Here is a 64,668-nt window from a genome sequence, read left to right on the forward strand (position 1 = left end):
CCTGGTTGACTTCCATGTTTACAATTTAAATTTAAATGTTACACTCCGTTCATTCTTCACATTTGAGACGGTGTAACAAAATCACTGCGTGCATAAAACTTGTACTACACCGCAGCCACGGAAACACATTACACTAAATAAGTTCGCTCGCCACTAGCCATGAAAACACGCTACACTGTCCAAGTGTTACATTAGTGGGCGATAGTGCAGCCAAGGAAAAACGTTACTTGTTTAACGTGAAAACTTTGTTTCAGTGAAAAACAAAGATAAAATGATACATGGAGTACTCAAATGTTTTCGAGCATAGCCTAAAAGTGTGAGAAGCAGGTTGTCAGTGCTATTGGCTGTGTTCAACTTAAACAGCTTTGCAACTATATAAGATGGAAGTGTCCCGTTTGACTACGTTGCGATTGACCACAGCCACAGCGCTTGAACAGTGGAAAAATGCAAGGCACTGAACCTTGTGCCTGTGAGTTGCTAGTGATCAATCGGGACCCATCAAACGAGTATCATCCGCTGGTGGTCAATTGCAACATGGTCAAATGGGCCCCACTCGTGTAAGATTCTTAAATGTAATTAGTTTATACATTTAGATTCATGTGAAACTAAGGAAGAAATTAACAAAAATTCATCATATCATAGATTTTTACAACAGTTGCAAAACTTTCTCTGCTGAACGTAGCCATTGTGTCATTTTATCATTAAATATAGAATGACACAATAGCGCTAAATGACAAATAAATTTGAAATATACAAAATAACAATGAAAATAATTATTAAAGTAGTTATTAGTTACTTAAAAATATATAATTAAGTTACAGTTATAAATGGAAAAAAGAATCGAAGTTATTGAAAAAAAAACTCTAACTGTAACTTCGTTACGAGTAACAATGAGTTATTTCCCAATCCTGGATATAATAATATTTTAAAGCTAAATAATTACTACTACTTGGATTAGAAAAAGAAGTCTTGAATGGATAAAAAGATATGCATATAATTTGATTTTTATTGTTTTTAAATTAAAGGTACTACTACTTGGATTTTATTTTTTTAAAATAGTAATATAAATCTTTTATACAATTAAAACACATAATTTGACTAACAAGGAATCTGTCACAATTATTCGGAACTGATTTGATTCTTCTTGAAATATATTATTAAACACAAAAATCTAAGAGACACGTATTTTTTTATATGTGCCCAATTAGAGTTTTAAAGTGTGAATAAATCCTTCAAAGGCTAACCTATGGGAGCGTCCCGTTTGATCACGTTGCGGTTGACCACTCACAACGGCCGGTGCCTAAAGGTTTTTCTTTATTCAAACGCTATGAGGGCTGGTGGTCAATTGCAATGTGGACAAACGAGCTTAACTCTTAATCTATATATTTAATTTTCATCAATTATCAACAAAACGATAAGAATATAAAAAAATGTTTTAGATAAAACTTTTATAATTTCTTATGTACTTTATAACTGTATATTTAGATTTTTTTTTAAATTTAATATTTTTCAAACTACTCCCACTCCCCATTTTATTTTTACATAATTTAAATTTTTTCTAAAAATAAAAATTGAAAGGAATTTTATGCCAAATTCAACCGTATATAATAAAATTATATTACAAAATCGCATTTTTTTAGAAATAGCCTGAAAATATCGCTATATGCATCGTTTGTGCTTTTATGTAGCGCTTGCGTGATAAAATTGTGCTTTATGTATTATAAATAATAACAATAATAATTTCCATTGTTTTTATTTAATTATATATATATATATATATATATATATATATATAAAAACATTCACTTCTTTCATTCATTCTTTATATATTTTAGTATCTTAAGTTTAAGATTATTATAGTATTTAAGCATTATAGTATCTTAAGTTTAAAATTATTTTTATTCGCTTACGCTCTATTTGTTACATTGTCTTTATACATTAATTCCTAAACGTACTTTATAACATACCTTCCTTACCTTAATAGCACATGATATCATTCGAATATTCTACACTCGTACTGAAAGTATTGTGGTCATACGTACTATTGCCTAATATACTAGAAAACATTCATATGACATCTTGATGGTATGTCATTTCTCGTATATTCTTAAGCTCATCTTCAAAAGATACCGAATATATATACTACCCTATCAGTATCCTATCATATCCTATCAGTAGATAATCTCATACGAATATTCTGAATTTATACTGAATGTACTGTGATTATACCGAAGATACTAAGATTATTTGTATAAAATCTGTGTAGAACAGGAGTCGGCAAGTGGGCACTGCTCGCGGGCGCCCAATGGCCACGGGCAATAGTTGAGCGCGCTAGGGCTAGCACTAGGCGCGATAAGATGAGGAGAGGGGATAGCAGGAACGTCTTCGTTGAACGTATTGTTCAAGGAGTCAAAAAATATTGTGTCGCATAAATTCAGATTCAGAATTAGCATAAAATAATAACTATCTATATTTTAAATAAACAATTCTTACAACAATATTAAATAAACAATTCTTGTAACATTTAATTAGTATTTGATTCATGGTTTTCCGATATTATATATGCTATATCAGATGTTATTGTTTTGGCACAACTTAAACGAATTATTGCATTCAAATGTGAAACTGTTGTTACGGCTATCTAAATCTTATAATTTTTTAAATGAAGGAATGTATGCTATATGATAAAGATATTGATATATTGATTTATTGATTAAATTCCTGTTGGTACCAGGCTACGGCTGATACCAACGAGGATTCAGATGACACCTCTGGGAAAGAACTTTCCCCCTCTTAATTATGGGTTCGAGAGAAAGAAGTGGTGAGAAGCTCGCGCGGGGGTTCTGACCATTTCCACCTATAAATATGCGTGCGGAAAAAGCAGCAGATCAGAAAGATAAAAGTGAAAGAGATTGAAAGAGATTTTTAGAGAAGGTCAAGTTAAATTCTGTAAAGCGTGGCGATAGCAATAGTCAGTTCGTATTATCACTCATAAATCGTGCTAGATCAACCTTAGAGTTGAATCTTTAAATTTATAATAAATCTTTGTTTGTAATATTTCTCTTAGGAGAATTTAAAATTTAAAAGCCTCCTCGACTAAATAAAGGTAATTTAAAACTAAGATAAATGGAAAATTGAAATCTTATTCTTCTTAATACTTCTTGATTAAAATCAAAATAATTCTAAATTAGTTCTAAATTTCAAAATTCGATCGCTGACAATAGCGTATCATTCAGTCGCAGTCAATAGTGTTGTGACTAAATAATTTGAATTTAGAATCTCAATAATAAATAATTAATTTCAAAGGCATTCATGCCCAAAAGAGGTGGGCGCAGAATTCAAATTAAAAGATTAAGATTTCAATTAAATCAAACGATAATTTTAAATAAAGATCCCTTCCCATTATTCTTAAAACTTAAAAAATTGGAAAGTCAATTTAAAACTAAAATAATCAAGCAAATTCTTAAATATAAATTAAGAAAAATTGATTTCGAGGTAAATTATCCAAATTATAATCAAATTAATAAAAAAGATCCCCGATACAAAATTTATAAAATTCGTTTCCTATTCGGGGTTGATTAATTCACAAACCGGTCCAATCCCAAGGTAAAGTACTTAAATGTATTGACCTAAAAACGGACAATCAGAACGTAACATTGTTAACTGTTCACGTAATCGCGATTTATTTAATTTCATAATAGAAAATAATTGTTCACATGAATATGTAGAATCGATATACATACTCATTATACATACCTCAGATAGCCAAGTATGATATAGTATATTGAGCGAACTAATGCATTGCATGTGTTGCTACATATTTGCCATATATTTGCTGACATCGAAATAGGACACGTAACGATACATACAACAATATGTCTGCTTATGGATCAGTTAACGAAATTTTAAGAGCAAACGGTCAACAATAGTAGTATGTTATGTTACAACAATATGTCAACAACATGTTATGTTACAACAATATATCAACAATATGTCAACAACATGTTACCAACAAATGATTAATTGTTTTGAGCTTCATAATGAAAACATAATGGTAACAAAACATATAATAATTTCCATCCGTTGTCACATATATATGTCTTCAAACATGAAGATTTTTAATTGTAGTTCAATGCTAACAAAGTGTTGATAATATGAAATGTTACGGCAACTTTTCAGCAAAAAGACATACAGTTTTCGAGATTTATATATTATACAAGTTGTAAATATTCATTTTCAATTACACTTACAAATATACATATATTATCCTAATGATGTATGTATATTGCAATTTTATATTAATCATATTACACATAATATAATAAAATAAAATAACAAAATAAAATAGAAATATGAATAAAAATTAACAACATTCCCTGATTAATACAATTTTGATTAAATGTAATATAGTTATATTAGAAGCGTTTTTGAAACAGATTATTGTCTTGAAATCTATTTAAAAATTTCTTCTGATATAATTTTATTGTCATTTTGTTAAAAAATGAGATATTTCTGGACACACGTTTCAAAAATTGTTTCAAAAATAATAAATTTAATTTATATATTCTCTATATATTCTCTATTGAATATTATCGGTGTTGTTTCGAAATATTTACTCTGGTAAAAATTATAGACAGAAATGGATATGATTTCTATCGGCTAAACTGTAAGCTATTGATTTTATCTGTATACAGACAGCTAACAGAAACCGATAGAAATCTTGTCTGTTTTTGTCCGATTCTGTCCGTCATTTTTACCAGAGAAACTGGCACAGAATTTAGTTGGCATATTATCAGCATATGCATTCGTTATTTGGCATATGTTGCTGTTATGTTATTGTTAACATGCTGTTGATTGTGGATAACATACCAATGATGACGACTTGCTTTCAAGTTGTCGCCAATTTGCTATCAAAAGCTACACGTTAATAATTGCAGATTGCAAATTGACAACACGAGGTGTTGTGAATAGTACATTGATGTTGACATATTGCCATCGATTTGTCATTATTAAAATTACTATTCAACTAAATTCAATGCGACAGACATAATGCTGTCTCACCTTGTCCCGAGTTTGTTTAAATTAGTTGTTGCAATGATTTTCGGCTATATAACAGCAAATTTGAAACGTTTTGCTATCTGGGACTCATTATACTATACTCATTATACTTATTATTATTACTTTGATTATCATTCACAAACGTTAAATTACAAGATCACAAATGTGCCTGACTGTTCTAGACAATTTGATTACTATTGCTTAGTTACTAGTTTTTCTTTTATTTTGAGCGTTTAGCAGATTGATGTTTACCCTAATAGCACATGATATCATTCGAATATTCTACACTCGTACTGAAAATACTGTGATCATACGTACTGTAGTAATTGTTGATGTGATTGCGTGGTGGTGTGTGAAACGTGTTGCACACTATGCGTCTCGAGCGAATGTGTGGCCTGTAATACTGCGTCGCCCGCAATCGGCTGGTGAAAGCTGGTTCTTAACTCGAGGGAAGTGTCCCGTCCTCGACCAGCTGTGTGGCAGACCAACGGTGCGAGTGTCGGCACCAAGCAAAGCGGAAGATTTAGCAGCCAATTGTCTCTATGCATTGTAACGGGAGCGCAAGCTGAAGGATACGTGCGGGATGTGAAGGTTGCATGCACGCTCACAATCAAGGAACTCAAAGTTAATAGAAAGTCATAATATATTCTCGCAACAAAAAAAATAAATACAAGCGCTATCAGGACTGCGTTTGGGTCCCGCAAGAATAACGCGTGGACGAGTCTGTCGCGTCTGTTTCTGCGCGTGCGCGCGCGAGCTCTTGGAGCTGCTCTCTTCGCCTCTCACGAACTCCGGCTCCTCCTCGACGCGGCCGGGGGGGTGAGTGTCGGTGGTGCGACCTGGGCCGGCGGCAGTCCTTCGGTCTGCGAGGCGGCTTCCGCGTATAAGCGAGTGTCGCGACACGGCGGCCGATGCTGGACGTGGCCGAGCTCTATGGCGCAGAGGCGCCACAGCCTGTCATGTTGGGTGCTGAGCTCCAAAAAGCGGCCAGGAGTCGGTGGTCGCTCGGGTGCGGTCGAGTCCGGGGAGGTCGAAGACCTCGGCGTATCCTTCTCGTGCGGAGTCGGCGGCCGGGGCAGGCTATCCTCCGAGGAGGAAGCTCACCCAAACAGGTCTAGGAGCCGCTTGAAGCGGCCGGACGGGCGCCTGGATCATCGTCCGGAAGCTTGTTCCTCCTCGTCGGTGCGCGGCGAAGGAGGTGCGCGCCCAGGCGGCGGCGTAGATGGCCACGAAGTCGGCGGCGACGAGCGTCGTGGTGCTGGTGACTGCCGGATGGTGGGCACTATTGATCGTCCCGGAGACGACGAGTCGTCGTAGACGGCTACAGAGGATGCACGCCGGCGGAGGTCCTCATACTGCGCAGCGTCTCCCCGAGTCGGTTGAGATCGGCGCGCGGAGACCGCGGCCTGGAGCAGGTCGCCCGGACACGGGCGAATTGGGCGGCGTCGCTGGCCGCGAGAGATCTTCCCGAACGTGGTGAGTCTGCGGCGTTCACAGCCGACAGGAGCACGTCCGTAGGAAAGGCCAGATGGATATGGCGGCGTTCACGGTCGTCAGAGGTAAGGCCGAATGGATATGGCGGCGTTAACTGCCGCGGGGAGTACGACTGAAGGCTGGTCGGTAATTTCCAGCAGGAGAAACTGCCGTGTACAAGAGCAATGAGGCCAGGGCTGGCCTCCCAGCTCGGAGGGCGTCGCAGTGCAGCTCATAGCTTTTAATTGGCTGGAGGCGACTGAGGCGAAGAGCAGTGCTGGGCGCCGCTCTTATATAGTCCCGATGGGGCGTTTCGCACACGAGAGGATGATTCCCGGACTCGCCATCTAGTGGCGGGCGCGCGAATCATTGTGCTGCGCGGGACCGTGCGCTAGTGTGTCGTGGTGTGATCGTATGGCAGCGATCACAGTACTATTGCCTATAATATACTAGGTAATATATCAGAGAATATTCATATGACATCTTGATGGTATATCATTTCTCGTATATTCTTAAGCCCATCTTCAGAATATACCGAATACTTTAACAGTATATGATATCATACGAATATTCTGTACTTATATTGAATGTTATGACGATGATTCAAAGTCATTTTTCATTATTCGACGTCAGTGTACAAAATAATGATATAAAATAAACATAACCTTTGTCGTGAAATATTATCGTCATATATTATTATTTAATCGTTATTTAATCGTTAAATAAATAAATAATAAAATAACATTATTAATTACTATCTTTTTTAATTAACTATAATGTATAAATAAAAAAAATATTTGCCATATTTAATACAATTATTAACAAAATCATAAAAAAGTAAAAAGTAAAAAGTAAAAAAGTAAACAAAATATATACAACAATTTATAAACAATTTTCGTAAGAAAAATAATTCTCATTAAACATAGGTTCAAATATAGGTTCACGGCTCTAAATATGTAATTAAATTATCTACTTAAGAATTATATATGCAATCGAAATTTTAAAATTGAGACCATTTATATGACAATATAATAACATTCATTAACTGGATCTATTATATTTTATATCAAACTTCCGTGTTCACTTATATCATTTCAGTTGCAGGTTTCATCTCATTATAGAAGTTAAGCATCGAGCAGGATTCCAAGAAGGGTGACCGTTTTAGAAACATGATACAAGATAAAAATGATACAAGATAAAAAATGTTTCATTACTTTCTTTCATTTTTTTTCATTTTTTTCACTTATTTTTCGTAAGAGGTGTCATGTATATTATAGATTTTCACGATCTATATGGCTGTCTGGGATACTCTTATGCATGCCCTACATGATATACTGTTTTTAAATCATTTTCATCTTATGGCCATACTGCGGGATATTTTCCAGTACATACTAGGAATTAGGTTAGTGAGCGATAGTAAGGATCTAAGTACTTTCCACAGTATATCGCAGTACGTATTTCGAATGTTCGGAGAATATCTCGAATATATTTGTATGATATCCCGTGGAATGTTCTCACAATAGACGAGTGCTATTAGGGTAGCAGATGTTTATTTTGAAACTTTTAGAAGTTTTCTTCATGGAAAAAGAACCTAGTAAACATCAAGATGTCTTAAAAACGACTAAAAGACGTCCTAATAGCTTTTCGGATGTCCGAAAGGTGTCTAAAAGACGACTAAAAGACGTCTTATGTCCCGATTTTAGACGTCTTATAAGACAACGTTTGGACGTCTTATAAGACAACTTTTGGATGTCTTATAAAACAACTTTTGGACGTCTTACAAGACATTTTTTAGATGTTTTTTAGATGTCTTATCGGATGATTTTTGGCTGTCCTAATAAAGCACTTTTTAGACGTCTTATTAGATGTCTTTTGAACATCTTATAAGACAACTTTTAGACATTCTCTAGACGTTTTCCTAATGTTTTATTGACAATAATTTTGACACGTTTAAAATAAAAAAGATGAATTTTAATTTATATTGTTTATTTCATAAATAATATCTACATTGCATATAGTCTATTACATATAGTCGTATACAGAATATAAAGATTACAATAAAATATTTTACAAAGTTTATACAGATATGTGAGTATAGTTTATAAAAGTATATTGTTACAAAAAATCGAACGAAAGCCAAACCTAAATATATTACAAAGAATCGAAGCTAAATATATTACGAAAAATCGAAGAATCAAATTTACCAATTCACGCTATTCAACACAAAAAAATGCATGTCGTGAGTTTTAGATTTAGTCATACAATATAATTTACTACAATTGCTAACGATAAAATATTTTAATTTTTAATTCTTTTGGACAAGTTTATCTAACACTTATTGTGTGTATAAAAACATTAACATTAATCGAGCGATTTATTTATTACAGAGAACCGGATGTAAATAATTTATTACAAAAAAACGTTTATAATTTCTGTAAGTTCGGAGGTAATATTAGAGACTTTATCGAGGATAGGTTGCGCAAATTTGAAAATAAGCCACGGAGGCGTGAAAGACCGCGCATTTGAATGATGTAGAATGAAAAAATTCCATAAATCGATGGGTTTAATATCCAAGATTCATACCACAAATTCGCACTAATTAATATATTTATATGTTAATTTAAATTGCTGTCAAATTAACATTGATAATAAATACGATCTTCTCTCTATATAATTGACCCCTTAATTTATGTAAAACGCGACGATTGAGTTGACAATTGGCTCAATTGTGTTAACCATAAAAATGCACAGTCAGTTACATTTCATTATTTTGTTCAAATTACTTAAAATTTTCGTGAGTCTTATTAATTATGAACATTTACCATTCGCATATGACCGATCTAATTAATTCCATTTGAAATTATATTTAATTAATTATAATGTATTCCTATATAAATGCTGCCATTATTTTATAAAATTTATGTCTACTATTTTATCATATTTCAATAAGATAAGACAATAATCAAATAATTTTCGCTTAAAAATTTGATTTGTGATTGTATTTTTTTTCGTTACAATTTTATTATATTTCAATTATATATTAATTAGATCTTCATACATCAAATCATTATGAATTGAAGCGATTTTATGAAATAAGAAAAGAAATATTATATCTATTTTCGATATTTTTTCTTAGAAAATTAATAATAACTCAAGTTAACAATAATCATACATTATAAATCTGTAGAAAGAATGAAAAATGAAATGTGAAATGGAAAAATCCATATAATGATCCATTAACTATATTACTTATTTTTAAAATAATTACTTCCCGTATTGCGTATATAACTTATGATTCGACAAATAGCTATCTCTCTCGCGTTTCGTGACAATTTGAAAAAGTTATTTACGGTTCATAGATTTTTTAACATAACAAAAAGCGAATTGCAATATATAGAATATAAATCATATAAAAATGGCTCATATACGAAATATTACACAATAATGTAGAATTCTCGAACATGTGCGTGTTTCTTTGTGGATGTTTGTTTGCACACAAATAATTTTGCAAGATCAACCGCCATGGCAATTTTGCTCGGTAACATTCTATTTAATGATGGCCTAGCAATAGACATCAAATCGATTAGTGCATCCATTGTTTATGCATTACGTAAAAACGTCATGCAACATTGATCGTTTCCTGAATATAATTGCATGATATCAATTGTTGATTAATCGCTTTCTTTCACAAGTTTCGTAATTCTTGTTTTGATCTACGTTCATCAAAATTGTTCATCTTTAAATAAATACTGAATAATTTTTATAAACATATATCAAAAAAAGTTGACATGAAAGTGATTTACCATTTTTACATTGATTACATTGACTTATATTGATATTGATTTTACATTACATCACAAAACATATGCATAAAGCTTTTTATCAAACATGCGATATGTATGTTAATTATTTTTATCTTATTTTTTATTCTACAGATAATCAGATCATCAAGGATCAATTTCACGATCTTTGGTTAGAAACATCTGTATATTATTTTGCTCTTTAAAATATGAAAAATATTCACACATAATATAACATAAGTATACAAAAATGTATATTAATGCATATTATCTATATTAATTATCTATGTTTAATATAATATTTTTGCTTAAAAATAGAAGATTATCTGGATTAAAGTCGTACCGACATAACCGGCAACATACACTTTTGCCACAAATCCACCAACGGAAAGAGAAACGTAATTCTGCCGAGAATGCCAGGATTGATTATAGATGTCGGAATATCGCAATTATGAAATAATTAATATGTAATAAACAAATTAAACATATATTAAATGTGTATATATATATATGTATATATACATATATATTTTCAAAAATTTTTATCTTTTTTGATATGTCTTATTATATGATTTTCTTAAAAAGGATGTCCAAAAGTTATCTTAAAAGTGTAAGAAAGTTCCTAAGAAGTCCCTAGGACAACCGGTGGGTGGCGCCATGAGTGCTGTTCAGTGACCAACAAGAGCGCCTCTCGATCGAACACGACACGAGTGAGTGATACTTGGAGAGGACCAATCGGATAAGGGCTGATGCAATCCTTATTAGCTTTAAAATCATCGAACGTGCTCCGATGCGCGGAGCAGCGAGCGACGGGGACTTTCTCCTCAGTCGGCGAATGAGACAGACGTGTCATCCGCGAGAGTTCAAGTCGTATAGTCGAAACAATTAGTTAATATAGTCGAGATATCGTTGCAGGCGATATCTGTATAATCGTTGTATTACGGGCAGACTCAGTGAAAATATATATATATATATATACCTTATTATATTAAAGTTGCCTAAAAGTTATTGTGCCTGCTCCATTATCCATCACGTGCCGGTCACCTCTCTCTGTGCGTGTATTAAACCATAGACAATAATTATAATAACGGACACTAATTCCTGACAAACGGTTACTTTATTCAAATTCAAAATTACAAGAATCTTACAAAAGTGTCTTTTTGGTATTGTCTTAAAGATGTCTGTTTTAAGACGTCTTTAGGATTGTACAAAAGTTGTCTTAAAAGTGTTTTTTCGGTATTGTCTGTTTTAAGACGTCTGAAAGACGACTTAAAATAGGACATCTTTAGGATTGTCCAAAAAGTTGTCTTAAAAATTTTCGATAATGTTTTAACGACATCTCTTTTAGGACATCCGAAAGACGTCTTTTAGACAAGCGTGTTGACTGGGGACTATTTTTCTGGATTTAAAAATATAATTTTAAAGCGCTAATTTCTGTTAAACGTGATATATATAGTCATAATTTTATGATTGTACTGTAAGTTTATATTTCAATACATTGTTATCATTTATATTATTATTTCTTTGTTATATTTAAATTTTCGTTTAATATTTAAATGTAATAATTATATTACACAATTTTTAATAAATTATATACTAAAGCACAAATTTGGACAACTTACAATATTTAAAAAGAGATAAGCATTTTATGTAAAATTTTCCTATAATGAATGCTTATTCTCTAATAGCATTCGTCTATTCTGAGAACGTTCCATGGGATATCATACAAATATATTCGAGATATTCTCCGAACATTCGAAATACGTACTGCGATATATTGTGGAATGTACTTAAATCGTTACTACCGCTCACTAACCTAATCTCTAGTATGTACTGAAGAATATCCCGCAGTATGGCTAAGATGAAAATGATTTAAAAACAATATATCATGTAGGGCATGCATAAAAGTATCCCAGACAGTCATATAGATCGTGAAAATCTATAATATACGTGACACCTCTTACGGAAAATAAGTGAAAAAAATTAAAAAAAATAAAAGAAAGTAATAAAACATTTTTTATCTTATATCATTGACATGTTTCTAAAACGGTCACTCATCCTTCTTGGGATCCTGCTCGATGCTTAACTTCTATAATGGGATAAAACCTGCAACTGAAATGATAATATAAGTGAACACGGAAGTTTGACATAAAATATAATAGATCCAATTAATGAATGTTATTATATTGAAATATTATCATAAATATATTGTCATTTAATCGTCATTTTTAAGTTATTTTTAATGAATAAATAATGAAATAACATTATTAATTACTATCTTTCTTAATTAACTATAATATATAAATAAGAAAAATATTTCCCATATTTAATACAATTATTAACAAATTCATAAATAAATAAACAAAATATATTGAACAATTTATAAACAATTTTTATAATAAAAATAACTCTTTTTAAACATAATTTAAGTTCGCGGATCTATATATGTAATTAAATTATCCACAAGAATTATATATGCAATCAAGATTTAAAAATTAAGACTATTTATATGACAATATAGTAACATTCATTAACCAGATCTATCATATTTTATTAAAAATCCGTGTTCACTTATATCATCATTTCAGGTTTCATCCCATTATAGAAGTTAAGCAGCATCGAGCAGAATCCTAAGTAGGATGGGTGACCGTTTTAAAAACATGCGATGATATTGTTACGTCCGAGATTCGAGAGGAGGAAAATTAGCTTTAATTAAGAGAGAGAACTCAGGTCGACGCACGGAATTGTCTTTATTCTCTCAGATCGTTAAGGCGTCGACCTGCGAGTCGAACGCACTCTTTGAGCACAGGGTAACGGGTCAATGTCGATGACGTTATAACTTCTGCCTGCGCTAGCGCGGTCGGTGGTCTGTTTTTTGGTCAGAGAACCGATTCTCTTTAACCAGGGATAGGACCTCGTGCGATCTTTAAGAGCTTGGGAATGGTCGAGGCTTATTTTTTAATAAATTAAAACGTAGTTCAGTTCAACGATGATTTAATAAGAACAAAAGAAAAAAAAAGAAAATACAAAACAAAGCTTAAGCCTACATTCATATCTAATAACAACTTTGATTATTAAAAATTAAAAATGGAATCACGCGAAACAAAGATTGAAGTTTACATTTGAATTCTTTGGTTTATATTTTAATAACGGTACATAATTGTGAGTTCGCGTATTACTAGATTTCTAATTACTCGAGTTGTGATAAAAAGTTAGTTATGGCGAACATATCAATGGAGTCGAGTGCAAGGTGTGGCGGAGAATTAGGATGCGCTTTGCGGAACATTTAACTAGAACGAGATAGGAAAGAGGATCATGGGAAATGTACATAGGGATGGTATCGTGTAGTTGTATTTGAAGATTTCCTCCCAAAATTTGTGGTCAGGTTTGAATTTACGTTTTACATAAAAAGCTCCTAGAGATGGATGTGGGGAATTGAGGAAATTGGCGGTTATAGAACTTCTATGAGGTTATAGAATTTTTCCAAATCGAAGTTCTCTGAAGCACCATACTTCCGAATCTAGGTTCCACTTCTATTAATTGTTCCGCGAGTTTGACGGCGTGTTCGTTTTCGCGACGAGCCCGCTTGTTCTGCTTCTCCCGACGAGTCCGCTTGTTCTGCTTCTCCCGAAGGTGTCTAAACGGCCGTTTTGTTCGTTTGTTCGGGATGTTGGCCGATATTTCCGTTTGGTTCACTATCAGAAATATAAGTTGGGTTAGAGAGAAGGTTTGAACGAAGTAAGAGACCTGAGGAAGGCAGCTTCACCGAATAAATCGGCGACTTGCCGATTTGGAGTATGGGGATGATTTAAAGAAGGAAAAGTTAAAAATGCGAATTAAAGCCAACCAAATGCGGAAGGAAAATGATTAAAAGAAACTTATTTGTGTCGTCGCAGGTTACAAGTCGTGCCTGAGAATTGGTTGATTGGCTGGATCCCGTCCTGGACATTCATAACGAGATTGTAAGATCGCGCATAGACTTTAATACAACGTGTTGTAGCCAGATCTACAAATAATAATAATAATAATAAAGTAGTCCGCATGGCAACAAAAGTAGCCCGCATGAATTTCGGAAAAAGTCTTTCGAAAGATGGCACAAATGCGTGATCGCCAAAATTGTGATCAGTCTTTCGAAAGACCGCGGAAACGCGCGAGAATATTTCGGCGATAGGCGAAAAGCCTATCAACAAATTCCTCAATTTGCTGATCGAACCGGACGTGATATTGATCAATCAATATCACGCGATCAATCGATGCAACCGATAAGAATGCTGATCGGACATCGACCGAGTCTATATAACCGGCTATACAAGGCGGAGTCATGCGGAGTCGAAATTGTAAGTCATTCGAAATCAAAATTATAAAAGTCGCGCAAGATATTATCCCGAATCCTGTCGCGAAGTTCACGCGAGCCGTATTATCAGTATCTCAGATCATATTCGGTCGTCGGTCGCCAGAGTAACGCGAGATGCGCCGAGCCGCCCGACGATGCTTAATCGTGTGTGAGAAATATAACAGTTTTAATATCACGTGTTTGTGCTCTTGTTAAAATAAATCAATCGAATTAAAGGAGTGTGTCAGTGATTTCAAGAGGACCCCGACATTCCTTTGATCCTGTTCGGAATTCCAACTCCTTAGGCTTGGCGAACCTGACTATCCCTAATGATAACATTGTAACCCATCCGGGGTACAATAAACGGAAAAATGAGTTTCGCCGATCGCTCCAGAAATTCCCGTCTTTGGAGGTGAAGAATGAAGAAAAAAGAGAAATCCGCTCCAAGTCGCGGTTTATATAGGGTTCTGGAAGGGTAGGAAGAATCTGAGGGCGTGACGGATCTCTATGTTAGTTTTCAAATGATAGTTCGGGAAAATTGCGAATGTAAGGAAAGGAGGGCGTTCTGTGGATTGTGGTTGTTTTTATGTTTCCGGTTTTCCTGGCGAATGACGGAATTAGTTTATGAAAATTTCATCCGTCATTCCACATCCTTAATTATCCACTGACATGCTCGTCAATGGCCGCCGATCGCTTTCTTTTGATTGGCGTTCTTAGTTCCTCTCCAGTTTCAAGGGTGTCGGCCTCGAACAATCCCGATGCATTTCTCAGGAATTTCGATGCGTCAGGAATTTCGATTTTGTTAATATTTCAATTTTTATTAGTATGCTATAAATCTTTCGGCGCCGGCAAGATCTTTCTCCATAAAAAATTGTTTTTTCCGGATGACGGGACATGTCTCGAGAGAAATTTTGTACATTTTTTCAGAGTCTCGCGTTTCCGGTAATAAAAGAGAAAATCTTTCTAGATCGTTCGAAGCATTTCGTTTGCCAATTAGCAGCCGTTATCTTCAAAAGAGAAGAACTCGTGAAGTCCTCCGGACGTAACAATACAAGATAAAAAATTTTTCATTACTTTCTCTCAATTTTTTTCATTTTTTTTCACTTATTTTCCGTAAGAGGTGTCACGTATATTATACATTTTCACGATCTATATGACTGTCTGGGATACTCTTATGTATGCTCTACATGATATACTGTTCTTAAACCATTTTCATCATGACCATACTGCGGATATTCTCCAGTACATATTAGGGATTAAAGTACATTCCACAATATATCGCAATACGTATTTTGAATGTTCGGAAAATATCTCGAATATACTTGTATTGATATCCCATGGAACGTTCTCAGAATTAGACGAGTGCTATTAGGATAATAGGATGAAACCTGCAACTGAAATGATGATATAAAATATAAGGACATGGAACATAAAATATGATAAATCTGGTTAAGGAATGTCACTATATAAATAGTCTCTGCCATATAAATAGTCTCAATTTTAAAATCTTGATTGCATATGTAATTCTTGTAGATAATTAAATTATATATATATATAGAGCTGTGAACCTATATTATGTTTAATGAGAATCATTTTTATTATGAAAATTGTTTATAAATTGTTGAATATATTTTGTTTTATATTTATTTATGAATTTGTTAATAATTAAATATTTATTAAATATAGCAAATATTTTTCTTATTTATATATTATAGTTAATTTAGTTAAAAAAGATAGTGTGGCGGTCACCGCCACTCTGGCCCATTGACAAGCGCGTCGGCGCGCGCCGCCGCGCTGCCGCGCGCCGACACCGCGGGACCGCGCACGGGAGTGATTCACGCGCTCGCCACGAGATGGCCAACCGTTTGATCATCCACTCGTGCGCGGAAACCATCATCGGCGCTATATAAGAGCGGCTAGCACCACCGTTTGGCACTACCCCCTCAGTGCGCACTGGAGCCCGCGCACGGATTAAGCTAGCACTGAGGACTGACTGCTTGCGGTCATTATATGACCTTTTTTACACGGCTGGCGTTACCGACCACTATAGGTCGTATTCCCCCCTCAGTGGCCGCGCACGCCATTGAGGATTTCCTCTACCCTCCGACGCGGCCGTGCACGCCATGCCTCCTCTCGCCTGAGTTCTCTTCAGCGGCCGTACACGCCGTTGGGCGAGACTCTTGGCACCCCTGCTGAGAGGCAACCGATCGAGCCGCTGCCTCCGATACCGAAGGAGAGCCACCGGAGTACGCCGCCCAGGGACCAGGACTTCGCCACCACGTCGAGACCGCCTCTTCACCGCCGCCGACCTCGCAGCCGCATCCGTCCGTGCCCGAGCAACCTGCTGGCAGCCATCACCGCGGGGAGACCTACCCCCGCCGCCAGGACCAGCACCGAGCGGACTTCCCATCGGCTAGGAGGACAGCGAGACACCCCGGCACCGACTCATCCCGGATCGTCGGCGACTTCGCGCCGGCCAGAGCCTGCGCCGCCTGCAGCAAGGGGCAACCAACGCCCCTGGCCTCCAGGCAAAAGCAGCTGGTGGAGTTATTTGGCGTCCTCTCGACATCATCGTCCTCGGCGGACAGTCACGCATCAGGGCCAGCGTCGCGGACACCGCCGCGCCCGAGCTCAGCTCCACGGACCTGCCCGCCTACGCCGGGCCGTACCATCAGCTTCCCGGCCCGTAGGGGCCCTCAGCGAGCCGTCAACACCACTGCGGACGAGGATCTCACTGCAGATTGCGGCGCATCACCGCCCGCCTACTCCGAGCTTTCCGGGGCAGCGTCCTGAGCCCCCCAGACATCCGTGGCGCCTCATTCCACTCGACCTCGGGAGCATCGTCGCAGGGACGCCCCGACGAGACCACCGACCGGCCTTCTACAACGTCGCTTCACAGACAGAGGCCTCGCAGCACGCTGGAGGCTTGCTGACGACTCGCACCAGGACCACGCACCACGGCGGGGCTGGTGCTCGCGAAAGGCGAGCACAGCGCTTTCGCGAAGAACCACGTGATTCCGCCAAATCGGGCCGCACACCAAACACACGGGGCACGCAAACCCCCGCGTCACGCCCATGATATCTCCGTTTTCTTTTGTAGTAATGTGTAGAAAATATACAATGAACATTTAAAGATTGCCTCAGTTAAATCTTGGGAACCTGCACGATAACCTTCATTTCCCTCTCGAACCTGCCGCCTTTTTCCGCTTCGACTGAGCGTGGATTGACGGGGCGTGCAGAGAGGTACAACGAGTTGGTTTCATCAAATCCGTCCAGACATCACAATCAACTACCATCACAACAACCGGTATTGGCAACAACCACAATATTGCTGATTACCATAATAGTAATTAATAATGTTATTTCATTATATGTTCATTAAAAATGACTTAAAAATGAAGATTAAATGACAATATATTTATAATAATATTTCGTGATAAATGTTACGTTTATTTTACATCGTTTTTTAATACTGACAAAAAATACTGACAAAAAATGAAATCATTGTCATAATGACGTCATCTTGCTACTTGAGATTTTATACGAATAGTTTTAGTATATTTTTTTAGTATATTTTTATTTTAGTATTATTTTAATATATTTTAGTATATTTATATATAATTTTAGTATATTTATTTTAGTATATTTTAGTATATTCGTTATGATCACAGTACATTCAATATAAATACAGAATATTCGTATCATGTGCTGCTAGAGTATATTCAGTATATTCTGAAGATGAGCTTAAGAATATACGAGAAATGATATACCATCAAGATGTCATATAAATGTTCTGTAATATATTATGCAATAATATATTAGGCATATACGATCACAATACTTTCAGTACGAGTGTAGAATGTTCGAATGATATCATGTATGCTATTAGGATAGTAACATTAACTGGATCTATTATATTTTATGTCAAAATTCCGTGTTCACTTATATCATCATTATACACTTATATCATCATTTCTGTTGCAGGTTTCATCCCATTATAGAAGTTAAGCAGCATCGAGCAGGATCCCAAGTAGGATGGGGACCGTTTTAAAAACATGCAATACAAGATAAAAAATGTTTCATTACTTTCTCTGAATTGTTTAAATTTTTTTCACTTATTTTCCGTAAGAGGTGTCACGTATATTATAAATTTTCACGATCTATATGGCTGTCTGATACATTTATGCTCTACATGATATACTGTTTTTAAACCATTTCATCCTATGGCCATACTGCGGGATATTCTATAGTACATACTAGGGATTAGGTTAGTGAGCGGTAGTAATGATCTAAGTACATTCCACAGTATAACGCAGTACATATTTCGAATGTTCGGAGAATATCTCGAATATACTTGTATGATATCCCGTGGAACGTTTTCAGAATAGACGAATGCTATTAGGGTTGGGATACATAGATTTTATATGAATAATCTTAGTGTATTCGATATGATCACAGTACATTCAGTATAAATATAGAATATTCGTATATCATGTGCTGCTAGGGTATATTCGGTATATTCTGAAGATAAGTTTAAGAATATACGAGAAATGATATACCATCAAGATATCATATGAATGTTCTCTGGTATATTAAGCAATTGTACATATGATCACAATACTTTCAGTACGAGTGTAGAATATTCGAATGCTATCATGTGCTATTAGAGACAAGCGCTACATAAAAGCACAAACGATGCATATAGCAACGTTTTCAGATTATTTCTGAAAAAATGCGATTTTGTAAAATAATTTTATTATATACGGTTAAATTTGGCATAAAATTCCCCTTTCAATTTTTATTCTTAGGAAAAATTTAAATTACGTAAAAATAATAAGACGTGGGGATAGTTTGAAAAATATTAAATTTTTTAAAATCTAAATACACGGTTATAAAGTACATAAGAAATTATAAAAGTTTTGTCTAAAACATTTTTTATCTCTCCGTTGATAATTGATGGAAATCAAAATATATAGTCCCGATAGCAAAACCTGCAGAAATAGATTTTGAGCAGAGCCTGCTACCAATATTTGATAGCAAAAAAGCAACAAATTGCACAGGGTCTGTAATATCTGATGATGTAAGCAAACTGTCCTCAAAAATATGACAAAGCTTGCCGACATGCTATGCCAGTAGATTGCTAGTAAAAACCGAGTAAAGCCTGCCGACATGCTATGTCAGCAGATTGATAGCAAAAACCAAGCAGAGCCTGTCATTACGCATATTTAAACAATAATTGGAAAACTACCGCTAGATGGCGTCCGTTTCTCGCATGCAAAATTTATCAAACTTTCTATATAAGCGAAATCATAATCAAAATTTAAACATGCATTTATTATTTACGTATTTTTATGTATATGTTTGATGCAAGACGTAATCGTCCAATAAGGAAATTAGGGCAAACTCTGCTCGATTTTTGCCGCCAATCTGTTCGCATAGCATGTCAGCAGGCTCTGCTCGGTTTCTGCTGGCATAGCATATCAACAAGCTTTGTCGACAAATCCCGAACCTGCGGACACATGGCTATGGATTTGTAGTCAATATCTGATCGAATTTATTGCCAATCTGCTAGCAAATTGCTAGCATTTTGCTGGGAGGCTGGGAGGTTAGCCTTTGAAAAATTGTTTCATCCCTTAAAACTCCAATTGGACGCATATAAAAAAATACGTGTCTCTTAGATTTTTGTGTTTAATAACATATTTTAAAGAAAATCAAATCGATTTCGGACAGTTATGACAGGTCCCTTGTAAGGTGAACTCAATGTTTATAGGACTATAACTTGGCGCCAATTATTGATATCAAATCTTTTATACAAATTTTATACATTATTACAATCATTTGAGTTCAATTGGCAGTGTGCAAGTAAAGTTTTCTTTTTTGAAGAATTAGGGTTAACATCATATTGGGTCAGAATAGGAAGACTTTTCATTGAAAATTCAAATCCTTTTTAAGAAATTAAAACTACTACCACATGGGTTAGAGTAAAAAGATTCTTCAATGAAGATACAAAGATACATACACTTAGGTTCTATTTTCTTAAAATAAAAGATATTGCGTTATTTTATTTTTTATACAAATAATACATATTACTTGAGTTTAGTAGAATAAGATGTTTTTGATAGTACACAATTTTTATAATAAAATATAACTTGGCGCCAGTTATTGATACCAAATCTTTTATACAAATAATGACGACGTAAAATAAAAATTTACGAATCGGACTTTGTGTAGCAATACCTCGTCTCGTAGGGCACGTATGTCTCTTTACTTGACACCCTTTTTTATCTTTTTTTACAAAAAGATTTTTTACAAAAAGGTAATTTTGTAACATAAATAAATGTACAAGGGGGAACGTACGCGAGGAATATCATTGAAAAATAGTAAATATTTTTTCGAAATTTTATTTTACTTTATAATTGTCGCAGTCGTTACATATGTATATCGCTACGTTTGTACAGCATTACGTCAAAATTATTTTGTCCAGAGTATACGCTCAAATTATCACAAATAAATTTTATTATAGGTATCTGAAAACAATGCTACATCTTCAAGCTTATATTAAATGTAAAGATATTTCTGCCGTAAATATGCATTCGTAACATAAAAATAAAATAAACGTTTATCATACAAATAAATATACAAAAATATATATTATATATGAATATATGTGCATACACATATAATGTAGTAGTGTACTGATAGAACAGAATGACTTTGGATAGAACAAGGGCACAATAATTATGAGAAAATTTATAACAAAAATGATTAAAACACGAAAAAATATGCAAAACTTTTAGACTCATTTTTCTTATTGTTGAACACATGGTATTATAATTTAGATTCGTTAATGCAAAAGAGATCATATGTATCAAAGAATAACTATCGCACCTAATAGAATCTTTTTTTTCATAGATAATTATCATATGCGTTTTTTATACCAACTCTCCATATGTTAATATACATTATATTTTCTTAAAATAAAGCGGAATAAAATACTATTATATTATTTAATTGTACAGTTATTTTGAATCATTCAAAAAACAAGAATTATAATATTGCCTTTTGTTTATATAAATATGAAAATATCCTTAAAGTTTACATAGATTATTTGTGTATCTGTGACAGATGCACATCTGTGTATCTATGACATAATTTTTTTAAGCTTTGTGAAGTTATGATGTTTAAAAATTATATATTTCCCTATGCATGAACACATTAATTTATTGAAAGTAAATCTAATATATACAGAAAATTTTCGATAAATTAAATTTTAGATAAATTAAATATACATATACTAGACATTAAAATGCAATTCCTGTATAAATCTAATAAAGTTACCTATGTTTAAAAAATTACGAAAATATTGTGTACACATATATGTACGCAAGCGTATATATACACTTGTGTGTGCACTTGTGTTTATATATAAAATAAGACAGCAAAAATATTAAAATATTTTATCTTTTAAAGTATCCTAGAAAAGGATGCTTTAGATTACACAGATCTTATAAAACTGATATGCCTTCTGATTAAAATCAAGATTCGAATTGATAGAGTGAGAGAGCACTACCTTATGTTCTTCTATTTCTAATGATAGAGCGAGAGAGCAATATCTTATATCTTTCTTTATTGTGTACTTTCGGAAAATGAAGGATAGAAAATATGACACATCCACTGTCTCTTTCGAAAGGAACAGACGTATCGAGTATTATAAGATCTATGTTATATTAAAGGATCTTTTTTTCATAAATAATCTTTTTTTTACATCTTTTACTAAGATACTTAATGTAAGAAGATATTTTAACACTTGTGTTATCTAGCCTAATATACCAAATTTTTTCAAAATTTCCATTTTAATCGATATAATTAATTAATTTATGGATATAAACTTAGAATCTCGACTTTTAGGAACTCAATTTAAATATATATATAATTATGGATCACTTGATTATTTCTTTTATCTTGATTTTATTTACATAAAATCATCAAGTTCGAAATTTACTCAACGTAATATTATGAAAAATTATATAAAGAATTTATATTAATATTGTCAATACTGTCGTAAAAATTACCTTTCATACTTTATTAAGCATGCAAAAGTTTGTCCTTTAGTTTTAGATCTATTATATAAATCAAATTTAATAATCAAATTTAATAATTATATTACTCTTATGAAATGAAATTTTGTATCAATATATTTTTTAAGTTATATTTTTTTAAGGATACTCTTATAGTTATCCATCATATGTAACAATCAGAAACTTATCTCACAATTAAAGATCAGGAACCTTCATACTACATTAATTTACCACATATCATTAACATTGATTGATTTATTAATCATATCTTGATTGATTTGATTTATTAATCATATATGAAGTAGATTCATTATATTTGATATAAAGTCACATATTTTATATTTATGAACAAAATAATGCAATCAATTTGCAGTATATTGATAAATATAGAAAAATCACAATGAAATTTATATAATGAATTACAACGGAAATAAACTGGCTAATCTGTCTGCTGTATTATCGCCAATAGAAAGGTTAAGCCAATCCACAAATACAAATTTTTTTGTTTGATGGGAATATTCAATTGAAATATTTGGCAATGATTGTATATATAATTAAATATATATAGTGTTCTAAAGTTTGTATACAGTATTCTAAAAGTCTTGAAATAGTCCAATATCTTGAAAATAAAGCAATCTTAAGAAAAAAACTTTTAAATAAAAGTTACATGGAATTTCGAGGAGGATCAATATCACATGATTATGATATTAATTCATTTGCAGATGAAGTCTCTATTGATATTTTTTTATAGTCGTCAAATGAAATTTGACTTTCAAAATGAAATTATATATTTTTTGATATATAATGATTCCTCATAGATATAAATATTGAGTTATCAAAAAATAATAGTTTACAAAATATTTTGTTTTATGTCATATTTCAAAATAATATAAAATATCTCATAAACTACTGACTTTTTGATAATTGTCTTTAATAATCTTAATACTTTTATGTTCAGGATAATTAAAAGAATTATAACATGCAACGAAAAATAAGATTTTATTAAAAAAAAGACTATAAAAAAATATCAACAGCGACTCTGCAAATAAATCACCTTCAATGAATATTATATCATGTGACTCCCCTCTTATTTTATTTAAAACATGTTTCTAAAAAATGCTTTATATTTTCAAAACACTTAATGTCCATTCCAGGATTTTTGGAACATATTTTATTCATATAAACATTTATACACTAAGAAGTACGATTCCAATTTTATTGTCCATCTTCTAATTTATGCTAAAAAGCTTTTCGTTTTTCTTTTTATATGTGAACATTCAGTTACACAACACGACAAAACCCATAAACTAAATATTAAGATGTGTAATTTATATTTGATATCACACACATACACACACACACACACACACACACACACACACACACACACACACACACACACACACACACCACACATACACACGATTTAATTATTCATTACATAATACTAATGACTAGACTTCATGTCATGTTGCTATTTGTACTTGTACAATGGTGCTGCTTTGTCTCATATCTTTATCTCATATCACCATGTTTTTTTTCAACAAATATTGCATTAGAAACAATATAAACTCGAAAATGTTCAAATAGCAACGTCCCGTTGCAGATACAATTTATATTTTCTGAATTATGATTTTAACAATTTTCTATATTCATGTCATTCAATAGTCAAAATACAAGAACTTGTGATATGCCATATATATTTTATACATTGACTATGTTCCAAAATTTAATATCAGTAGAAATCTCTAAAATAGGTGACATGAATTTTATATATATAGTATTGTTGATAGTAAATCTTGGAACACATCATCGACCAACAATTTTTGCGATTATACAGCCCATTGAGCTATATAGTATACTGGAGTGAGCCTTCAAGGAATAGGGATCTCATTTACTAAAAAAAGACAATGTGCGAGTTGGAATCATTCTCTTTATCAAGATATTCTTTGATTGGTTAATGTTATTCTATGACCATAAGGTAATACACTGTAGAAAAGAGATAAAGACCAACTTTATGCCCATCCTTTTCTCCGCTGCGGTTTTCTAGTTTAGTATAGGGATGGCTCACTCTCCACACACACACACACACACACACACACACACACACACACACACACACACACGTACAGCCATATATATATATATATATATATATATGTGTGTGTATTTTATATATATATGTGTATGGGTATTTTATATATAATATATATATATATATACACACACATACATACATATATTTTAATATAGGAACATCTATTACTTACACAACGTTTACAAAGTATATTTACAAAGGAGAATATCCTTTCTATTAAGAATGTGACAATGTGAAGTTGATCATTATTCATTAACAAGAATTAGATAATTTGTATTAACATTGCATAAATTGTATCTGCTGATCGGTATGCTACATGAGTCATGTCATTTAGTTTTGTTTGAAAGAGTCAGTCTTTATACTAATAAGTAGAAAGTTCTATAACAATCCGAAAGTAATTTATCACAAGGATAAAGACACTATGAGATATATGCTTGTACAGTAACTTCCACAGGCTTACGACATACGCCGCATACCTTCATATTTTTCGCACATTCTGCACATGCCAGTAAATGTCCACAAGGCATAAATAACATACGTAATTCTCTATTGTAGCAAATTTTGCATAATCTTGCATCTTTGTCGATCGGTTTATCACTATGTGCTTGAAGAGTAACCTGTTCCTCGCTGTAAGCCTCACCCGATATAGAACTTGCTTCTGAATGATTAACGCCTTCTTCAGAGTTAATTGAATTTTGAGAACTTCCACTGGCATTGCTCTCACTATTAGCTTTCTCATATTTCTCTTCAAATTTATCAATTGGTATATTTTTCTGATGAACAAATAATTTTAAATTATAACATTAATATATCCTATCTTGTTTTTTAAGTACATTAAAACGTTTATTGCAAAATTCAACAGCAAATAAATAATATTTTTAAACTTACTTCTGCCGCACTATATCTTTTTCCAGTAACATTGCTTACAAATTCTGTTCCTTTGGTTAAAATTAGATAATGACAATTTTCGAACCACTTGGCATGTTCCATCCAAGGATCATCTTCTGGCTCCCAATCTCTTAATCCACCACCACAGTGATAACATAATGTTTGATCGCTGCACCCTGTGTAATAAAAACCGGCATTTGCCAGTTCTTCTTTAGTTTGTGTCATAGATTTAGGCCACGTATCGAATGAAGCTAATCTAGCAGCATAACTGGCATATTCGGGATGCTTTGGTCTTGAAGCAAGATCTCTCAATCTATAATTTACTCTTTCCTCTATCTCTTGATCTTCATGATCTGGACCAGAGTAAGGCATATATATCGAACCATAAGGTCCACATACGTCCACTCCTTTAGATGTAGGTGCTGGAATCGTGTTAGGATCTGTACCGATCGGTACATTGCCACATGGAATATTACGAACAAATCTGCATCTTCCAGACCACCGTTGATGATCGACCATCGGGTTATCATCCGCCTGCCATTCGCATATTTCTATTTGACACTCGAAGCATTTTACTTTGTCGCTTTCGCCCGTATAATAAAATCCAGCCGCGGCAAGTTTCTCTGGCTTCATCCATAAACATGGCCAAGATTTAAAGCTTTCCAAACGGGCAGATTCTAATCGATAATCACCGCTATCAACTTCATCTGATACTTCGATAAATAAATGGGATGATATTGGTGAATTTGATGATAAACGTTTTGGAGGAAGCATATAATGTTCAATGCATTCAGTCATTTCTGTTATGTATTTATGAAGATGCTTCCGTAAATCTGTAAAAAAAAATATAATATCACTACATGTTTTTACTACAAATTTTATGTAATAATAATTCATTCAATCTTCTATAATTCAACTTTTTTCATATTAAAAAAATATATAACGTTTAAATAGCAAGAATGAAGCATTTATAATTAGTTTCTCCTTATAATCAACATTATACTTTCTGTTTTTCTCTAATCAGTTTAAAATTGTTTACTTTTACTTTTTAATTAATTAATGTTTTATTTGGTTTTTAAGAAAACATAAGCTTAATTTTATTTTTCTTCTTTTTATTTATTTGAATTTTTGTATATTTTGCTATATATATATATATATATATATATATATATTGCATAATAGTCGAAGAAGAGCAGGGATGTTAATATGAGTCATCACAAAAATAAATTCAAAAAATTTGTTTTGTATAAAAAAAATATTTTGTTATAAAATTATATATTTGTTCAAAATAAACTGCTAGAAAGAACTATAATATAACCACAAATTTTTTAAACAGATAAAGATTATGTGTATACATTTACACATAACCTCTTCCTATTGTCGGTATTAAAAATCTATAATAAAGAGACGTGAATTAAAAGTTTAGCAATAGAACGACAATCGGAGAATTACAATGTAAAAATCTTGAAAATAGCCATACATTATCAGCACGCTTAGTAGATCTCATCAAAAAATGCTTTGTTATTGTTTAACTTTGTATAACTCAAAATGTGTAGCCAAATAAAGTGTTAAATTAACAAAAAATACTCAAGTGCTACATACATTCATATGATAATGCGGTCAAGTTTAAAAAGAATGAGAAAATAAGTGTAATTATAATATTGAATGCTAAAATATATCCTGGAAAAGTTTCGAAATGAAAGTAAAAATGCCTTATAAATGTCGGCCATTATATACTGACATATTAATGCCATTGCATAACAGTGAGTTACAAGATTCCATAAATAATTATTGGAATTTGATTTTTAAATACAATTTGTTGATTAATACGCATGATTTATTAGCGAGACAAAGAATAAACAGAAAAAACTTGCATTTAAAACAGGAAAAAGTTTGCATTTGTAATAAAAAGGTTTGAATTATTGTTTTCAATAATATTATAATAATATTACTCTTCTTGCTTATATTCGCTCTTTGTTTTAAATGTTGTGTGTGTATCAAGTATATTTTATATATGCAAGACGAAATAAAACAAAAGAAAGAGACAAAATAAAAATAAGAAAAAGATAGAACTGAAGAAACTTATAGTTGCTTACTTATACTCCACGTCAACGCGATCGGAAGTGATCTAGTGACCAAGTGAAGAAGCGTTGAAACATAATTCTGTGCAGCAAGAATGTGCGCATGCGTTGCCGTTGGTAGCGGCATTGTATTTGTATGATATAAGTATACCCACAGGCTTATATATAATACTAGGATTACATTCCAAACTACATTCCAAAACATTTTTTCCAGGAAAAATTTTACTCGAAATATGTAATACACGTAACATACGTATATCAAGTAAAATTTTTCTTGAAAAAGACATTTTATAATGTAAGCCAAAACGTTGCTTTCGAGCAAAATTTTACTCAATAGTTGCTCCAAAACGTTATTTAAGCTTTTCCAATTGGTTTGTTATCTATCACTCAGAGATATTCCAAAATTAGAAACTAATTTTCATATTTCCTCTACCGAGTAAAATTCTCACCTGCGTTTTGTGTGAGAGAGTATACCGCACGAGTATATTGCATGATTGGTGCAGCAGATAGGCTGAGAACGAAACATGATGACGTGACATTATATAAACGAGGTTAGAGTCTAAATCGAAAATTTTATTCTATATTTTTGACTTGCTTTTTCATATAAAATCATCTCCTTCCGGCTTGTATCATCAGTTTTGGAATATTTCAGTTGTGTTTCAAAATTTACTGCTAATACTAATAATATATAATATATATATATTACGTATAAATTTTCAGTACATTTTGAAACTTTATATAACGATGTATAATGATTAATAATAAACATTTCTAATTATTATTCGCAATAAATAGCAAGATGCATATTGAATATGTACGTAAATTTATGTGTTAAAGCATTTTTATGACTTTGCGTGTGCATATCTAAGACAAAGCCACTGTTTTGTGCCTTGATAAGAAATTCGATTTCTCCGTAAGCCACTCGACTCGCTCGGAAGGTGCACAGCTGTCAGCTGCGACACCGGGTATATACCATTGATGCAACGTTGCCGCTAACGCGGCCTCTATTTCTGTCTTTGTCTTATTACACTATATTACACGGGACCACAGCATGTATCCGTAAATTTTAACGGTAGAATCTAGCATCTCTACTGGGTCTTATTATCTTTCGAATTTTTCACTTCTGTGACAGAGAGAATCTTCTCAAATTTATTATAATATATATGCATTTAGCAAATTCCGAGAAATTGTTAAAACGAGATATTTTCTCAAAAATAATGCGTTCAATTTCGAATCGATAGATGACAAATATTCGAGAATCATTCACGAGGTAATGAATTTTCATTTTAAAAGTACCTGGTAATGTCGCAATGAAGTGTCGCAATGGAAAGATTTCTCATGACAGAAGAGCGCTTCGGAATGTCATTCGTGGAATGTTGCCACAGCATCGAGATCCCTGCATGAGTCGCGACGCATGCTGTGAACTTTACAGGGATGCTGGCGACAGCATGTTGCAAAAAGGAAACGTCTCGATAACGATGGCAACAATACCGTGAAATCATCCGTTACAGATGACTAGCAATCCAACCTTCGTTCATCGCTTACAGCAGTGTCCTCCGTATTATACTTGAGCGGTAGAAACTTTTCTTTCTTTGGGTGCTTTCCATTTAGTAACACAAGTCGACACAAGTATCATTTTATCCTTGTTAATCATTGAATGTCAAGAAAAATAGAACGATACTTGTATCGACTTGTGTCACTAAATGGAAAGCACCCTTAATTTGAAAAGAAGGAAAATAATCCGCATGTCTTGAATAGAGGGAAGAGGAAACAAATCCCGCCCAAAAAATCAGATAGTGCTGTCATGTTATACAGAGCGTCACCACAAAATGCTAAAACAATTTTAATCTATAATTAATTATCTCTTGATTAAGCGAATTGATCAAAAAGAATTAAAATGGGCAGCGTTAAGAACATAAATGTATTTTAAAATTCAATTCAAAACAGAATGAGATAGAGAGAAGAAAAATTTTTTTATTCAATATCTTCGAAATAGGATTAAAATCACGTTATTCATAAAAAATCTTTTTTTTTTGCAAATTCTTATTCTCAATATGGATTAATAAAATGCTTCGAATTGAACGCGATAAAATTATTCGTTATTCAGTTTTTCAATCTTGAGATCTTGATTCGGAAATTTTCTGTACTTCCTCTAAAAATTTTTTTCATTCTATTCACATCGTATTCTTGCTAATCATGAAACTGATTAGCCATTATAGATCAATCTTCAGATTGTCCTGAGAATAAAGATCTGTGTTATAATAACAGTCTGAGTATTTTGCAACGACAGCTTGGTATATCGCAAATGACGCATTGAGACGACGAATGCGCGTGGCTTATCATTCAAAGAGAATTATAAAATGACATCAGCGCAAAACTGCTTTTCCTTTGGACTCTCGCGTCAGCTTTATTATTCCTGACTGCGAGAGAATTGGCAACACAGCACGAAAGCGTACAATCGAAAGGCTTGAACGAAAGGCTCCCCGACATAGATTCAAGCTATCGCTCTGTAAATTCCATCCAATTCAAATCCAATTCTGCATTTTTTACCAGATATCAATAATATAAAGCATTGATAAGTATCCGACCTTGATAAATAAAGCGAGGTCATGTTTATTTTAATTTTTTATGTCGGGATCTAAAATAGCGTTAAGAAATCACGATTTCATCGAAATCTCTGATCTAATCACGTGCGATTAATGACATTAATATACAATAAATTTTTCCTTATCTAGCACATGGAAGTGAATAATTTTTGGATATTAAATGTTCCTTTATCAAAATTTTCTGGCAACGATTAATGATTTATCAAAAGCAGAGTATGATAATTAATTTTATCATATTTGGGAAACAGAATAAAAATCGTTGATTCGAAAACAAGGGAATATCTAAATTAATATCTTTTCTAAAAATCGAATACAAAATTTCAGATACTTTGTCTATCATATTAGTTGGGTAAACTTCTTCAATTCTGTTTAGAAAGGTAACAGAAATCTATAGCAAAGAATCTGAATTTTCTATTGTGTCTTGAATGTCTTTGACATGAAAGTTTAAAAATTTTATGAATCTTTGAAAGGTTAGGACACGTCTCAAATGGTCAAAAATTCAAATTAATGATAATAAAAACAGAAATGGAGATAAAGAAAGGGAACAATGGCATGTGTTCCAAGTTTTCTTGTCTAACTCGAATTTCATTAAATTAAATTTTTCATTTGCCAGTTATGATCCAAATAATTGCTAATACTTTGTCTCTCAACATATTTTGATTTCGTATTATTTGCAAATGATTCGTTAAGGATTAAACTTTCATAAAGACAATTTAGCATATTTAAATCATCTTTTTATATGTATACAATTATGTTTATCAATTGTGTTAAATTTCTTGATTTATTGGCCGATTTAAAGAGAACTTATAGATTTAAGACGATCAAATTACATTTAATTAAAAAGTGTTGGAGCAGAAAATAAATCCGATTTTATCTGATGTTTCAAGATTTCCGCTATTTTTTTAAAGGCTGTTTTTGTGATAAAAGAAAATCATTTGTCATTCCTTTCTTATTTACGATTTATTTGCCTTCTGCTGGTTAATCCTTTAAGAGGATCCTGGACTGACGAGCAAACTCCGACAAAAATGTTCACCATATACACGTCTAAACATACATAGATACATTTATGTATACATACATATATTCATATACATATATACATTTCTGCACACACGATACACATATGAATAAATTTTGGTTTTCCTTTTTTGTATTACATTAGGTATCTAACTTAATTCTAAAAACTCAATGTTGTTTTTTCATGTAATCTTCTAGTCTAGCAATATCAGTTTTGTAGATATAAGCTGTTTTTACATATTTTTTTTATTAATAATAAAATATAATTACATGTATATGTAATTATATACATATATAATTTTTATATAAAACAAATATTGACGTGATTTGACAGCTTTGAACGTCATTTTAAGAGGATGCTGGACTTGTCTGTATTACCGACAAAACGCAGTAATTTTTATATTGCTCTCTTTTTTTATTAACTTTATAGATCTTGAAATTCTTTTCCATAATTAAAATTTATGCATTAATGCGTATCTAGCATATGAATTTCGTATCAAGAACGAGAAAAATTTTTTAAATTTAGATCTTTTTTACCATTTGGTATTTTAAAATGGCGTCCAAAACTGTCAAGTCGCAATATTTGTTTTATATAAAAATTTTATAGCCTACAAACTGATATCGCTAGACTAGAAGATTACATGGAGAAACAATGTTGAGTTCTCAGATTAAGCTAGATACTTAATGTAAACAAAAAAGCAATATGAAAATTTGTTTATATGTATATCATGTGTGTACAGAAATGTATGATGAGTGTTGTATGTATACATAAATGTATCTATGTTAGACGTGTATATGGTGAACATTTTCGTTGGAATTCGCTCGTCAGTTCAGGATTCCCTTTCCACAAATGCAGACCCGCCCAACAATGTTAGATAATAAACGATAATAAATACTATGTCAAAACATCACGTCAAAAGAATATCGATATAGAGGTAGGTGAAGAAGGGAGGCAATGACATCAAAAAAGAGGGGAAGATAGGAGAAGGAAGAGTGTAGTAAATATACGACGATCGAATTTCCATGCGTTTATTAGCTATCGTGATCAACTATTCTTATCGAGAGTTCTATTACTACTATTTTAATCTTTCAGTTTTCTTCAGCTGTCAAGCATGCCCTACTCCTTATTATGCGAATTTTCAGACAGATTAGATAGAAAAAATTGTATGCGAGGAAGGAAAATAGAATAAAGATTATTTGGAATTCCTAGGATTTCTCGAGAAATGATTTGCAATTGTGATGGAAAGAAGAACATACCTGAATTGCCTTGGACCTTGGATTGCTGTAACACACAACGCTTGCTTGGCTCTGCGCGTGGGCACTCGGCTTTGTCCCTCGATTTGATCGTTCCTTCCTTCGATTATACTATCTTCTTTCGCGAGTATATCGCGGATGCGTTTTCACATAACGCACGCGGTCGTATTAAACGAACTTTGTGTAGTGCGACAAGACTTTTTTGTCGTTGTCGCGAGGACGATGAGAATCAAGATGCAAATGGAACGCGTATGAAACGTCTGCTCGCAACTCGCGGTAGATTCGTGAGAGTCGCAGGCATAAAGCAACTAATCATCCACACTATAGCGTCTGCGTTGGCACTCGGGGATTGTACTATAGCGCGTGATAGCAATGGCGGCGTCAGCGACAAAGCATTCCTGTTCAGCGTGACGTTTGCTACTCGCGGCGAGCATGCGTCCTCCGATACAACTGGAATTCGGATATACGCATGAGACTGCACACAACGTACTATAGTACGAAGAGCACCGGTATGGCCGAAGCTGTGTGTATTATCACATTTTTACGTTCTTCATTCTTCCCTCCTTTTTCTTTTCCCTTTTTCTTTCTTGCTAATTCGTATCGGCTGTCTTCCGCCACGTGTAACTAGCTATTTTCATTCGAGCAAAATTAAAAATTCTGACCTCGCTTCCTTCCTCCATCATTAATATATTTCTTGCATATACCACCACACACACACACACACACACACACACACACACACACACACACACACACACACACACCGCGCGCGCGCGCGCACCTCACACACACACACACACACACACACACACACGCACACATACACATATTTCGAATATATGATCATGTGAAGTTTTCGTCTTGAATTTATATATTATATATATATATATATATATATATATATTTACTTATTTATTTATTTATTTACACTTTATATGGTCATATGTCCGAAACGACTTATTTTCAAAGATACAGATTTTCAAAATTTTTGGAAAAGAAATTTTTTTTTATTTTGACACCCTGTATCTTTAAAACTAAGCCATTTGAACATATGATCATATGAAGTTTTCGTCTTGAATTTGTGTAAGGAACTATCCCTTAAAATCTTTTAGTGTATTTAGTAGACTTTGTTCATTTGTACTCCACGAACTTAAATTTATTTTTTTCCTTGAAAATTATTCATTCTAAAACATTGAGACCTTTTTTATGCTAAATTATCTTCTGTATCATGAAAAAATCAGTGGCGTATCAATTTTTTCCTTAAAAATCATCATTATTCGTCCATGATTGAATAAAAAAATGATGTATGGTATCAAAAAATGAGCCTTCCTGTTCTTCAAACAAAGTTTCATCAAAATAGCCCGCATGATTTTCAAAATTTTTGAAAAAAATGAAATTTTTTTCAACTTTGACACCTTGTAACTTTGAACTAAGCCGAACATATGATTGAATTTGTGTGACTCACTTCTTAAAATCTTTCCGCGTACTTAAGATATAGTTATATGTTCTTATATAAAAAATTTTCTACATATGTGAATTGAAATAGAAAAAAACACAAGGAAAAATTATATTTCCAAACTATAATAGAAAGAGATGAATGCAAAATAAGCAAATAAATACTAGTTTCCATTCGATTAAGAATGCAATTAATAATAACTTTTTTATTTTTCATTTCTATCGAGTATGAAATTTACGGCACTGGAAATGGTCGTACTCTGAGAAGTCTGGCATTCATGTGCAATGGCGGCGAGAAAAGAGGGTCTTGAGTAAAAGATCATACTGATTTTACTCGATATTCCAATTTGCGATTCACAGCTAATTCGCTCGTGGTGAAATTCCAATAATAAGTTATCATTCGCGGCTACATCTACAATATCAGCAACGCAATGTACAAGAAGAAAAGAGAGAAAGATAAAAATACCTTTGGACAGAATCTTTGGAATTTTATCGAATACATTCTATCATGCTGTCCATTGTGACAGGTCTTTTTCTATCCATAGGAAACGGAAACATGATACGTATACTTAAGCCCAGAAAGATTAAAGGAAAAGAACCAAAAAACTTTCCTAGAAAAATTTGACTCACCAATAATACATCTTCCGTAATGGATAGTAATCCCATTTCGAGTCTTAGCCCTTCGTAAAGCCTCCCCCCTCTCTCCCGCCTTCCCTCTCCACTCCTTTCCCTCCCCTTCTCTCTTTCCCTCTCTCTCTCCTCTCTCTTCTTCTCTCTTCCTCCTCTCTCTTTCTATTATGTAAAAAAATTAATTTAAAAGAATTTTTGTATATATTATAGAAAAATCTCTGGATCTCAGCTAAATTTTCCATAAATGATTTATAAAATGATTACTTTCTTATTATGTATAGCACTTATTTGAGTCAGACGACATAACATTATTAAATAAGAAGGGAGGGTGTGCGTCACGGTGGGACCCGACCACGAACCAGTCGTGAAAACTCGTAATTATTTTGCGAAAAAATACCACCTCAGCCAAGAATCGAACCTGGATCTCCTGCTCACCGGGCAGGCATCATATCCTTCGACTATCGAGGCACATGATGATATTTATCGCAAATAACGTGTTTAGAATAACACGTCAACAATACAATGATACACATATATACGTATATTACAATATACATATATACATGTATTCTCTCGATTCCTCACGACTGCTACTCCAGAGAGATGATGTTCCTATTCTCTCGATGGATGCAGGTCGGACTGCAACGGCGACACCCTCCAACGCCATTGGCAAATATACAAATAATCTTCCTGGAGCACGACAGAAGAGATTGCATCAAGCATGGCTCGAGTCTCCGACATTCCCTTATCTCGTTCATTTAATCATCCAAAATATACATCTAAATTTTTGCGTATTTAAACGACACGTGTATATAAATATATATATATATACGTTCCATAGGCTATACGTTCTGATTCACACTTACAGCACTTATAAACTATTAAAACTTAAAATTTTTGTTGTTTATTATCTTTGTTATTTATCAAATTTGCATAAATATTAATAATAAATGTATGATATTCAAGGAAATGGAAGATGATTTAAGGATTCATTCATAATTCAGGATTTATTTAAGAATTCATTGCTAAATATCACGAGTAAACACTACAAATTTACGTCTCCTAATACAAACCATATGTTTCTAACCATGAATGAAGAGGTATCTATTTTTAGATGCATGCCAAAGGGACCTTTTGCATCATCGCGATCTGCGAATGGAAGACAAATACTTAACTCTGCGTTCAGATTTCAAAAAAGGATGAAAAAGACTTTGTGCCATAATATATATCCAGATGCCAATCTCACATAAAGAATGCTATTATTAAAATAAAAAATGCTATTATTAAATAAGTTAAACGAGTATTATTTATATTATTATACAATTATTTTACAATATATATTATTTATATAAGTCATATCAATGATTTTTTTCCAATGCAATCATAAAAATTTCCATTTCAAAAAATTTTAAAAGCTTCAAATTAAATAGTTCGTGGTCCAGTATTTAATGTTTAATAATGCTTTTTCATATTCTTTCATTAACAAATTATTAGCTTCTGTCATAAACACGTTTACATGATTTTTATTTAAGAATATCCTGAACTGACGAGCGAATTCTGATGAAAACGTTCACACATATGCATCTAAACATACATAGATACATTTATATATACACACGTACACTTATACATACATTTCTATACACACATGATATACATATGAACAAAGTTTTATATTATTTTTTGTATTACAATCTAAGAGCTCAACGTTGTTTTTTTCATGTAATTTTCTAATCTAGCAATATCAGTTTTGTAGATACAGACTATAAAATTTGTATATAAAGCAAATATTGACACGACTTGATGCAGCTTTGGATGCCATTTTAAAGTATCAAATGATAAAAAAAATCTAAATTTTAAAAATTGTTCTCATTCTTGATACGAAATTCATATGCTAGACACATATTAATGCATAAAACGAAAAATTTAATTATGCGAAAGGATTTCAAGATATATAAAGTTAATAAAAAATGACAGCAATACAAAAGTTACTGCGTTTTGATAATACAGACAAGTCCAGCATCCCCTTAAACTTGCAATCACGTAACATATAAACTGTTATAAATAATAGTAAATTGACCTTGCAGACAAATCAAACAATTTCCAGACAGCATGCATGTCTAAAAAACAACTAAAAAATGTCCTGTAAGAGATTTTAAGACTTTACTAAAAAAAGTCATAAATATATCCTTGGATATGTCTTGAAGATGTCTTGAAAAAGTATAAGTATTATATCAATGTACTAGTCCTCAGCATGATCCTGTATAACTCCTAAATATCTCGGGACATATGTAGGACATGTTTAGGACATAACATTTAGACAAAAATTTCTGGATGACCTGTGGACTAGCAAATGTGCGCCTCATTACGACCTCGAGACGTCCACGGGACGTTCTCCATTCAGCCTCAGACTATTCTGAGGATGAATTTTTCTTAAGATGATTTCAAGATGACTTTAGGATGACTTCAGGATATCCCACAAGCATCTTCAGGGACATCCTGAAAAAGTCGTAAACATATCTGTTCATAATCTTGTGGACGTCCATAATGTAATCAATATTGATTCAGAATATGTTATTATAGTATTTTTAGAATACGTTTCAGGACTGTGTCAAGATAGTGTCAGGATCAACAATTATTTATTAAAAATGCGTTATACATTTAGCTTATAAGCTTCTAGCTTTAAATAAATCTAGCTTTGTTAATTATAACTTATTTAAGTTATATAAAACATAAAAATTCTCATTTCGAACATATGAAATAATATATGTATATAACATGATATACATATATATAACAAACTATAAACTGTTTAACGTAAATAATATATGTTTTAAAAGAAATAAAATATTAAAAGATGTATTTAGTATATATACATTAATGTATAAATCACAGAAAAAAGTAATCAGTAGAAAAAGATAATAAAAAATTTTTATACTTTATCATTTATTTTGTAATAAAAAATTATGGTTATACAAAATCATGATTTTCGATTTTCTGTGAACTTCAACGCATTATATGCAAACATTATATACAAATCATAATGAACAAAACATTTTATTTTTGGTTATTACGCATTGCTATTTGCCATATCATTATTTATCATTTTTCTGCGTATTTTTATATCTTACTAGACTTGGCGCAAAATTAATATATAATATATCATCGCATCACATTTCATTAGTAAATGATCACATGTAGGAAGAAATCAATTTTTTTTATTTAGACCGTGACGTAACAGGCATTAATATTAAAGAATAATTAATTCGATCTTACAGTCTATATTATCAATTTAGAATATATAAAATATTATAATTATAAAATATAATAAAAATTCTAAAATTGTATAATAATTAAGAAAGAGAATCTATTGTATATAAAATCTCATTTAAAAAACTATTATAACATTTTGGTATTATGACTTTCATTTCAAAATGACTTCAAGACCCATTAACAATTATCAGATGTCTAAGGAATACTATATAATATACCATTGTATATTGAAAAGTTTCTATTTTATCAAAAATTAAATATTAAAAGTGGATTTAATTAATAATATATAAAATTCAATTATTTTTTTTTTTATTTCTCCTGAAACTTATAATAGTAATCACTCATGCACATATCGATTTCACTTATATGTAGTAGCAGATACGTACAATTAGTCATTTTACAGCGATTATGTACAATATGTACAATGTATCATTATCATTTCTTATTTTTAATAAAACATATTTTGGATTATTTTCATTCTAGGCTTACATGCCTGAACGTACACTTCGCGAGTTAACTGAAACTCTTTGTAAATACGACGACAATCTAGATTAAAATCTTTAATTGATAATTTTATTTATTTCTTATCTTTCTCGGAACATTTATCTCTTATCTTTATCTCGGTTTTTAATCTTATTATATCTCAATATTTCTCGAAAATAAAAATAGATTGCGTTTTCAACAAAATACATAATAATTATAAATCAGTTATGCAAGTTTGTAAATAAAAAAATATATAAATCTATTGATATATAATCCATCAATATGTAATAAAGAAAAATTGATTTTAAATGAATAGTCGAAATAATACATAAATTCAAAAACGTTCAATTACAAATATTTCCCCTATAAAAATCATATTTTGATTATAATCCACATCATAGATTTATAATAATACAATTATTAATTCATTAATTCATTAATATATTATGTCGATTATGGAGTATTATATCCTTGCATTAAATATATAAGTATATATTATATAATATTGATATGTCTATAACTAATGATACAGTACAATCAGTTAATAAAAATAAAAATGTATTATCTGCGCTAAACAATTTAAAATTCTTAAATACACAATTACGCTTAGATAAATATTTATTATATGAAAAATATCAATTTAAACCTTCTTACAGATATAGAATTTGGAATTTTATAACAAAAGTTTTATCCGCGTTACAATGTGTTTGTATATGTTTTGTGTATATATGTGTATTTGTTGCGTACATACTAGACTAATATGCTAATGAGTCATGTCATTAAGCGTCATTTATAAATATACATTCATAACGTAAATATATTCATAACGTTGTACATTATCCTCGTATATTGATGACAAAACGTGTTTAATTGATTACGAAGAATTGATGTAGGAAAATTCGCGTATATATTATCCAACATACAACACACTATATGTATATATGTATATTATTTTCAAATAATAAGTTCTCTTACATCGATTATTTACTATTTGTTTATTATTAATATACATATGTATATTTATTCTTGTATAACAAGTACTATTTGTGTACAAAAATTGCAAACGGTAAAGCGTTATTGATTTTATAATTTAATCGTCAAGCTCTGATTCAGTGAACATAGCGCCGAGCACCGACAGCGTGAATAGAGCATGAAAAAAAGAAAAAGAATATTGTTGTTCTTGTCTACTCTCTGAAGTTGATCAAAGCTCCAAACGCACACATGCTCCTTTGTATGTCGCAGTTCCCCTTCTACCCATCATATACACATACATGCAAGGTTACATTTAGTTAATTTTCTATACATCAAGCATGTGTGATAAGATCCCACATTAAGTAGTGGGGATGCCTGCGTTCCAGTTTCTGATAGCATTAAATATGTACCATGAATCTCTACTATTGTAAAACAGTCTCATTATCGTGTTTCAATTGACAAATAATTTGCTTAATAAACGCTAGTTGTAAATGGAGACAGTCTCCCATGATCCATTCATGCCGCAGATGACGGCTGCAGATCGGCATTCTCTCTTAATTGTTTTTTTGCTAATACCTTTTTGATAAACGCGCAGTCAGGAAACCACTTGAAATGTTCTTCCATAGGGTTGTCTGTTGGCATCCAATCCTTTAAGCATCCTTCGCAGAAAAAACACATTGTTTGATCACCATAGCCTAAATACCAAAAACCAGCGGCCGCTAAATCTTCCTTTTTTTGAACCTTGTTTTCTGGCCACATCGCGAAAGTACGTAATCTTTGTTCGTAGCAAGCATACTTTGGTTGCTTTGAACTCATAACATCACCGAATTTAGCTATAAAGGACACATCGTCTGAGTCCGAATCGTAGAAGACTTTAACTTCGGTATCTTTACTATTTATCTCGATTGGGTTATGTTCCGTCGTTTCCTCCAGTTGCAAATTATCTGGACCAGAATTAGGCATGTATCTGATGCCGTAGAGTCCGCAAGTCTGTAACTGTTTATGAGATGATGGTACTGTACTAGGATCGATGCCAATTGGTATATTTCCACAGGCAATATTGCGAACAAATCTACATCGTCCGGACCATCGTTGATGTTCTATCATGGCGTCATCACCTTCTAACCATCCAGCCAAGACAGTCCCGCATTCAAAACATTTGACTATATCCTCTTGTCCGGTATAATACAAGCCAGCAGCCGCAAGTTTCTGGGGGTCAATATATGGCACGTTCCAACCAACAAAACTATTCAACCTTGCAGCCTCAAAGCGATAGTCTGTATAATCTACATCGTCGGTTGATGATGTTCCGGTCAACATAGGCAAGTTGTTCAACTTATTGTTTAAATCCTCGTGTCCGATTCGTGCCAGTTTCATCATTTTCCTCGTATGATACGCCTGTTTATGCAAAAATCTAGAAAAAAGATAAACATAGATTAAAATTTCTTAAAATTTCTTTCTAAAGACAATCTATGTATCGGCAATCCGATCTATGTTAATTCATGGTAAATGAAGCAAGATTGATGACACCAATATTCTTTCTCACTGTTTTGAACTTTCAGGGATGAAATGTAAGATTTTCCAGGATAAAATAGATATAACAAATGATTACGTTTTTTTCAAATGTAAAATTTTTCGTGAATTATCGAGTTAATTTAGATAGTTACGGAATTGTCAAATTGCTAAACAGACAGGATTTATTTACCTATACATGCATACACATGCGCGCGCGCAATGAGGTTAAACACCCTTAATCCGCTTAAAATGCCCTTTCAGTGTATTATATTCGTATGGAATGCACTTTTATATCGATAGCTATTAGAAAAGGAGAAAATCTCGTGGAATCAAAACCATTTAGTGCATTCAAACACAAAAGTGCATTCCAACGAATACAATACACTAGCTTGGTCAACACGCGCTGCCGGTATTTCTATCGATGTATGGAATTTTCTTATTTGGAAAATTCCTACCTTTCGAGAGAATTGTTGAGATGAAAAGAATGATAATGAAAAGCAAAATTCCCCTCTTCTCGTTCTTCAAAACTTAGCTTTACATACTTAGTCATTGTTCATCTTATTCAATAATAATCTGATAAAAATTCCGGCAAATTTACACGCCGATGTTGATTTTGTTACTGTACATTGCAGTGCTCAAACAACTGAGATAAAATACTGAGATAAAATCTCCCTTTTAGTGAACGCAGAAATTCGCAATAATTGCGGAAATACGAGGAAGGATTATCAACATTTTGGAAGAAACGCACGATAAGAGCACTCATGAGCAAACAAATTCTTGTAAAATTGCCGTTGCGTAAATTGGTAGAATTCTCTTTTACACGTAATATTAATATCTGAATTTCTGATATGACATTTTAAGGAAAATTCTTTACATCCATAAAAATTTTACACATTTGTCTTTTCTATCATAATCTATGTATTCAAATTTGGTTGGAAATTCATTACACATTTTTTTATATATTATAGTTTAAGAAAATTTAATAACTAATTCTTAATCACAAAATAAAAAATAATAAAAATAATATTAAAACTGCAAACAAGTTAAAATTTTTATTAAAAAAGCCATATAAAAAAGTTCTAATAATTTATACTTGTATTCAAAATCAATGTACAAATTCGAATAAGAATTTTTTAGAGAACTTTAATAACATTTAAGAGAACTTAAACAAATAAATAATAAATAATTCTAGTTATAGAAAAGTAGTATTAAACTTGCAATTAAAATAATATTTTCTAATAAAAACATTCTGTAAAAGATTTTATTTTTTAAATTAAATTTTTTAGATTAAAAATGAAAGTATCAAATAAGAATATTTCATAATAGCGTTATTTTCAACATTAAAAATTGTACGCATTAAAAGTTTTACTCGAAATACAAATTCTAAAATGTTTTTCTGCCAAACTATAAATATAAAAAGAAATGCTTAATCGAATCAACACACATTCTTGAACTTTTCTATCGACACAATGTTTAAAATCTTTAATGACTATTCTTACTAAATTAACTTTAATTTTGATTTAATTTATTCTTTATAATTAAAAAAAATAAGGAAAAAGATAATAATGAATTAAAGTTAATCTATATTGACATAAAAGGACAGGAATTGATATAAAACTTCTTGTTCCGACTTTGGACACTGTCTATTTTCTTAATAATCGCTGAGAGAATTATAGATACGATAAAATAAGCCTAATATAGCAAAATATATGTAGCTTGATATAAGTACGTCGGATGATCTTTGTCTATATTCCATGTCTATCGAAAAATATTATAAGATATAATATTCTTTAATAATCTTATTTTTTATCGTAATGGCTGTGACTTTTAATAATTATCGCTTTATATTCAACAAACTACCTTCGTTATTATATGCAATTCGCTCAAAGAAGTTTTCGAGAATAATCTGTAACCATTTTTCCCAAATAACGGACCCATCGATCTATCCTTCGGGAACCAGCTGCTGTTCTGAAATAATGAAAGCAGCAGATGATCCGTCCGAAACCTCGCATCTGTATCTCTTTGATGAGTTGTAATGACGACCAGGGATGATCTCAAGCATCACAAATTAATATTTCATTCGTCATATAACACAATTTTTGAATGTTTTTTGATTAATTAGATAGAAAATTTTGAAGACCTGAAAACTTCGTTAATTATATAACCAACATACTTAAAAAATTTGTTGTTTTCGTTCAAAAAAATGTAATATTAATCTTAATATATTTAAAAATATTAGTTAAGACTCGATTTTCTTGCGGCATGACATGGATTATGTGACGAGAGGCGAGAAATGACACGTAGATATTTTTTGCATCGTATAGCTTTATTTTGTATTTTTTCCTTAAAAACATATTTTTATATTCTTAAAACTTGTAAAAAATAGAAAAGTAAGATATCTGTCCAATAGATCATGTAAAAGTGTAAAATAATTCTTGACATAATGGTCATCGCTGAGCGAAACAATTAGAGAACTCAGAAACAACTAGGCTGAGTTCGGGGAGCACATTATTAGAACTATCGCATCAGTCTATCCTCAATTTACATATAACGAGCAATAAAGATGAAATGATGTGATAGTGCTAATAGCGCGCTTCCCGAACGCAACTCTAGTGATTAGTAGAAGAAAAGCAAGAGAAAAGATGAGTTTTTAATTCATCGATTGATCAATCGCATAATGCGCAAATGCTGTTTTTATAGAACAAAATTGCATTTGCGCATAATGTGATTTATTAATCGACGAATTAAAAAACTCGCCTATACTTAACAAATAAGGGTATATTCCGAACGATAATAGTTTAGCTTATTTTTTTTCTAGATGTTGGCTGCTATGTAACTAACCGAAAAGTGTTCCGAACTCATCATAACCTGCAAAGATGTCGAAGATGTTTCATTTGGAAATTCAAGACCATAGTAATAAAATATATAATTTTGTAGTAACAAAAAATATCTACGATTTAGCTCATAATGGTAAGTATTATAATAACATTGTAGTAACAAAATTTTTGTCATAATTAATATTTTCAGAACTTTCATATGTAGAAAAGTTTTTGATTAGGCAGAAACAAAAATATCCTGAATTACTACGATCTTGAATTTCCAAATGAAACATATCCTGAATTACTTATGGTCTTGAATTTCCAAATGAAACATCTTCAACATCTTTGCAAGTTATGATGGATTCGGAACACTTCGGTTTAGTTATATGGCAACCAATATCTAGAAAAAATAAGCCAAACTATCACCGTTCGGAATATACCCTAAGAAAGAATAAGCGAAAGAGAAATGAATGGAAGCAACGGAGAGATTTTTTGTATCTTTCGTAGCAAACTGTATCTTTGTGCGAAAGAGAAAGAAGGAATCGATGCCATGTGACAAAATAGTGTATGCATGTGCGTGAATTATTTGCATGCTACGAGCGGAAATGATGAAAGAAAGGGCAGCGTATGTCGAACACTCAATACAAAAGTTACGCTCCGATATTTACTGTCAGTACTGAAAATCTATAATAACGTGACATGAACTACATATTTTCAGTACTGGCAGTAAATATCGGAACGCAGCCAAAAAGAAAGAGAAAGATAGATAATAGGTGGAGAAGCCAATCTTTTGTGGAAATCGATACGACTTTATCACATTGACACATGCGTGAATAACAGAAAATAGGGGGGGGGGTAAACAAAGAAGTGGAAGACAGATAATCTTATCTATTCCTATTTGCACTTCTTTTCGCAGAGCTACTTCTTTCGTTCGGCACGTTTACGTACCGCAATGTCATCCGCTTATTCCACCGCCGGTATTTCCGTGTTAATAACCGCGATGACGTGATGGAATGAAAGTCTCGTGCGAAACTCTGCCACGAGATACGATGGGCTGGGATCGTCCTCCCCAAACGTGATAATATGTCGCCGGTACGTCAAGTACAACCAACTATCCGAACTATCCGTCAACAACTTTACAAAGTTGCTCCCCACTTGCCAGCCGAAAGAACAAAAGCCCGCAGGCCGACTCAAGCGTGATTTGGCGTCGCAAAACGATTGGTTCAAATGTTAAAATCGCGTGGAAAATCCCGAAAAAAAAAACGGCGCTAACTCACATTTGGTTGAAACGGCGGAAAAGAATGAGAGAAAAAGAAAAACCGGGATAGTGAATTTTATTTCTGACACGTGTGAACCCTGGAAACAGTCGAGGGCTGTCTCAGAACGAATCGCATCTTCATTCGAAATATAAAGCTATTATTGACACCGTGGATAGTAGTGGGGGGAATAGTTCTGGTCAATGACCTTGATATAGGGGATGTTAAAGCGTTAGAAAACTACAAACAATTATTATTATATCATTAAATTTATGAAATTTTGGAATACAAACACGAAGTTGAACAAGAGATAAACATATTTTAATCGAATATATTTTTAGTAACGTAGATTAACTTTGAATATAACTATGAGAGTGAGGTAGAAGGCCTTAAAAGGCCTATGTAAGAAATAGACGACCGTAAGCGATCATGAAGAAATTCAGATTATAAACAGCTAATAGAGAGGATCCGTCGCGGTCGTGCAGACTAAGGCTAGGTCAATGTAACACTACAAATGCTTCGAAGCGTTTGATTGTCCAATCAAAACAAAGAATTTTACTAATGTACCAATCAAAAAATGCTTCAAAGCATTTGTAGTCCCCACCAAGCCCTTGACGGTACCCTAAGTGTTTGGTAGTAAGTGAGGGTCCGATTTCAAATTTAATCGGTCTCCGTTTATTTTTTCGAATTTAATAAATATTTTTCACCTATACGAAAGAATAAGAAGATTAACTTTAATTTTCTTAGAGCTTTTCACCATTTTTGATTAATTTAATTAGCCAATTATTCCATTGGAATTGATCAATCACATTAAATTTAACAATAAATTAATTTAAGGATTTAATTTACTTTAAATCTTGTTTTAATTTTATGAATTAGAAAAGAATAAAAAGAGAATAAGTAAAAAGAGATTAAAATTAATGGACATAAAAGATGTTTTGTTAATGGCAGTTTCAGAAATCGCTTAATATCAATGTGAGTGGAAACTGTACCCCAGTTATCCGATTATTTGTTGAGTATATAGTGAAGTTAAGGAATGTGAATTGAATTGATAAAATCCTATCGAGTCAACAATAACTAAAAAAAGAATGACTCGAGATACGTGTGTAAAAATGCTTTTATATTTTAAAAAGTGTACACACGACACGTGACATCGATTTCACAACAGATTTCTATTTTGCAATCATCAAACTGTACATAAAATATTGTCTTCGATATATAACATTTAGATAACATCTAATTACTATACAATTTTTGCTCCAATAAATATTGCGAATATCACATTTATATTATTCTTGCATTTGACAAAGTGCGAAATTATCTAAATATGAATATTCTTTATTTTTCATTTCTTTGGGACGATTCTGGCCGAGTTTATTCTTAGACCTATGTTAGAATTAGAAATTAGCACGAATATATTGTTTTGTTCAATCACTTTTTATGTCGTTTGTACTTACCTTCGGCAAACGCAATAACACTAATTACTATAGCTTTGGATTCTGTCTGCGAGATATACTATCAGTGAGACACCATTGATATATAACATATTGACATATAGATTTTATCGCAATCTGACATATGGTGGGGTTATATCAGCATTAGGCGAGATTGTGCCTCTTTTATATATCCTGATAAATTCGTTTTAAGTCATTTAAATAAAGCCTCGTTAAAAAGTTTCCAGTCCTTATTCATCTTATTGATAAGATTATGACTAAATTCTAAAGAAAGCTACTTTACAAAGATTTCATGTCCGTCTTATTAATATAATTATACTTATTAAATAAACAGTATTATCGATTTAACACTTTTTATCAACTATATTTTTAAATGTACTTAACGCATACTCTCTTTGAAAATATTAAATAATATAACAGTTATCTTCGAGCCAATAATTTAATATAACATTTATTTATATAAAAACATTTCGACAGTACAAAAAAAAGTAAGCATAAGACATACATAATTGCAATTGTTATTGGCTCGTCAAGTTAGAGTTTTCTTTGATTCTATTTTAGAAGAATCAGTCGAGATATATCCGAGATATATGAAACATGATATCTTTTCACATAAAGTGCAATGTTATATTATTGCCGTTTCAAAGTAAAATTGATAAAAAAATATATTTAAATGCAAATTACATATGTAATAACATGTCTAATATAAAATATCTTGCAATGAAGAAATGGCTCGAATTTTATTTCCTAATCGATCTTCGTCCTCTTTCGAATAGACTTAAATGATGTATATGTACAATATTTGGACAAGAAATTTAAGACAAAAAAATACGAACATAAGCACGAATTCCTAGTCTGCATAAAGGACAATTCGCAAGAGCCGGTGCGCAGTTGTTGCATGTTGCTAAATGGCCACAAGGTAAAAATACTACGGCTAGTTCGTGATCCATACAAACTTTGCATAAACGGGCTTCCTTTAATCTTCTGTTCTCTTCTCGCAAAGACACTGAAAAAAAACAATGTGACATTTGAATGCGAGAGACATCTTTCAAACAAAAGAAAATTGCATTAAGAAATGATATCAATTAATTTGAAGATAAGTTTGCATTGATAAAATTCAAAGATGTATTTTAAATTATGATATATAATGCGTGATAATGAGGAAAAAATAATTCGTGGAAAAGAAACACTTCATTTATATATGTCACGTATAAATATAAATTATAATTTATATTATTATATTCATTTGTTACTTACTAAGATCATCTGATTCATTATCCCTCTTCCTTTCTTCGACTTCTTTTTCGAATGCGTCAGATTCTTGTGCATTATTTTTGTTTGTAGAATTATTAGCTATTTGCATAGTAACTTGATTAAATAAGTTATTCAATTCTGAAGTTGGGGAATCAGAAGTACCATTATCACATCTAAAGAAGAGAAAAATCTTAATTCTCAATATCTTGATTTTAATTATATTTATTATGCCATATCTATGTTTTACATACCCATTATCCTCTTCCAGAACTTGATCGTGCAGAACATCTTGTATGAGTTGAACAACATCCGTGTATGGTTTACCAAATCTTTCCATTCTTTTCTTCAGAGCTCTCTTTACTCTACCTACATGTAATCCAATTTCAAGGGCAGTCTATATTCAAAGTCATATAAATTAATCTTATCTAATTAGTAGATTATCTGATTAAACTAATCTTATATTAATTAATCTTATTAATTAATCTTAAAATGTGAAAAATATTATATTGAAGGAAATCTTAATATCTTGAAAACAATACGTTTTAGAAAAAAAAATGTTTCAGACAAAATTGTAGAGATTACATGACTATATTGAATGCATCCAATAGCACAATTGCTCAATGAGCACCCAATGGCACTAACTATGCTCTCCAGATTTGTGTATTAGATACAAATATTCTTTAAGTGGTTTACAGCCATTATGTAATTTTATTGAATATACAACAGGAATGAGATAAATTAATTGATATAAAAAAAATTCATAGCTAAAAAAATTATGCAACTTACAATTTATAAATATTTACTACTTTTTTTAAATAACTTTATATTTTTTATATTTTTTGAAAGTAAAAGATGGAGATTTACAATATGCAATGATGTATTCTTTTTGAAAAACAACTATGTATTTTCTTTACACCAACTGATTCATCTAATTATTCTATGCATAAAAATATCAAGATATAGTTGCCAAAAAACGAATAGTTTACGAGATATTTTATACTTTACATCAAATTGTACATCAAATTTGACACTTCATAATTCTCACATCTCACAATTCAGAAAGTACTTAATGAAAAAATACTTTATTATAGTGTTTTGAAACGCTCTCGAGATAAGCTACAAGAATATGCAATAAAAAATGAAAGGTTTCATTTAAGAAAACATTGGTCACATTGTCTTAGCCTTGAGAATGTCACTCAAAGTTAAGGTCCATATTTTCATATGCTCCCCTTAATATCTTACAACTTTTATCTGAAACATTTTTCCATCTAAAGCCATTTCTGAGATATAGGGCCTGGGTCAAATTTTAGAGTTACTCTGTAATTAGATATATACAAATACATTTTCAAATTTTTAGCAAAGATTTTCGCCCTTTCCAATGTTCCAATTTCATCAATATTACTTTATTCAACATAAAGTTTCAATATAATCTATAATCTCAATAGCATCTTGATAATTTCAATATATAATCTATATACATATATATATATAATTTATAATACATATAATCTTATTATCTTTCTTACCTTAGCTGGGACTGTCTCTAAGAGCTTCTCAACAGCTGCATTTGTTATTGGTTCATTGGATCGTAAAATTGTAGGTAAAGGTACAACTGTAGCTTCTGCGGCATCTGCTATTGTATCTGTTGTTAATTCACTAAGTTGTGAAATTGTAGGAAGAGATGTAATTGATGTTGCCGCGACATCTGCCACAGATGCCATTGCATCTGATTCATTAGATTGTGGAATTGAAGAAAGAGATTCAATCGAAGTTTCTGCAGCATTATCTTCTTCTGATATACCAGTAATAATCTACATATATAGTGAACAAATAAAAAAAAAAAAAATATATATATATATATATATATATATATATAAAATACACGCACGCGCGCACACGCACACATAATAAACAAAATGAAAGAAATGTCACATGTTTTATATATAAAGTATATGTGTGTATGTAAGGTGTCTTAGGAGGAAAAATCGATATTCTGGGAGACTGTAGTATTGATCATTCTAAGAAATAAAATCTATAAATGTGTCGTATTCTAATGTTTTCTAAGATAGGATTCTACTTCAACATTGAAAAATTATTAATAAGAGATAAGAGAGAAATATTGTTCTTGATTTTGTTTAATAGATTTGATACTAACCTTATAATTAAATTATCTTATAAAAATGTAGATGTAATGATGAAATAAGATAATTACCGAAAGATCCAAAGGTGTTCTATTATTTATGCAATATTTCACAAATTCGTGTCCACGGATAAGATTTACAAAACCACAACTTGAGAACCACCGTGCATGTTCAACCCATACATCGTCCGTTGGTTGCCAATATCGTAACCCTCCATCGCAGTGAAAACATCTAACTTGATCTTCATATCCTATATCAGACACATAATAAAACATCTACTAAAAGAAAAATTTTATAAAAGAAATATTTTATAAAAGAAATTTAATAGTACAAATTTAAAAAGACAAATAAATAATTGTGATAATTCTGACCGCCATAATAGAATCCAGCTTCAGCTAACATCTCTGGAGTTTGCTTAAGATTTTTTGGCCATCCTCTAAAAGTCTGCAATCTTTTCTCATATGTTGTATATTCTGGCCTTTGAGGTGCCTTATGTCTTTGTATTCCTAATTCTGTCATATTTGTTATAGTCTCAGGTATGACTCTAACTAAGCCTAAAAGATCTATCAAAAATAAAATCATAATAAATATAATTGATAATATAAACAAATATGGTCAATTAAAATATAAAATTAAATATGAATCTCATATTATTAAAAGAACAATGTACCATCTTCTGTATCTCGTCTCATATAGAAATCACAATTTGGAAAACTCAATCTGTGCGCACAATCTGGATCATCACCAGGTTTCCAATTCATTAAGATACCTCTGCAAAATGCGCATTCCACCTGTTATTTATACAAAATATTATGCAAAGATAAAAAACATATATAATATATAAAACATTATGTTAGGTGCATTATATATATTGTAGTCATTTCTTTACCATGTCTTCACATTGAAGATAGTAAAATCCTGCTAAGGCTAGTTGCTCCGGATGAACAATGCTACTTATCGGCCAATTGTTAAATGACAATAGTCTCTGTGTGATGGTGCTATATTCCTTTGAAGGATCCATTGGCCTTTGTACCATACTTGAATTGTTTCCAACACTATTAGATTGTTGCAAATCCAGTAATTGTCGACTTTGTGTTGTCGATTCTACTGCAGTGGTATTGTCAGTTGCTACTGGTATCAATGGCACATTGCATGTGCTGGCTGAATCACGGACGAAAGGGCAATTAGGTGCCTTTAATCGATGACGGACCATAGCTTGATCACCGTAATTCCAATCAGATATTTTTGTTCCGCATAAAAAACATTGTACTTCCAGAATGTGTCCGGTATAATAAAATCCTGCTTTCGCAAGACGCACCGGATCAACTGCAGCGTTCGCTGGCCACTCGCGAAACGTCCTGAGCCTCTTCTCTTCGATATTCATCTTCATGGACTCAAATTATTATTTGCATCGACAACCAAACTCACCAATAAACTAATTTTGCCGATCAACTCGGCGAGTAGTATTACCAAATTTTCAACTTAAACGATACTTTTCTAGGCTATACTCCTGACAAACTGATAATGCAAATCGAATAATTTTGAACATTCAATAATATTAAGGTAAAAATTGCTTTTTTCTCTATTTAATAGAAGTCCCTTTTATCTTCTCAATAGTCTAGTTTCCACCGAAATCTTCAATAGAGGTGCAGTTCACTTGGTGCTACAAATGCTTCGAAGCATTTTTTGATTGGCCAATTCATAAAATTTTTTATTTTGATTGGTTAATCAAACGCTTCGAAGCTTTTGGGTGCATTCGTTTATGCAGTCACTACCGCAGAAGTTTGTTTACTTCGTCTGCGAAAGTGACTGCAGCGCAATTCGTCGTTCGTTTACGCAGGGATATATCTCTGTGTAATCTCGGAAGTCCTGCTTTGAATGTTCTGCTTGCAGTACTGTGTATACGAACATCAAAATGAACTTTATTAGAATAAGAAGTGAAACGAATCAGAAATAAATAATTGATCCAAGTAAAATAAAAATAATAAGATATAATTAAAATAAAAATAAGATAAAATAAAAAAAATAAGAAAAAGTAAGAATAAAATAAGAAAAAATAGGAATAAAAATAAGAAATAAGAAAAAATAAGAATAAAATAAGAAAAAAATAGGAATAAAAATAAGAAATAAGAAAAAATAAGAATAAAATAAGAAAAAATAGGAATAAAAATAAGAAATAAGAAAAAATAAGAATAATAAAATATAATTCACAAAAAATTAATATCTAACTTTTAAGTAAAATTCATAGATTAAATATTTTTTATATCCATTATTTATATATCCATTATTTATATAATATCCATTATTTATATCAATTAAATTTAATATCAATAAAATATTATCTTTTATACAATAAAAAAGTTTTATTACATTTTAATTATTTGAATATAAATTTATATATAAAATTGTCTCTATTTATCATTCAAATAATCGGCTCAATTTCTATTGGCTACGATCCGTGCAGTTATTCACGCAGTTATCCGTTCGATAAATTTCGATTACGACAAGCAGATGAGAAAGCAGTAGATGCACAAAACACTGCGCAAATAAATACACCTTTTGTAGTCCTAAATGGACCGTAGCCTTAATTCTACTTTGGTATGGATCAAACTTAATATGCTATTTCCATCAGAAGTAAAGTATAGAGACACTACAATCAGAGACTGACTACGATTCGATGTTTTGGCTAAATCCTACGAAAAAGAAAGAAATATACACCATCTCACTCTAAACAATAGTGATATCTTTTACTTTGCATGTGCATTGATTTAAGTGTATTATGCATGCGTATTAAACACGTGGAAAGCGTGATAATATATTATTAAATAATAGAGATATTGAAATTGCAAAATATAGTCATAAATTAATTAATTGTGATAAATCAATATAAAAAATGGGTGGAAATTTATTTTTTTACTTAAATTTTATTTTATATTATAATAAAGTTTGTTTATAATAATAATATGTAAATATGTATAATAATTCTTTCTAAAAAAAAGCATATCTGTGCGGAATTGAGACGCCGTTCGTTGGAACGACCCTCGACTAAGGATCCGATGGGTGATAGAATGACGAGAATTCTTGAGACAGATCACACTAATTTAATAAGTCAGCTTTTACAGTGAAATGTAGTAGTAGAATATAGAGTCTGACGGTAGTGTACATATTGAGAAGATAGAACAGATGTTCGCTAGGTAGATTGCACGCACTGGTTTGAATGATTCGTACGAATTGCGTGATCACATGATGGGAGAATATCCGCAGCGTGCTGAGAGAAAGAATGGTCGCAAGCTCTTGCACCTTGATCGAACTTAAATGACTACGTGCTGTTTCGTCAAGCTGAGATACGCGCACTTGTCACTGAGAATTCGTTCTTTGAGAATGCTCACAGTAAATATTCTTATCGAATCCGAAGGCATTTGAATCCCGAGATGGCGAAAGAGAACATGAACCAAGAGTTCGATTCAAAATATTTCGCTGAAGTCTCTCGCGATAATTAAAACGTAACATTATTACGAGACGAAATGACAAGTCTAAATTACGACACGAGCTGAACTTACAAATACGACAAGAGCGATAGAAAACGACAAAGCACACTATTCTTTCTATGAGCAAGGATTATAGTCGATTCGCAGAGAATTTCGAGAGCTTTTCGAGAAGCTTGCAGGATCATCCGATTTCGTCCTATCAGCGATCGACACGACGAATCATGTGATTTTTGGCCAATCGATAGCGCACACGTATGTTCCGACAATTGCGAAACAACACCGCCCTTAAAGAGTGGCTGATAAACATAATTACTTCTACGTGGTAGATATCGACGGGCTACCTTACGCCATCGATCGGTTGATTTAGGATAATCGATTGCCGTAGTCGTCACGCGCGCTTCGCGTGTTCCACGTCACACTTTCAGGCGCGATTTACTTATAGCAATTCCGAACAACATCGATACTTGCGTCTCTCGAAATTTCCTCAAACTTTATTGTTGATTGCTTTTCCGCGATAGGTTCTCTCGCTGCGCTAATTTTGAATAGCTGTCATTATATTTCATAGAGAATCGTTTTGACAATTGTGTATCAAAAAGTTAAAATATTATAATGTAACAGTAATAATATTATATTAATTCTTGCTCTAATGTTGAAAAAGATAAATAGCAAAAAAAGATAAATAAAAAAGATAAATAAATAAATAATAAATAAATAAAAAGATAAATAAATAAATAGTAATAAACTTGAAATCGTTAAAATTAAAAGAAATATATTAATAAATTGGTAATATAATCATGTAAAATAAAGTTTTATAAATATGCACATTTTATTATCTTTAAAACATTTATGTTTTTGAAGTTTTATAATATTACAATTTAAGATTAATGTAGTTAATGTATTTGAAAATAAGTGGGAATAGCCAAAAGATGGCGGACCAATCAAAAGTTGCTTTTTCGTGACCAATCTTTGATGTAGTGTCTCTAGTAAAGTCAAAACAAAGAAAAGCCTGAGAGCGGCTACGATCGCGATTTATTACCTTATTTTGAAGCGCCAATGTGGTTACACGATATTTTTCTGTAAAATGGAAGGGATAAGATTGGTACCAATGAAATCCTCTGAATGATATAATTTAGTTTCTATGGATTAGTAACACTGTTCAAGTAGTAATTTGATAGTTACACCATGGTTTACACATCCTTTTTGACATATGTGCGGGCATGTCAAAATGTAAATATAAAATACATTATAATATTTTATTAAAATTAAATAAGTGACAAATAAGTGAAAATATAAAGTGCGTAGAACATAATAAGTAGAGAACAGTAAAGTGAATAAGGTGGGAAACAATGATAAATATTATATATAACATGTGTAGTGTGTGTGTGTGTGCCTGCGTGCGTGCGTGCGTGCGTGCGTGCGTGCGTGCGTGCGTGCGTGCGTGCGTGCGTGCGTGCGTGCGTGCGTGCGTGCGTGCGTGCGTGCGTGCGTGCGTGCGTGCGTGCGTGCGTGCGTGCGTGCGTGCGTGCGTGCGTGCGTGCGTGCGTGCGTGCGTGCGTGCGTGCGTGCGTGCGTGCGTGCGTGCATAAAATATTCTGATATTGATAATATTGATGAATATGTACGTAACAGCAAGAGCGTTTGCAGTTGTCGCATCCGCTTTTGGAATTCCTTCATTTCTTCCGTTCTTAAAAGCCGTTTGTCGCAACAAAAAATCCTGACAGACACGATATAGCCCGTGTGGAAAGGAAATCTATGAGAACTATTCAGATTTCTATAGTTACCATTCTATTTCTGTAGTAACTTGAGTAGTAACTATTGGCGATTGCATGCATGAATAGTAATTGAATAGTAACTGCGACTATTGGCGAATAATTCTGAAAAGTAACTATTGGCGACTACGTGTACGAATAGTAATTGAATAATAATTACAACTATTGGCAAATAGTTCTGAAAACCAACTATTGGCGCAGTTACTATTCAATTATTAGTCATTATTATTCATGTAATTGCCAATAGTTACTACTCAAGTTACTACAGAAATTGAATGGTAACTATAGAAATCTGAATCATAGTTCTCAATAGTTCTCAATAGTTCCTTTCCATACAGGGATGTATGGAATTCGAGAATAGTATTCGAGAAATTTCATTGTCATTTAAAACGGGGCATCCTATGTATATTTTTATATATTCTTATATAACTTTATATATATATATATATATATATATATACGAGAGTAGTCTGAAAAGTTTTGAGCCTAACATAGAAACAAGTACTTTTTCGGTCAAATATAGTTTTATTTTTCAACATAAATCTCCTTTTAAGTCGATACACTTTTCCCATCGATATTCTAACCTCTTTAATCCTTCCAAATAATAGTTGGCGTCTTGCTCCGCAAAATAGGCGTTTACGTATGCGATGACCTCCTCGTTCGATGAAAATCTTTGTCCTCCAAGCGAAACTTTAAGCTTAGGAAACAGGAAAAGTCTGGGGGCCAGATTTGGTGAATACGGTGAATGGTCAACCAATTCGAAGTGCAGTTCGTGAATTTTGGCCATGGCGACCGCCGAAGTGTGAGCAGGTGCATGGTCTTGATGGAGCACTTTCTTTTTCTTCAAATGCGGCCGTTTTTTTGCAATTTCTGCCTTCAGCTTATCAAGTAATGATGCGTAATACGCTCCCGTTATTGTTTTACTTTTTTCAAGTCGATACACACAATTCCGTGACTATCCTAAAAAACAGTCGCCATTACCTTCCCAGCTGATGGAATTGTCTTCACCTTTTTCGGAGCAGGTTCACCTTTTGCAGTTCACTGTTTTGACTGTTCTTTTGTCTCTGGAGTGTAGTGGTGGATCCAAGTTTCATCTACAGTTATGAATCGACGCAAAAAATCTGACTCATTTCGCTTGGACTCAACCGCTCCAACAGGGCCTTGGAAATGTTCATTCGTTTTTGGTTCAAAGTGAGCAAGCGCAGCACCCAACGCGCGGATAGCTTGCACATATCCAATTCTTCAGTCAATATATGACAAACGCGTTCTTTCGATATGCCTATAGCCTTTGCTATTTCTCTAACCTTGATTCGACGGTCGTCCAGTACCATTTGGTGAACATTTTCGATGTTATCAGCGATGATCGCAGTTTTTGGTCGTCCCGAACGCTCATCATCAGCCAACCTGGTACGACCACGTTTAAATTCAGCTACCCATCTTTTTTCGGTGGCAAATGATGGGGCAGAGTCCCCGTAAACAGCGTCCAACTCGATTTTAATTTGCGCAAGCGTATTGCCTTTCAAATGTAAGAATTTAATCACGGTACGATATTCAATTTTTTCCATTTTTACAAAAACTGACATCGACTGACACAAACGACTGTCAAACAACAACTGAGCGTCCAAAATGACTGAAATTTTCACAAAAGTCTTTCAAAGCATATACTATTGTAGTACTAGAATGATTTTGACGAGTAACGTCATCTTCATGTTAAGGCTTAACATTTTTTAGACTACCCTCGTATATATATATATATATATATAATATATAATATATAAGAATATATACAGTTATATAAGAATATACATAGAATGCCCCATTTTAAATGACAATGGAATTTCTCGAAATACTATAAAGAATATGAAAAAAAATTTTAGATAAAGATTGTACAGTCTAAAGAAAGACAAATAACAGTAAAATTAGTTTTTGACAAAAATTGATTTTACGGTCATTTGAAAGTCATTGCCATTTTTTAAAATGAAATTATGATTTTTTTACATAATATAATTTTTTCGATTATTTTATATTATAATAAGTGTAAGATAAAATTGTCGAAAAATTAATAATTTACGAGATTTTACACTCTATTTTAACATATTGTCATATAAAATAATCTTGTAAATTACCCACTTTTTTTTAATCTTAATACTTTTGCTCCAAATAATGAGAGAAATCAATTGGCGTAAGGAAAATGCTGTTGCTTTAAAAAAAAATATGTAATTGCATATTACGAATTGCATAATTCTTTTTTAAAAACAACTATATGTTTTCTATACACTAATTTATTTATCTTATTTTATAAATAAAAGTATTAAGATGTAATAGCAAAGACTGAATAGTTTATGAGATATTTTATATTTTATGTTGTGCAAGAGTAAAGTGTAAAGTTATTAATTTTTTGATAATTTTATCTTAATACTTTTATATGCAGAATATTCGGAGAAATCATGTATTGATTTTTTTCAATTATCAAAATTAATTTTACCATTATTTGTCTCCCTTCAAAAAATATATTTTTTATTTCAAATGTTTTTTCGTTTTTCTTCAATAATTTTTGAAAAATCTCAATCCGTCATTTAAAATAAGACATCCTGTACATACATTATAACATTATTTTAAAAAATACAATAAAAAGATTACTAATCAGAGTATCCGCGTACTATCCAGAATAATTGGCATATCATTCAATACTAATATCAGATTTCCACGATTTTTCACGAAAATCGCGAATTAGTAATTATAGTATTTATTTATTCCAATAGAATAGCAAACTACTCATGATTCTAATAGTAAAGAATAGTAAATCCTTATAATTACTATTCGCTCCAATAGTAAACTATTGACGATTTTAATAGTAATGAATAGTAAGTGCCTACAGTTACTATTCGTTTCAATAGTACTACTTATAATTCTACTTATAATTCTAATAGTAATGAATAGTAAATGCTTATAGTAACTATTCATCCAATAGTAAACTATTTATGTTTCCAATAGTAATGTCCCATAATACTACACAAAATTTCAATAATTTTCTGAATAGTTTTGAATAATTATATTTCTCAATAGTTTCCTTTCTTACGGGAGGCATGAATGCTTTTCATTTAGTGACACAAGTATCTTCTATCTTTCTTGGCTTTCAATGATTAACAAGGACAAAATGATATTTGTGTCGACTTTTGTCACTAAATGGAAAGCACCCATACTGAGATATTAAGATCGTACAACAAATAATTCTTTTGATGGGGTGTGCTATTTTACATTTACAGAATTACAGAATTACATTACAGAAGAGTTTAGTGGGAATTATAGAACATGATAAATGAAGTCAATATTTTATCATTTAATTTTTTATTTAGTCCTTATGTAATAATTAAGAAAAGAAAAAAAACATTGAAAAATAAGGACTAAATAAAAAATTAAATGTTAACCTCATTTACTATGTTCTATAATTCCCACTAAACTCTTCAAATGTGATAAAACCGCACACCTCATCAAAAGAGCTATTTGCTGCACGATCTTAATATCTCAATATGCCTGCCAGGATTTTTTGTTGCAACAAACAGCTTTTAAGAACGGAAGAAGCGAAGGACTTCCGAGAACAGATGCAACAACTGCAGACGCTCTTGCTGTCGTGTTACGTACATATTCATCAATATTATCAATATCAGATCTCATTGTGAAAATCATCCTGTAGCTAATCTCGCAGCTTTAGAAATAATCTTTAAATTAGAAATAATCTCTCTGCCTTCGACACGGACATAGTGTTGCTATTAGAGCCGCTTTCTCATGCATGCATATTATGACCAATAGTCATGTCTAGGGCTGTAACATGACATACGTATATAATAGGCGTTAAAATTTTGGCGGATTCCACGCTAGGATGAGATAGGTTAAATAAAGTAAGTATTTAAATATTATTAATTGTTATTAAATGTTATTATTTATTATTTGTTATTAAACATAAATATGGATATACATAACCAAAAGGGGGCCATTAAAAAGCATGCTTGTAATTTATAAATAAAATATTTTATTTTAAACACATAAATGTATTTTATTATATACTTTCTTTCCTTACATTTACCAAAATATAACTTTATTAAAAAATTAATGTTATTGTAGGTTATTAATATTAATTATATTTAAAATTCTATATAATTAAATAATTTTTATATAATTTTTACAATTTTATACAATTGTATATAATTATAAACAATTTTATATAATATAAAAAATTTCAGTAAAAGACCAGATACCTTTTTTCTTTTAAACGTGATACTTCAGAATAACAATCATTAAATAAGATAAAACTATGTATAAAACAATAAATAATAATATAATAATTAACGCAACACACACACACACACACACACACACACACACACACACACACACACACACACACACACACACACACACACACACACACAAAAGGTACAGAAACAAAAAAAACTTAAAATTAACTTCTGAAATGTTGCAGGATTGGATAACAAAGATGCGCAATTTCGGAAATATATCAAAGAGTTCGACATAAATGGAATAGTCAAAACGTGGATAGAAGAAAAACGTTGGTATAAATTAAATGTATATCGAAGAATTTCAACTAGGAGTGTCAGCATGCCAAGAGAGAGAAGAATAAAGGAAGAGCGATAGGAGGACTCATCACAGGAATAAAGAAGAATATTAAAGAGGAGAACAGGACAGAAATAAAGGAAAAAAGAACTGAAGTAGAGTAACTATAGGAAAAAATAAATGGACAATAATAATAATCGAGGAATAACCAAAATTATGAGAGAAATCAAAGCTTTAACATCCGAAGATAACGAAGGAAATCTTTTAATAGGAGGAGACTTCAATGTCAGAATAGAAAAAGAAAGAACGCTTATTTAGGAAGACGAGATAGGCAGAAAATCAAGGGACAAAACTTAAATATCGAGAATAAGAAATTTCTAGAAAAGATAGAAGAGGATGGGACATTCTGAATGGTAATATAACTGGAGATGAAAAAAGAGAATTTACGTATATAAGTGCAAGAGGCAGCTCAGTAATAGATTATATTAGGAAACATCGAGACCAGAGAAAAGATTGAGAAGCTGGTAGTTCAAGAGAGAATCGGACCATTTACCAATTTGTATATATATATATATATATATATATATATATCTCCTGCATACAGGATATATATATATATATATATATATATATATATATATATCCTGCATACAGGATATATATACCAGGTGTATGCATAAGTTTTTTCCGGTTTAATTAGGAGATGTCGCCAGCGAAAAGTACGCAGCGTATTAATTTGACACATACATCATTTTGTTCGTCTGACATTTAAAACTACAAACACACACAAGTTGAGTCCGCCAAAAACTAGCGTCTTTGTTTTATCGTTCAGTGATCATGTCGAGTTTTGTGCCTGAAAAAGAACATTTGCGGCACGCATTGCTTTTTTTATTTAATCAAAAGAAAAAGGCTGTTGAAAGTCATCGTTTGCTGGTAGAAACATAAAGTGAACACGCTCCATCGATTAGAACATGTGAGACATGATTTCGACAATTTAAAAGTGGTGATTTCAATGTGAAAGACAGTGAGCGCTCTGATAGACCACAAAAATGCGAAGACGAGCAATTGCAGGAGTTATTGGATGATAACCCAACTCAAACTCAACGGCAATTAGCAGAAGCATTACATGTATCACAAGAAACAATCAGCAGACGTTTATGAGCAATGGGAAAGATCAATAAATTCGGTAAATCCCACACGATTTGAATGAACGTCAAATGGAAAATCGCAAAGTCACTTGTGAAATGCTGCTTCAACGCCACGAAAGGAAATCATTTTTGTATCGAATTGTGATGGGTGACGAAAAATGGATTTATTTTGAAAACCCGAAGCGGAAAAAATCGTGGCTTTCACCTGGCGAAGCCGGTCCATCAACACCAAAGCCAAATCGCTTCGGCAAGAAGACCATGCTCTGTGTCTGGTGGGACCAGAGCGGTATTGTGTATTATGAACTCTTGAAGCCCGGCGAAACCGTTAATACACAACGTTATCGCCAACAAATGATTAATTTAAACTACGCATTAATCGAAAGACGACCGGAATGGGCCAGAAGACATGGCAAAGTGATTTTGTTACACGACAATGCGCCGTCTCACACAGCAAAACCAGTGAAAGACACCTTGAAATCGCTTGGATGGGACATCCTTCCGCACCCGCCGTACTCCCCAGACCTGGCGCCATCTGACTATCACCTCTTCGCATCAATGGGGCACGCGCTCGCAGAGCAGCACTTCAGCAATTTCGAGGAAGTTGGAAAATGGCTCGACGAATGGTTTGCCGCAAAAGACAAGCAGTTTTTCTGGCATGGTATTCATAAATTACCTGAAAGATGGGCGAAATGTGTAGAAGCCGATGGCCAATATTTTGAATAAAAAAAAAATTAATTTCCCTTGAAAATTACGTGTTTTTTTTTACTAAAAAACCGGAAAAAACTTATGCATACACCTGGTATATATATATATATATATCCTGTATGCAGAGCACGTATTTTATCTTCTGCCTGTATATATATACTGCCTGTATATATATATATATATATATATATATATATATACAGGCAGAAGATAAAATACGCGCTCTGCATACAGGACAAAAAGACAGGGGCATAAACTTTAAGCAACAAGTATGGACAGAAGAAGGAATTGAGAAGTTCAGGGAAATTTTAAGTTCTCGAAAATTTAAGGAAACAAACCTGGAAGATGCATGGAGGGAGCTAAAAGAAGAGATAAAAGCAACTACACAGGAGAAAGAAATATTTATTAAAGAAAGAACACTAGGTGAAAAAAAGTGGTAGAATAAAGAATGCAAAAAGGAAAAGACAGAACTCAGGAGATTTCTCAGAAGAGCAAAGAAAAACAGAAAGCTATTAGAAGAATATAGATATCACAGACAACAATACTCGAATTTCTGCAAGAACAGGAAAGAAAAATTTAGAAAAAAAGAAGAAAAAATAAGGAAAATCAGTATGGAAATGGAAACATGGAAATACATAAACATGAAAAAAAGAAAAAGAGGAAACATTTCAGGACGAATCACAGAAGAGGAATGGAGACAACATATTTTGAGACTTCTCTGAGGAAAGAAAAACAGAAAACAAAAGAAGAAGAACAAATATCAGATGCAGGAAATGAGATCACTTTAAAATTAATGGAAAATTAAATAAAGAAACTGAGAAAGAAGAAAGCCGCAGGCAAAGATGAAGTAAAAAATGAAGCCTGGTTATACCGTACAGATGAAGCAAAACGTACGTTATTAGAAATTGTACAGAGAGTCTGGAGGAAGGAAGGCTTCCCAAATAGTCCATCGAGAGAATAGGACCATCATCTCTCTGGAGTACCGGTCGTGGGGATTCGAAAGAATACATGTATATATGTATATTGTAATATATATATATATATATATATGTATCATTGTATTGTTGACGTGTTATTCTAAACATGTTATTTGCGATAAATATCATCACATGCCTCGGTAGTCGAAAGGATAAGATGCCTGCCCGGTAAGCAGGAGATCCAGGTTCGATTCCTGGCTGAGGTGATATTTTTTCGCAAAATAATTACGAGTTTTCACGACTGGTTCGTGGTCGGGCCCCGCCGTGACGCACACCCTCCCTTCTTATTTGGATCTAATAGTTGGAGAAAGGAAGTGATAGTTCCTATATATAAAAAAAGTGACAAAGATAAGGTAACGAATTATTGTGGTATCTCGCTTCTCAATACGGCATATAAAATTTATACCATGATTATAGAAGAAAGGCTTAAATAGGAGGTAGAGAAAAATAATCTTCCAGATATGTAAGCAGGGTTCAGGAAAAAACGTAGCATGATGGACAATAGTTATATATTAAACTATGTTGTGGAAAAAGAAATAAATAAAAAAGAAGGAAAAGTATACGCTTTTTTGCAGATTTGAAAGCAGCCTTCGATATCATAAACAGAAAAAAATTATGAACAATTATGAAGAAAAAAAAAATAAATAGACATTTGATAAGGAGAATAGAGGAAATATAGGAGGAAACAGTTAATACTGTGTTAGTAAACGGAACATACTCTAACGAGTTCTGGACAAATGCAGGAGTAAGACAAGGATGCCATTTGAGCCCAATACTGTTCGCAATATACATAGTGGATTTAGAGGAGGTGCTCCACAGGGGACAAACGGAAGGTCTGATGATCAACAAAGAGAAGATATGGAATCTTGCGTATGCAGATGACATCGTATTAATGGCGAGGGAGGCTAATGATATGAGGGAAATGTTAAATAGCTTTTCAAGTTTTTTAGAGAAAAGAGAATTAATTCTCAGTGTAAAAAAATAAAAAATGATGATGTTTAGAAAAGGGAATGGAAGGAGGAAAAAAGAAGTGTGGCTTTGAAACGGAACAGAGATTGAGGAAATCGATTATTTTAAATATTTAGGTTACACGTTACAAAGTAATAATAGCGCGGACATATCAAAGAAACATATAAAAAAGATATATGTGCAATGAAGCAAGTTTGGAGGAAAGGAAATTTGTCGGAAATTTCAAAAGAAAAATGTGGATGTTTGACCACTTAGTGAAGAGTATAATAATGAACGGGGCAGAAATCTGGGATTGGAAAGAATACGAAATAATAGAAAGGTGTCAGAATAAATTTATAAAATGGGCATTAGGACTAGATTGAAATACACCCGGATATATAATTAGAGAAAAAACAAAAAGACAGTTGCTAAGGATAGAATCAGGTAAAAGAGATTAAATTTGAAGAAAAAAGGGAGAATTCAGATAATAAAATATTGATAGAGCGCTTTAGGGAAATAGAGAGAAACAGCGAAAATAAGAGAAGATGGGAGTCAGAAATGTATTTTCGAATGAACGGAATGTCGGGAAGAGAAGCTAAAAAACATAGAGAGGAAGGGCGCGAGATTGTAAGCATACTAACGATAAGGGATCTAGAAGTACAAAAACAAATACATAACAAGTACATAACAAAATCCAAAAAATATGGGAAAAGATATAAAGAACTATGTACGTTAAGAATACTCGAATATTTAAGGAAAGGTAGTCATAAAGATTTTCAAAGAATTATTGCGAGATTTAGATGCGGAAACGAAAAATTAAATAATAGATACTGACGCGAACAGGAAGAATGTATGTATGTAGGCTATGTCAGTATATATATATATATATATATACTTTACTTTTCGACTCACTTTAGTCTGTTCTACCTGCATATGACCGCTTGGCCATTTTTTTTGGACCATCCTGTATATATATATATATATATATATATATATATGTATATACAAGATGATCCAATATATATATATATATATATGCACGCACGCACGCACGCACGCACGCGCACACACACACACACACATGTGCATACACACATACACACATTATATATAATATTTTTTA

General features: G+C 32.3%; 3 protein-coding genes and 2 long non-coding RNA genes across 13 annotated transcripts; 2 read left to right on the forward strand and 3 right to left on the reverse strand.

Annotated features, from left to right (window-relative positions):
* Window positions 1–21,049: 21,049 nt before the first annotated feature.
* On the reverse strand, window positions 21,050–33,013 carry LOC105422659 (baculoviral IAP repeat-containing protein 7-B-like). Of its 3 annotated transcripts, none has more exons than XM_011632139.3 (3): window positions 32,690–33,013; window positions 25,729–26,561; window positions 21,050–25,613 (listed from the first exon to the last, which is right to left on the reverse strand). In XM_011632139.3, the coding sequence occupies exons 2-3, from the start codon at window positions 26,524–26,526 to the stop codon at window positions 25,260–25,262; spliced, it is 1,152 nt and encodes a 383-aa protein (XP_011630441.2). In that variant the 5' UTR covers window positions 26,527–26,561; window positions 32,690–33,013; the 3' UTR covers window positions 21,050–25,259. The 3 variants fall into 3 exon arrangements, with proteins under 3 accessions (XP_011630441.2, XP_088934762.1, XP_011630440.2); XM_089078636.1 differs by lacking the exon at window positions 32,690–33,013 and adding an exon at window positions 29,106–29,375; XM_011632138.3 differs by lacking the exon at window positions 32,690–33,013 and adding an exon at window positions 27,825–27,938.
* Window positions 33,014–33,058: 45 nt separating this feature from the next.
* On the forward strand, window positions 33,059–37,477 carry LOC148936251 (uncharacterized). The gene is made up of 2 exons (XR_016139673.1): window positions 33,059–33,195; window positions 35,886–37,477. It is a non-coding gene; the product is annotated as an uncharacterized LOC148936251 (long non-coding RNA).
* A 223-nt stretch (window positions 37,478–37,700) lies between these two features.
* Window positions 37,701–46,620, reverse strand: LOC105422657 (death-associated inhibitor of apoptosis 1-like). 5 transcript variants are annotated; one of them, XM_089078637.1, is made up of 3 exons: window positions 44,782–46,032; window positions 42,875–42,982; window positions 37,701–40,913 (listed from the first exon to the last, which is right to left on the reverse strand). In XM_089078637.1, exon 3 carries the CDS (start codon window positions 40,877–40,879, stop codon window positions 40,016–40,018), a length of 864 nt encoding a protein of 287 aa, XP_088934763.1. In that variant the 5' UTR covers window positions 40,880–40,913; window positions 42,875–42,982; window positions 44,782–46,032; the 3' UTR covers window positions 37,701–40,015. The 5 variants fall into 5 exon arrangements, with proteins under 5 accessions (XP_088934763.1, XP_088934764.1, XP_011630433.2 ...); XM_089078638.1 differs by lacking the exons at window positions 42,875–42,982; window positions 44,782–46,032 and adding an exon at window positions 46,547–46,620; XM_011632131.3 differs by lacking the exon at window positions 42,875–42,982.
* On the reverse strand, window positions 46,243–53,577 carry Diap2 (Death-associated inhibitor of apoptosis 2). 2 transcript variants are annotated; one of them, XR_016139669.1, is made up of 9 exons: window positions 50,828–51,833; window positions 50,609–50,729; window positions 50,310–50,501; window positions 50,010–50,188; window positions 49,324–49,608; window positions 48,049–48,191; window positions 47,801–47,970; window positions 46,547–47,549; window positions 46,243–46,475 (listed from the first exon to the last, which is right to left on the reverse strand). XR_016139669.1 is itself a non-coding variant. In XM_089078635.1 (9 exons), the coding sequence occupies exons 2-9, from the start codon at window positions 51,326–51,328 to the stop codon at window positions 47,359–47,361; spliced, it is 1,782 nt and encodes a 593-aa protein (XP_088934761.1). In that variant the 5' UTR covers window positions 51,329–51,833; window positions 53,239–53,577; the 3' UTR covers window positions 46,243–47,358. The 2 variants fall into 2 exon arrangements, 1 of the variants encoding a protein (XP_088934761.1); XM_089078635.1 differs by adding an exon at window positions 53,239–53,577 and having other exon boundaries at window positions 46,243–47,549.
* Window positions 53,578–54,440: 863 nt separating this feature from the next.
* LOC105423316 (uncharacterized) lies at window positions 54,441–60,209 on the forward strand. Of its 2 annotated transcripts, none has more exons than XR_016139674.1 (2): window positions 54,441–54,762; window positions 59,676–60,209. It is a non-coding gene; the product is annotated as an uncharacterized LOC105423316 (long non-coding RNA). The 2 variants fall into 2 exon arrangements; XR_967380.3 differs by lacking the exon at window positions 54,441–54,762 and adding an exon at window positions 58,423–59,094.
* Window positions 60,210–64,668: the final 4,459 nt, after the last annotated feature.

The sequence above is a fragment of the Pogonomyrmex barbatus genome, unplaced genomic scaffold (assembly GCF_055798465.1).
Source record: "Pogonomyrmex barbatus isolate J1 unplaced genomic scaffold, ASM5579846v1 scaffold26, whole genome shotgun sequence".
Taxonomy (NCBI): domain Eukaryota; kingdom Metazoa; phylum Arthropoda; class Insecta; order Hymenoptera; family Formicidae; genus Pogonomyrmex; species Pogonomyrmex barbatus.

Excerpts from the sequence above, each read along its gene's own strand:
- LOC105422659 (XM_011632138.3), bottom strand. The coding sequence starts at position 27,936 with ATGCCGCTACCAACGGCAACGCATGCGCACATTCTTGCTGCACAGAAT. Across the intron at positions 26,562-27,824 it reads CGCGTTGACGTGGAGTATAA|ATTTACGGAAGCATCTTCAT; the intron begins GTAAGCAACTAT and ends TTTTTTTTACAG. Across the intron at positions 25,614-25,728 it reads AAAGATATAGTGCGGCAGAA|AAAAATATACCAATTGATAA; the intron begins GTAAGTTTAAAA and ends TTTGTTCATCAG.
- Diap2 (XM_089078635.1), bottom strand. The coding sequence starts at position 51,328 with ATGAAGATGAATATCGAAGAGAAGAGGCTCAGGACGTTTCGCGAGTGG. Across the intron at positions 50,502-50,608 it reads GAGACGAGATACAGAAGATG|ATCTTTTAGGCTTAGTTAGA; the intron begins GTACATTGTTCT and ends TATTTTTGATAG. Across the intron at positions 48,192-49,323 it reads TAGAGACAGTCCCAGCTAAG|ACTGCCCTTGAAATTGGATT; the intron begins GTAAGAAAGATA and ends CTTTGAATATAG.